The sequence below is a fragment of the Perognathus longimembris genome, chromosome 26 (assembly GCF_023159225.1).
Source record: "Perognathus longimembris pacificus isolate PPM17 chromosome 26, ASM2315922v1, whole genome shotgun sequence".
Lineage (NCBI taxonomy): Eukaryota > Metazoa > Chordata > Mammalia > Rodentia > Heteromyidae > Perognathus > Perognathus longimembris.
The window spans coordinates 5,000,973-5,069,569 of NC_063186.1; the positions used below are offsets into that span (position 1 = coordinate 5,000,973).

General features: G+C 50.8%; 1 protein-coding gene across 1 annotated transcript; it reads left to right on the forward strand.

The window, feature by feature from the left end:
• Positions 1–27,486: 27,486 nt before the first annotated feature.
• Ky (kyphoscoliosis peptidase) lies at positions 27,487–58,019 on the forward strand. The gene is made up of 11 exons (XM_048334434.1): positions 27,487–27,678; positions 30,632–30,694; positions 34,253–34,315; positions 38,956–39,030; positions 41,201–41,263; positions 43,173–43,255; positions 44,372–44,480; positions 45,107–45,224; positions 51,772–51,960; positions 52,886–53,076; positions 55,886–58,019. The coding sequence occupies exons 1-11, from the start codon at positions 27,540–27,542 to the stop codon at positions 56,779–56,781; spliced, it is 1,989 nt and encodes a 662-aa protein (XP_048190391.1). The 5' UTR covers positions 27,487–27,539; the 3' UTR covers positions 56,782–58,019.
• Positions 58,020–68,597: the final 10,578 nt, after the last annotated feature.

A 68,597-nucleotide genomic window follows, 5' to 3' on the forward strand; every position in this document is an offset into this window, starting at 1 on the left:
TGAGTTCAAGCCCCACAACTGACCAAAAGAAGATAGATAGACAGATAAGTAGACAGACAGACAGACAGACATGTATACATATGTAACTACATATACAATTTTTCTTTGTTGCTTCTTGCTATCACTGAGTATATTATTAGACTGGTAATTATAAAGCAAATAATTCTGTAATATTTCTTCAGCTATCATGGAGATGAGGTACATAAAACTGACAGTGCCAAACTAGCTGTTATAGCTAGTTTGTTATAGCTCCCAAGATAACCCACTAACCTATTACTCCACTAAACACATCGATTGGCGGATTAAAGCATTCACAAGTCAAGCCCTTGTGATCTGATCACCTACTGCAGGCTCTACCTCTTAATCCTTCAGAGCTGGGATTCAACTTCAACAGGAGTTTTGGTGAGGATAGCGCAAAGTCAGGTGCAACATGAATATTTGCGTCGAATAAGAAATTACAAGCTACGTGATAGGGGCTCACACCTATAATCCTAGCTACTCAGGTGGGTGAAACCTGGAGGATGGTGATTTGAGGCTAGCCCTGGCAGAAAAGTTCCACCTCCAATATAGCCATCAAAAATCCAGGCCAGAGGCATGGCTTAAGTGGTAGAGTACCAGCTGAACAAGCAAACTGAGCAAGCACAAATCCGAGTTCCAACTCCAATACACTGGGTTTGAGAGAGGAGGCAACAAAAAAGAATAGGCATTACAGAAAATTACAGTTTTGATGATAACCACAAATTACAAAGGTATGCACGTACCATAACCCCACACACATACACATACATATACAAACACAAAAAATAACTTAACTTGAAAAAATCATGCTGCACTGTCCAACATGCCTTGCAATATTTATTTTTTATATCATTTGACTACATGCTCTCTGATTAAGTCTCCATATGAAAATGATTTTATAATATTTTTATCCAGAGAGAATAGATGGAAATTCAATCTTTCCTGCAGATCAGCTGGTTGAAATTTGTTTTAAATTATTGATAGCTTAGAAACATTTCTTTTAGCTCCACTGCTCATTATTGTCAATGCTAGGTCTTTTTTTTTTTTTTTTTAGGATTGTTGTCAAATTTAGGAAAAGGGTTATCTCAAGTTTCTTACCTAGATGAGTGGTTAGAATGGTGCTTATGGTTTGAAATATTGCTAGGGGCCTAGGTCTATAGCATAATAATTCTAATCAGCTCTACTTTTCATGATTTCCCCCCCCCAAAAAAATGGGTGGGGAGGGTATATAATTATTCTCTATCTAAGGAATATATAGAGTACGTTCCTGTACAAAGAAGCTTCTTTGAAAACGTTTGTAAGCCCCGCCTCGCGTCCTCTCTGCTAGTGACCAATGAGCTGAGAGGGAGTAGAGGGCCCAGGTCATCAACCACACAGTCTTTTCAAACCGAGGCAGCAGAGAGAGGAGGCTGCAGGTCTGAAGAAAACACAGTGCCAGGTGAGGGTTCAAGTTAAGGAGGCAGAAGAAGCACACCAAGGCACAGATGCCCCCCCCCGCAACGGGGGTCTCTAGGAGGGGCGGCCCCTGTGTCCCCCATTCTACCCAGGCTACCGACCAGGGGACTCTGAGCCCACTTCTGCTCCTGCTCAGAGAGTGACAATCCTGTGTCCCCGTGGGACTTTTGACCTTGGGGAAAGGAGTGAAACCTAGAGGACGAAAATATCAAGAAGAGTCAGATCACAAAGCTATTGAGTTCCCTTGCTCCTTGGCGGGCAATACAAGCATCTGAGAACTAGCCAGCCCAAACCTAAAGACACTGTTTCCTTGCAAATAACAAGCAGAAGCTCTGGGGAATGTTGGAAAGGTGGGGGGGGGGGGCTGAGGAGGGGGAAGGGCACCGCTTCCAGCACTGCAAGAGAACTGGACACCGTCATCCACGGCATCTTATAAGACAAATTCAAATTGACCAGCCAGTAAGTTAGAGTATTGCCACCCTGACGGAAACCGATTTTAAAGGGACATAAATTGGGTCAGTAACAAATGTGGAAGGAGACAGGAGTTGGGGGAAAGTATAGGCTGTGGCATTACTGGAGTTTATGTTATTTATGATAAGGGATTCATAGTTGTTGTGTTGTGTGTTTTTAAAAAAAAAAAGCTCTCATGACAAAGCCTATGAAAGACTCTAGTTAGGTCTATAAGAGAGATTGGGGTTTAGGAGCTTAATTGGAAATATTAACTAGAAGACAGCAATCTAATTAAATATAAAGGAGAAGATAAATGGGCGAGTTGTGTCGACAGTGGGAAGAGAGAGAGATCTTGAAAAAGGGCTCTGTTGTCGTCAGCCAGCTCGAGTGCAGACACCTTCGTAAAGGGGAAGAATATCAATTGTGAGCTGGCTCTGGCCCTCTCTGTCTGAAACTGCTCCCCCAGGACTCCTTTAGGTGACCCAGGGCCCCTTTGAAGGAAGACCTGGCATGGCATTAGGATTCCCTGAATCTCTGGAGACTGCGTTGATGCTGCAACGTGCATTGCATCCCGAGACCCCAAGTTTGTCTGCTTCCCACCACACTGTAGAGACAGAGAGGTCCTTCCCTGGCTACACAGGGTTGGCCTGCAGCAACCCCATCCCCAGCAAGTGCAAACATGTAGTTCTTCTCCTAAATCTACTGGGCTAATAACCCAGGGTTGCGTAAATCTGTACCTAAACCAGGAGGAGGAATGCAGTCCATCCCTGGTGTCTCCCAGAAATAAGCAAGAGAATTTGGGACGGAGAGCTGTAACTTTGCTTCATGCTAGAGTGGCCCGACCTCCAACCCTTCGCCTTTCCCCAAGCAATACTACCTATGTGCATCCTTTTCTTCTTGTGCTTGTACTGGAAAGGCCTGCAGGTGGACCTGAAGGTTATGCACAGAAGGGAGATGGACTGCTCTGTTCTGACAACTAGACAAAAAGGATTACAAGAAGCAGCCACAAGCTAAGAAAAGTCAGGTGACTCTTAGAGATAGAGACAGTAGCTTTCCAGTGCTGTAATAAAAAAAATATATATATATATATATCTGGATCAATTAGCTTATGAAGAGGAAAAGGTTTGCTTCTGACTCCCAGTTTTTGAAGGGAGGGATGAGGGGAGAGAAGGAGGAGAAAGGGGGAAGGGAGAAGGGGAGATGAGGGAAGTAGAAGAGAGCACAAGATGGGCCTGGAGATTTGGGATCCACCCGGCATAACGGGAGTCTGCTGTGATCAGCTGATGACAAGAGAAAGGCACCACGGGTGACCATCAACCATCTAGGCTTGGACATGGGTTGGGTACGACGTCCTTCCCATCTGAGTTCATTTTCGCTCCTGTCCGCTGCCCTGGCTTCCCGGAGATTCTGAGTGAGAAGGGTGGTGGGCAAGAAGCAGAGGCGACGTCAAAACCATTATGGCAAGTGGGTGTGGGGCTGTCTGGGGCTGGATGGGGAGGTGAGGACCCACGGTCCCCCGCTGGGCTGGCATCTCATCCAGGCGGACATGCTGCAGCCAGTGCCAGCCCAAGGCCCAAAGCTATTGTCCTCTACCACGCTCAGGCCCAGAACAGGGGGCCTGGGACTGGTGTTTTCAGGGTCCCAGGAAGGTCAAGTTGCACCTTTGAGGCCAACAAGAAAACAGGCTGCCTGGTGGCTCCCGGAGAATTTGAAAAATTGTTAGTCATGTCGTTTGTTCTGCATCAAGTGAGAAAAGGCGGTGTGCTCTTTGCAAGGAGAACACATCCACTCCTGACCCAGATCCACAGGTTCACTGTGAGGGGTCCAGACGGAGGCAGAATCTCCTAGAACAAGGAGACATCCTTTCTGTCTTCACAAAACTAATGTAATACCATGAACATAGTTTATAGCTTAGAGCATGATCTGGCTTTGGCTTATGATTTGACTTACGGCGTCTACCTCATTTACTCCCATCCTGTGCTGCAGGCCTTAGAGAGCTCCATGGCCAGCTTCTCCTTTTACCAATTCCACGGGACTTTAATTATAAACTGGCTTTTTATTTCAACAATAAGATTGAACCCTTACACACGCACGTGCACACACACACACGCATGCATGCACACTTTCTCTCTGTTGATCTCATGAGATTTGACTAAATAAACAGTCAGTGTTTTCAACAGCATGACTGTAAATATAATGGACAACTAAACAACCTATTGTTCTACGGCTATATTTCCTTTCTTTAACAGCTCATTACCGATTGTGTTCCTGGGAGGGTTGGGAAGTGGTTACCTCCTTTTTCATTTGTTGTTTTTTTTTTTGGTCATTGTTTTAACCCTATGTCTCCATCAACCAAATTTCCAAAGTCTCCATACAGCAGGCACGTAGCGGTCTGGTATTCTTTTTTCTTTTTGGCCAGTCCTGGGCCTTGAACTCAGGGCCTGAGCACTTTTTGCTCAAGGCTAGCACTCTGCCACTTGAGCCACAGCACCACTTTTGGCCGTTTTCTATATATGTGGTGCTGGGGAATTGAACCCAGGGCCACATGTATACGAGGCAAGCACTCTTGCCACTAGGCCATATCCCCAGCCCCTGGTCTGGTATTCTTAGTGACAGCATCCTGGATTCCTCTATCCTTCCCAGCTTCTCCCCAGCCCTTCTGCATATTTGTGACTGTCATCTTATGGCTCCTCCACTCCCTTCCACCATCTCGCCAGGAAGTCCCCTGGTCTGGGTCCCGCCTCTTCCTCTTTCTTAGGTCATTTCCTTGTCTGGTGGCATGACTTCCTGGGGCTTCCTGAGAAATGGTGCCTGGTTTTTGAGAACCTGCATGTTTTCAAATTGCTTCACTGGCAGGTGATCACTAAGTTGACTGCCTGTGGAATTTCCATTAAGATTCTTTTTTTCGTTGGAGCAGTCAGCCATGGGGCTTGAACTCAGGGCCCCGTGGATGAAATCACTCAACCACTGGAACCACACTCTCGGCTCTTTTTCCTTTTATTAATCAGACAAGGTCTATCTTTTTGCCCATCTTTGGACTCAGAGTGTGTGATCCCCCTACCTCCACCTTCTACAAAACTTGGGATTGTGCACATAACCACCATAGCCAGCTTTTTTGGCTGAGATGAAGGTCTGGTTAACTTTTTGCCCAGGCTGGCCTCCAATCTCCTGGATAGCTGAGCTTACAGGAGTACGCCACTGTGCCTGGCCCAGAATATCCTACTTTTCTTAATCAAGACGTTAAGTGATTCTACCTCAACTCCATGGGTAATAACGGCGAACTCAGCTCTGTTGGCCCAGAAGTCTGGATTCCTTCCAGACTGCCTCTATAAACGTGGAGAGACATTATCTTATTCCCGGGAGGATGAAACGTTTCACTGGGAGGATATTTATGAATAAGTACTGTGCCTCACAGATGTTCATTTGTTAACTCAAGAAGTGTTTATGCAAGGTCTGTGCTAGGTACAGTCCCTGTCCTCAAAGAAGGCAAGTCCTGTTCTCTGTGAACCACCTGTACCCTCCCTCAAGTTCTTTCTGAGAGTCCACAGACATCTCTTGCCTGCTTGTACGTACACCCTATAACTGATCCCCCAGCTGGAGTTACTTGCCTCGTCCTTCATTCTTTATTTTCTAGCCCTGATCCATTTGGCTCCATGTATTTCTGTGTCCAGGTACACTCATTCTGTTTGTTAACACCTGCCAGTCCACACCAGTGCCCAGTACTCTGAAAACCCTAAAATCGCTAAAAAATAATAATAATAATAATAATTAAAAATAGGGCTACAATATTTGGAGCCCAGTCAGACTGAAACCACACTGGGCTTGGGAGGCTAAGGGAAAATTCTTCTGCACCCAGTTTTCATGATGTGGTAGAAAAGCTGGGGAGTTTCCGATGCTTGTGCTAAGATGCCTTCCTCTTGCATGCACCTGTCCTCTCCTCTCCGCCTCCGGGAGACTCCTCTGGCCCCGTGACCTTCACTTGGTGCCCTCGTGCCCTGAATCCCTGTGAATCCGCCCTCTGAGAGATCAAGGGCTAGTGTTGGTGGCCTCTGCCTTTTCCAATTAATCATCCTTGGTTTTGTACCTAATTCTTTGATTTTTTTTTTCTCACTGAAGAAGTGACTTAGGGCACTTAGTAAGTTCTATAAGGTCCTCGATCGGAAGACTTGGGCTCAATCAAAATTGTAATCAAAGAAAAGAACAAAGTCACACGTCTCCCCTGGTTGTATTCAGTCCCTGAACATTTAGAACTGAGAGTAGAAGCAAAAGGAAATAGATGTATATATATATATATATATTTTTTTTTTTTTTCTTAAAAGAGGTTGGAGGAGCCCCGGCTTCCTGCAGGTTATTTTTGTTTGATTTTGTTTGCTCTTCCAAGGCAGGAGATGTTCTTCCTGAAGCATTCTACATTATAGGACTCTAAAAGAAGGTGGACCCATGGGGACCCATGACTCTTCGAAACTGGGTGTGAGGCCTAGTCTGCTAGTGGGGAATTGGGCTGAATCCGTTCTCTCTAGGAGGTCCAGCAGACCCTGAGCTGTCTCCCTTCCAGGCCCCGCCTCTTCAGCCAGCCGTGACCCTTCCATTCTGGGATCCACGGACTATTTGCAGAGGCTTTCAGCCCACGGACAAGTCCCAGCTTGCCAAGCTAGTCCAAAAAAAGCACCTAGGGGCCATGAAGGCAGGTGGCCTCATACAAGAGGGGCACTGCCCAGTGTCTGGTAGCTGACTCCCTCTGTAAATAGCAGACATGAGCCTCCCTGGCTCCAGAGAAAAGAGACGGCTGGTAACAGTGCCTCGCTACAGATGGGGCTGGGGTTGGAATGATCTCTTCATCACAAGGGCTTCTGGATTCAGACTTCCTGGCTTTCATGTTCTACCTTTCTCAAGTAGAGATGTCTCTTGGATGCCAAATGTGGTCCTGGACTCTGAGATAAAGACACACATGAGTCCCACTATGTGGGAGGCCCAGGAAATAAAGCAAGGCCTCACTTGAAAGATATTATCAACCAAAAAGAAAAGGCTGTGGGCATGTCTCAAATGGTAGCATGCCCTGTGAAAAGCAATCCTATTTTAGGATCACTTCTTAGGGTCCTTTAGTTCCAATAACAGTACTTCTGGCTTAGCTATGAGTGGAGGAAAAGGAGAAAGAAGGTATCTTAAGATTCGTCAGATTGGCTTTTCCTTGGGTCGGGAGAGAAAGTCTCAGGCTCCAACCTAGTTTGTTAGGCATCTTGTCTCTGACTGCTCCTGAGGGTACTTACTGGTAGAAGCTCTCCGCCACCAATAATCCTTCCAGGAAACCAGGTTCCCAGGTGGTCAGAAAGCACGACGTGCAGCTAAGAAACCAGCTCCTAGCTGAAAACGAGTTCACGTTAAAGCCAAATCATGACCTGGAGGTGAAGGGGTAAGTGAAGGGGTGCGGGAGGGGCAGGGGCCTCTGTGTGATGCTTATTTGTTCACCTCTGTGCCAGGCACAGATGGGGAACAGCACAGCAAGCAAGAGAGGGGCAAGTTGATGCTCACAGAGGGGCCACACTCTAATTATCTCACTTCCCAGGTTTATATATCCATTTGAGGAAAGTGGACATTAATGCAGGATGATGTGATAGGCTGGTCAGCAGAGGGCGGGCCTTCCTTCCTTCCTTCCTTCCTTCCTTCCTTCCTTCCTTCCTTCTTTCCTTCCTTCCTTCTTTCCTTTCCTTTTGCAATACAGGAATTGAACCTGGCCTTAAGCATGCTAGAAAGCACTCTACCACTTCAACCCCACACATTAGCCCTGAGCATACACTACTGCTAATTTATGCAAAGAAAAGAAATCAATTAATAATGATCATCACCGATCGATAGGAATGATTGCTCATGTATCACATGTGACACGGGTTACGCCTGCCACCCTCCGCATCCCCCTGTCCTCTGGGAAGTTTCTTCTGTGTGGACGAGCTGCAGAAGTAGATGTCTGTCTGTGGCCATGCCCACCGTGACGCTTCTTCTCTGGAATGGCCTAGAGCCCCTTCTTTCCCTCAGGGACGCCCTGGGACCCTACTGGGTGCCCGCGCTGTGCGGTGACTCTCCCCAGATCCCTTACCAGGGCCCAAGCATGCGGCCCAGCTGTGGCCTTTCAACCTCCACCATCCAGCTGCCCGCAAAGAAGGGCCGCATGCCCTCCAGTGAGCCGAGTGTCTGGTCCAAGGAAGCAGGGAAGGTCACCGTTTGTGCATGAGCAATACCCACCCCACCCCCGCCACCCTCCACAAATTCAGCTCTCAGTAAATCATACGTGTCGCCACCTCTCACTGGAAGAACCAGAACAATGTATGCCCTGGTCTTTCCAATTAGGGCTGTTTCTATAAGCTTTAGCTTTTCTGTGGGCAACGTTTGGTTTACAAGGAAATGGTGTTTCTCCCTCAATATTCTTCTTAGATGACAGGTCTGTGATTGGACTCAGGGCATGACAAACCATGCCCCAGTGGTTATTTCCATTAGTGACTTGTGACCCTGCAGGGACACCTGGAGTACTGAGCACCTGTTCCCCTCCGCTTCTCACCCCCGCCCCCACCCCCACCCCACCGGCCGACTGCTCGGCTCAAGCAGGGCCTGGCAGGCTGATCTGGTGCCTCTTGGCATATTAGAACCTGTGCTATCTGGTCAGGAGGTTGGCTGATGCTTCTTTGCAAGAGCCTCCTGAATAGTCCCTCCTCACACCACTGTCTTGCCTTCCCTCTCCCCCCTACCCTGGTATCAGCACTTGAACTCGGAGCCTCATGCTCACTTGGCTTGCTAGGACTTTACCACTGAAGTCACGATTGCAGAGCTTCTGTTGTGGTTCATTGGAGACAGAGTTTCATGGACTTTTCTTCCTGGGCTGGCTTTGCACCACCATGCTCCAGGTACCAGCCAGGTCTCTGAGTAGTTAAGATTATAGGCACGACCTACTGGCGCTCCGTTTATGCCTTCTCTCCTGAACTCAGTTTCTCCACCTTTATCCAGCACCATGACTCTGACATCGCTTCACCCCTTCGGGGTGCTCACGTGAGACAGTGCACAGAGAATGCTTGAGCACCGTTCCTGGCACCTAAGAAGCCCTCCCTCCTTAGCATTTGCTATTTGCATAGTTGCTGCTATTTCCATATTTCTGACTCTACCCTGGGCTGGAGGCTTCCCTTCTTACTGTTAATGTGACATGCACTAACGTAAGGCTGACTTGTGTTTATGCCTAGTGTGGACAGGGGGCCAGAATAAGATAAAGGAAATTTGAAGGCCCAGGAGAGTTCCCACAACTCCTACCAGGCCTGGGCTCTGGAAACCTAGCCATCACCCCAAAGCTCTTGGACCAGTAGCAGCTCAGCCTGCCAAGGACATTGATGACCCCAGCCCAGGTCAGAAGTGTGCTTGTTTGCTTGAGTTTACCAGCTCTCCCGGTCCAGAACAACAGGTGTATGTGCTCAGTAACTCGAGCCTACCTTCTCAAGGCCTGAGAAATTGAGAGAGGATGGACAGCTCTTTCTTCAGACAAACCACAAGGCCAATAAACGCGTTTTCAGGGAGACCAGGGCCAGCTTCAGACTCTACGAGGGCTGGTTGTCCATTTGGGGACAGTCCAGGACCTGTGCTTTCTGTAGCAATGACAGCCACACCATCACCATCTGTTGAACACCCAGTGGGTGCTGCCAGGAACCAAGCTAGGTTCTTTCTATGCCCCTTGCACACTCCCCCCTCTCTATAGTTGACTTTTCTATCACTTACAACTGATGAGGTTTGGGTTGATACAATCCTCAACCCTTTAAAAGAATTGCGTTCCTTCTGACTTACTATTTAGTCTTGGTCCTATACAAAAGACCTAGATTATTCTTTTTTTTTTTTTTTTTTTTTTTGGCCAGTCCTGGGCCTTGGACTCAGGGCCTGAGCACTGTCCCTGGCTTCTTCCCGCTCAAGGCTAGCACTCTGCCACCTGAGCCACAGCGCCCCTTCTGGCCGTTTTCCGTATATGTGGTGCTGGGGAATTGAACCGAGAGCTTCATGTATAGGAGGCAAGCGCTCTTGCCACTAAGGCCATATTCCCAGCCCTAGATTATTCTTAACAAACATCAAATTCTTACTTTCTGACCTTGAAGCAGTCATGTCTACGTGTCCTCAAGAGTGAAATAAGGATGCTAGACCTGATCGCCCAGGCCCCTTCAAGTCCTGAAATCACCTGCATCTAGCAACAGTCTCTTAGCAAACTCCACATTGACCAAATTGCGTGCAGGACTACTTTCTCCAAGAGTATGGATTCAAAATATTAAAAGTTTAATCACACCAGGAGCAGCAGCTCACGCCTGTAATCCTGGCTACTCAGGAGGCTGAGATCCAAGGCTCACAATTCAAAGCTAGCCCTGGCAGGAAAGTCCGTGAAACTTTTATCTCCAATGAACCACCTAGAAGCTGGAAGTGGAGCTGTAGCTCAAGTGGTAGAGCATCAGCCTTAAGCAAAAAAACTAAGGGACAGTGCCCAGGTCCTGCCTTCAAGCCCCAGGATTGGTACAAAGAAAAAAAGAAAGAAAGAAAGAGGGGGAAAAAATGTTTGATCACATGTCAGATTACATAAACCATGCAAGACCTCTTTTCTTTAGCAAAGTACATAACCACCTTTATGATACACCTATATCATCTCTTATTTCTGATGCCTGAAGAGCTCTGCTTCCCCTACCCATTTCCAAGAAGAAATGCCCAGTTGGAGCTACTGATAGTCTATCTGCAAACTTTCAGAGGCTGGGGAGGGCTTGAGAGCTTCACGGTCTTGAGAAAAGTGTAAAAGCAGCCAGAGCTCTGCTTGTACACCATCTGAGGTCCCTAGTAGATACTTAGTAACTGTCACTGCCAATACCACTTCCTTGAGCCTCACCTGTCCATCACTCAATCTCTGGGCCTCGGATTCCTCGTCTGCAGAATGTGGATAAAAACAGTACTTTCCTCTAAGTACCATTGTGAGTACTGAGTCCAGTACTCAGAAGAGGATCTAGCCAGGAATAAGAAATATGCTAGTTCTCTTCATTTGCACTATTCTCTATATTTCCTACATGCAAGCTGAATAGTTGAACAGATGAATGAACTAATGGATTACAGCATGAAATGCCCAAAGATGTTTCATAGACGGCAGGTTACCAGTATATACATCCTAATCAGAGCGTTCCATAGACATAAACCTAACAATCCCGAAGCGACAAATGTCATGGTCCCACGCCTCTTCTTCCTGCATTTCCTCCCGCTCTTTAGACCTCAACCGATTTCTTTTTTTTTTTTTTTAAGGGTGGTTTTGTGATTGCCTTATGGGGCTAGGATGCCTAGCGAATAACTTTGCAAGTCTTCCTGTGCATTTTCTCCTGGCACAATGGCAAGATTCATTTCTCAGTGGTGTGGGTTTCAGATAAAAGGCATCCAGAGTGACCAGCGGACCCAGACTTCAATTCTCCAGGGCATTTGGAAGTTAGCAGGACTTGGGGACCAATTTTCCCAGACCTGCTCTTAATGCAACCAATTGAGGATTCAGATCATTTATCGGATGTCATGGGAGCTAGGTGGACCAGGGCCTCTCAGAACGCCCTCTGCGAGCACGCTTGGTTACAGAACTAGACAAGGGGCCAGGTGAGTCAGAGCTGCAAAGACTCCAAATATCTTTCAGAATGTGATCCTCACAGCAGACGGTCTAGCAAGGTTGGGGCTGCTACCCCAGCAAGAGCTGTGGGTTATCTGGTTGGCTCTCTCTGCGCCAGTTTCTAACTTCTCTGGGCCTCTGTTTCAAATGTAAAATGAGAGTAGGTAGCTGGGAAGGAGTGCCTGAGTTATGCATATGAAATCACTGCAGCTGCATTGTCTTGGGAGTCTTTCCTTGTCTTGTGCGGTGTTTCGCTATGCCAGGAGCTGGCTCCAGCCCTACCTCACCCACGGCGGTGGATAACATCCCAGGAGTTTCCGTGCTCCAAATCCTCTTATCCAAACTCTGCGGCCACCTGCAGTGGCCTTCCTCACAAACCCGGCCTCTGTCCCACATGTGGTCAGGCTCGAGTTTCACATTTTTACCTCCAATTAGGGCTTATTCATATTCTTGGGGAGTGGGGAGACCTATGTATTTGAGAATCAAGTGAAAGCTTTGTCCTTCAACCTTCAGAAGGTGACCACCTATTTGCGTGTGCTTTTTCAGGGGAGGGTCACGTGGCGCCTCTGTCCAGGTTTCCTGGGGACACACATCCCCCAAAGTCAAGATCCCCTGCCTGAGCTGACCTCCAGTGGCTCCTGGCCTTCCTGTTGGTGCTCGTGCCAGTGCGCCCGTGGGCCACGTGCTCATGGATCACCGCGGAAGGTGCAGGGTAACAGTCCCTCGCCTCACAGTTTAGAAAGTGCCACGGAGCAAAGGATCACGTTCCGGCTTGAACTGTCCCAGAAGCTGGTTCTATTCCTTCTCCCTCAGCTCTCATTTCATGATATCTGGCTTTAAAAAAAAAAAAAAAAAAAAAGATGCCTGCTTTCTCCAAGCTGGGAGTGCCTTATAAGAAGAGTCCACCTTCCACCCACCCCCTGGACACTCCCCAGCCCTTGAGACTTGTCCCGCTCCCAAGCCCCTCCCTGTGTGCTCCAAGGTCCTATCCTGTGAGCCACCTGTCCCGTGGCATCACTAACAAGTTCCACTGTCCTGTAAAGCTCCTCTGGGCTCAGCTGCCAGAGCAGAAGGGGAAGAATTAAGACACTGGAGTTGAAAGATAACCGGGCTTCAGAAGAGCGCTCGAAACAGACTTGAATAGCGGGAAGTTTCAAAGGCACTCGTTGAAGTCCTTGGAAAAGTCCCGCCACCTCCTCTGTTCAGCTGGCAGTTCCCATCTCTTTTAGAGCTCTTTGAGCTCTCGTCGGAGCCACTAGTTCAGGGTCTTGCAAAGGAACCAAAAGAGCCTTTGTACTTAAGCCTTTCAATGGAGAGGGGTTGGTGGGGCCTCAGGCCTTCCCAACCAGACACAATGGGTGCCTCGAAGCATCGGAGCCAGCGATTTCAGACCTCTTCCCAGCAGAAAAGGGCGGCACTTTAAGAATTATTATTACTTATTGTTATCTTTGAGCAGTTGTAGGAGGGTGAAATGTCCATTTATGTCGACAGTGTGTCTTGATCAGAATCGCCCCTACCAGTCTCCACAGGTCGTCTAGTTCCATTTCCACGTACGTACATTGAACCTTACAACTGCATTCGCCCGCCAATTCGCCCTTCCAATTGCCTCCCAAGGTCAAGGCATGTTTAAGCTCCCCAACAGTCAATTCGCTGTCAGCTAATTGTACAGTGGGATTATGCCATTTTAAGCTGGAAGAGTATGAAAACGGTGTGTCCCAACGTGCGTTACCAGAAAGGGGGGACTGAGGGTCACTAAAAGTCCACTTGTGGGCTGGGGATATAGCCTAGTGGCAAGAGTGCCTGCCTCGGATATACGAGGCCCTAGGTTCGATTCCCCAGCACCACATATACAGAAAATGGCCAGAAGCGGCGCTGTGGCTCAAGTGGCAGAGTGCTAGCCTTGAGCAGGAAGAAGCCAGGGACAGTGCTCAGGCCCTGAGTCCAAGGCCCAGGACTGGCAAAAAAAAAAAAAAAAGTCCACTTGTTTTCCCAGACACCTTCTGGGAGAGAGTGGCCAAACTGGACGGGTCACACAGTTGCCTGGAATATCCTTCCACCTCCATACGCCTCATGGCGCGCAGCCTCCTCAACGGAGGGCTTCCTGTTCTTGGTGGCACACCCCTTTCCTGACAGCCATTGCTACAGTGAACCTGGTGGTGTTGGGAAGACCATTGAAAACCTGAGCATCACTCAATAACATTCCCAGGACTAGGTAGAGCTTTGAAGTGTTCGTGAATTCGAGATTGCTCGGGCAGCCACCACAAAGTACCACACCACTGACTGGGTGGCTTCAAAGACAGGGAATTAACTGGTGTGGCTCGCCCCGTTCACTGATGAAACCCAAGGCTTAGGCTGAGGCCTGATGGAAAAACCTCAAGATTTGTGTTGTGAACCCAAGGGCAGGAAGAGGGAGAGAGACCACGCGCCCAGCGAGGCTGGCATGAGCGACGACAGTGAAGGGGAAACAGAGAGAGAAAGAACACTGCCAATCGTGAACAGGGGACCCGACAGGACTGGGTGGTGAGGTGCCTAAAAAGCAGGAGAGAGACAGGAGATGTTGTCAGCATGAGTAACTGTGAGAGAACATGGGAGAAAAGCAACATCAAATTCAAACCAAGGGTCCGGCTGTGGGGAATCCAGCTGCAAGTTCCGAATGTAGATGCAACACTCCAGGGAGTGGAAGTAAAAGAGAAGATCCAGGGCCAAGTGTGTAGTCAGTAGTCGAATGTCCAGGGTTGACCAAAGAAAAAAAGGAGGCACCAAGGAAGCCGAGGAGCAGAGTTCAAAGAGACACCCGAAGAACTCAGGACCCTGCAAGATGGAGGATTCGGATCCACACTGTCCCACGGGGCTGGGAGGACCGGGAAGATGACCACCAGCATTGCTCGCTGGATTCAGCCATGGGAAGGCAGTAGGATGCCCAGGGAGTGTGGGGTAGGACAGGTGGAAGAGGATTGGGATGTAAAGGGAGGCAGGGCACACAGAACAGCCAGCGTGGCCACTCTTTGGGAGAATGGAGTGACATGCAAAACAGAAGGGGGAAAAAAGGAGCAAAGCAGAGTCAGGAAAGAATTGTTTTCTAAATGGAAGAAGCACGGAGGAGATGCTAGTATATATACGGTGATGGAAGTACAAGCGAGAACAGTACTGTCCCCAGGCAGTCTTGGAGGACATGCATGCCAGCCAGCCTGGGCTCTTTTGGGGTTAAGTGACAGAAAACCTGATCCACTGTGACCTAAGAAGCAGAGAAAGTGGTGGCTCCTGTAACTCAAACATTCCTAGGTAGTCTGACTGCTGGCGCAACTGGGCCTAGGGGCTCAGGAGGTAGCCCAGGATCCTGCATCTCTTTCCACTCCCGGGCTCTGTTCATCACTTTTCACCCTGTTCTCAGACTCCTCTATGTTTCCTATCTTTAAAAAAAAAGAAAAAGAAAAAGTGAGGGTTGGGAAGGTGGCTTAGTGGTAGAGTGTTTGTCTAGCATGCAGGAAGCCCCGGGTTCAATGCCTCACCACCACATACACAGAAAAATCTGGAAGTGGTGCTGTGGCTCAAGTGGTAGAGTGCTAGTTTTGAGCAAAAGAAGCTCAGGGACAGTGCTTAGGCCCTGAGTTCAAGTCCCAGGACTGGCCAAAAAAAAAAGTGAAATATAATGCTATAAAACTTGGCCCCTAAAAAAAAACAAACAAAACTTGGCCCCTTATATGTGTGCGTGCATATGTGTGTGCATGTACGTGCATGCACGCATGCCAGTTCTGAGGCTTGAACTCCAGGCCTGGGCACTGTTCCTGAGCTTTTTTACTCAATACTAGCACTTTACTGCTTGAGCCACAGCTCTACTTTAGACTTTTTGGTGGTTAATTGGAGATAGAAATCTCACAGACGGGGCTGGCTTTGAACTGTGATCCTCAGATCTCAGTCTCCTGAGCAGCTAGGACAACAGGCATGAGCAAAGGGAAGCCAACCACTGGGACAGTATAAACCAGGAGGTAGCATGATTGGAGATGCATTGCTAAGCATTCCTCCCACCTGCTGGGTAGAATAAACACAGAAGACGCTACTGCATGGTGCAGGCCATGGACAGTAGAGGCTTAGACCAGGACAAGGCTAAATGTCCAGTGCAGAGTTGGAGCTGAAGCCACAAGACAGAACATGCAGGTGGATCCATGAGAGACACAGAAGAGAGGATGACTGAGAACTGGTACGGGAAGAGAAGCCACATTTATTAAGTGGCTGGGAACCTCCAAACTGACGGTGATTCAAGAAAGAAGGGTCCACTCACCTAGTCAGCTTACTTCTGCCAGATTCCTGATAATCTGCCTTCTCCCCAACTTCTGAGGGACATAATTACAAAAGCTATCACACATCTAATCAGTAAGAAAATCATCAATTTAACCACATTCTCCTTGGCCTTATATTCAAGTCCCACACATTATTGGATCTGAACAGTGAAGGTTCCTTGGCAACTGTGTTTGGGCTTCAGCCCAGAGAGAGAGAGAGAGAGAGAGAGAGAGAGAGAGAGAGTTCAGTGGTCACAATCACCCTTAGCATTTGCTGACTGTGTGCCTGGGGCCGGGATTTGTGCCAAGCGTCTCCTTTGGGAAATGTCAAGACATTCCTCAGAACCGAAGAGGGCAGATACTATTATCATTCCTGGTGGTGAGAAGCATCGAAGTGCTTGTAGCAACGGCACAGGGAATAAAATGGCAGCGAGTGGGTAATAGTGTGGATTGGACCTCACGGTAGTGGCTCAAGAATGAAATTAGTAAAGGGGTGATGGGGCCCTGGAAGAGGGAGGAGGGTCATTTGCAGAACTCATTTCAACACTCCATCCTCCGTACTTTGAATAGCATTCACTCAACAACCTGTCTATGGCTGGACGCTCCCACGTCTGGACAACCTACGTGTGTGTGTGTGTGTGTGTGTGTGTGTGTGTGTGTGTGTGTGTGTGTGTGTGTGTCCACACAGACAGAGCCTCTCTTGGCTCGCAGCAGCCCATTTCACAGATGGGAGGAGAAGATTCCCCACCCACTGGGATATCCCATCGCTGCAGGAACCAAGACAAGGGCTCACGGACTGAGACACTTCTTCTGAGTCCTAGCTTGCCCACGTCAACCCCTCACCCCTCACGCAGGAAGCATCTCTTCACTGTCCCCTGGGAGCACACTGACTGTGTAAACGGCTTCCACGGAGGCCAAGGACCCTCCGGGTTTTCCCTTCCCTTTGCACATGTACTCTTTCCGTGATGAAATATTTCAAACACACGGGAGAGTACAGTTGATGATAGAACAAATACCCACACCTGCCCACCACGGGGAGTGAACGGAGCTTAACGTTTGTTTCTCCAATGTTTGCTTTAGATCTTCTTTCAAAAAAAAAAAAAAGGAAAATGTTACAGATGTATTGATGATTCCTCCGAATCCCTCTCCCACCTCCTCCCTTCCTCCCCGCAGAGGAATCCTCAGGGAGCCGCACATCCCCCCCCCCCCTGCTTCTTCTCAGCTTTCCCAGAGAGACAAAGCCATGGGTGCTCCACTGACCCTGTTGTTTTCATATTGTCAAGTCTACATAGGACTAAATATAACTTCAACTTGGCCGTGCTGATTTATATTTTATTGCCTAATTTGCTTGATATCATCTTACCAATAAAATAAATAAATAAATGCCCTCCTGCACTGGGCCCTATTTATGAACTTCCAAAGCACTGCTGGGCTGGCTCTCTGCCCTCTGGGCCTCGGTTGCCTTCCCAGAGCACAACCCCAGCTCCTAGCCTCTCCTGCCAAACTCGCCCGCCCACCCCCCTACCCACCACCCCCCAACACCGCCAACTGTGGCTGCCTTCCCACAGGGCAGGGGCTGGCCTTGGCACCGTCTCCATCATGCCCACCAGGGTGGAAGCTACCCGGTGAATGTTTCCCTCCGCTTCCGGGAAAGGACCAGGTAACAACTTAGAAGTACAGGAATATGAGTGCCTTCTGGGTCACCTTCCCTCTTCTCTCCCCTTGTTTCCTGCACCACATCTATGTCTTTCTGTCTCTCCTCCTGTGTATGTCCTGGTCCCTGCCCCTCTCTCTCTGTGTCTTCCCCTCCCCCCTTCTCTCTTTCTTTCTCCCGGTTGCTCCTCCTGCTCTGGAGTCATCCAAGCTTATTGCTAGGAACAGATGGCTATTAGGCGTTGGCCACGGGCCCATGTCATCGCACAGGCTCCTCCCTCCAGGGCAGCCTTTTAGCGACCACCTGGGGAGTGCAAACTGTCCTGCCACAAACAGGTTACTGTCTGTCACCAGTGATTCAGGGCCTGGCCGGCCTGGGCCTGCCTCGGGTAACCCCGTGAGCAGTCAGCTCCCTGCCTTGGCTTGCGCAATGGCCACTCCCAGAGCCAAAAGCCCGGCCTCAGAGGAACTCGAGGTGGGGAAGAGCCTTGCCGAGTGCAGAGCCAGCACCAGGGGGCAGGGGTCGTCCGTGGGCCAGCTCCAGACTCTCAATGAGAGACATGGCCATGGCCATTGACAGGCCTAGAACCTATGTCCACATCCCCCCTCCCCCCCCCACAAGAATCTGGAGAGAAGTCAGGCAGGTCTCCATTCCCTTAAGCACAAGCTTGATTTCTCTGGGACCTGCAAGGTGGGACCAGAGTGGCCTTGAACAGCTCCCTTTTCCACCTCCCCTCTCTTCTTGTCTGGGCCAGACCTCCAGGCACCCTGAGATCTCTGCAGGGGTGGAGGAAGGCAATGGATGCTAAGATCCCCGTTAGTGACCATGGGCCAAGCCCTGGGCCAGGGACCTAACACACAGGAATCAATAAACCTACTTCTCCGTTAGGAAACCAAGGATCAGAGAAGAGAAAGGATTCTCCTACTAACACACACACACACACACACCATCTTAAAGCAACACTCCATCATGTGCTAAAAAGCCAGGTTTTCTAGAAAAAGAAAAAAAAAAGAACACAGATAAATGGCACATCCCTTCCCAGCCACACCCTGGGTCCCCTCGGCTGCTCGTCGGGTGCACACGGCGGGGTAACCCTGAGAATGAAGTGGGTGCGGTGGCGGTACCCCTGTGGCATGCCCAGTGTATGAAGAACCCATTCTCCACTACGCCATCTGCCCCTGTCCAGGGCGGGGACTGAGATTGCTTCTGGCTGAGGCTTGACTCCCCGATTTCTAGAAGCTCTGTGTAGGATTGCAAATGTTTAAAGTCCCTAGTAAGGGCCTCACAGAGGCCGAGCGGTAAAGGGGCAGACAGACCCCCGAGGAGGCAAGAGAATGACTAGATTGAAGCAGCTGAGCAGACATCACAGACACGGACTCCGGAGAGAGGGGTCTGTCCGTCTGTCCGTGTGTCTCACGAGGCCCGGCCCAGCCGCAGCTAGAGGCAGCAGGGCCTCGGAGCTCTTCCCCAGCCCTGCCCTTCCCCGTCCCCGCCCCAGCCTCCCTGCTCGGGGCTGGAGGGAGGACAGGATGGCAGGATGCAGTGGGAGCAGGCCCAGCTCATGTTTCCCTCCCCTCTTCCTGGCAGGGATTACATGGTGAGCAAGGAGGACAGCTGAGCTGGCAGGTGGGTGGCCAGCCATGCCTGAGGGGGAAGCTGGAGGGGGAGGACGGCTGAGGTAAGGCAGGCTCTTCCCGTTCCCCCCATCCTCCATTCTCAACAGAGACACTTCAGGAGACCCAAGGGTCTGTGGGGCGGTCGCAGGGCGCAGGTGAACCAATTCCCTGTCATTGTGGGATGTCTAGCTAGCATCACCCTCCTCTGGGATCGACCACATCTCCTATGGGACAAGCTCCACGGAGGCACCTAGGTGGTCAACTGAGGGTGAGCCCCATCCTCACCAAGCCCTTGACCCTGAGATGTCCCTACATCCCTTGGGATCCCTTGGTTGCTTGGGCCACCGACCTCGCCATTTAAGAATGCTCCAGCCTCTGGGTAGAGGTTGTCAACCCATAATCCTCAGAGGCTCATTAGAATGGTTGGTGGACAGTTTGGTGGTATCCAACAGGGAGAACTGCACGCAGATCTGCAGAGCGTGGTAGGGATGTGTCAGCAGAAAACCGCGCGTGTCTTGATTGCCAGAGGGGCCCAGGTCTGGGGCTTGCGAAGCCCTGACTGAGGATCATCAGGCGAGAGGTACAGCGGCCCCTTCCTGGGGCTCTGCCTCTTGCCTCTACCCCATCCCGGGAGGAGAGCCAAAACCAGAACTGCCACACAGAAGATTTAGAACTGGCTGCGAGAGTGCCCATAAGGTTACTTGGTGTGACGACTTGGTGATTCCAGCCAGAGAGTTTGGAATCTCAGGCTGGTGCAGTCACTAAGGAGTACCACAGCTCCACTTCCAACAGGTACGGCCTGGCATCCGAATCTAACAGCTGTGCAATGCCCCACAACTCCTCCCCTACTGGGCACCCCCTGAGCTGATAGATTTTGTGGTCTCTATCCATAGGAGTCGCTGGGCAGTGTGGTCCAGAAGTTCCTGTCCAGTAGCAGGTTCTTAAGTCCAACGCCTTAACCACTCGGCCATTCTGGTGAGCAAGTAGCAGATTCTTCAATCATCCTAGACGTGTTTATTTTGAACCCTCATTCTGATGTTCATAAGCATTTTCAACCTAGCCCTGCTCTTCCTGCTTTAGGAAAGCAGAACAGGTGCCCTCTCCGATTCCCACGCTAAAATACGGGTAGCTACACCACACATTTTTTTAGGATGACCAAGATTTAGTGAAAGTACCTCACACAGGGCCCAACACAGTATGTGTGCCCAATACGTTTCCTTCCTTCTCTTTTAGTCCATTCTAACTGCTGTAACAAAATATCACAGGCCTGCACAGAATACAGATTTCCGCCCCCCTCACAGTTCTAGAGTTGGGGAAGCTCAAGGTCAAGGAACCAGCAAATACAGTATCCAGAAGGGCTCACTTCCTGTTTCATAGAGGCCCCTTCTTCCCATGGCCTCCCATGGCAGAAGAGGCAAGGGAGGATCCAGGGGGTAAGCTGGTTTTATAAGGGTGCTAATCCCATTCATGAAAGCTCTGCCTCATGAACTAATCACCTACCAAAGGCCAATCTCCTCATACCATCGCTTATTAGATTTTTAACTTAAGATGTGAAGGCCAGGGGACATTCAAACCATAGCTAACACCTTCTTCCTTCCTTCTTTCCTTCCTTTCTCTTTCGTTTTCCTTCCTTCCTTACCTTCCTCCCTTCCTTTCTTTCCTTCCCTTCCTTTCTTCCTTCCATTCATTCCTCCCTTCCTTTCCTATTTTCTTCCTTCTTCTCTTCCTTATTTCCTTTCTGTCTTTTTTTGTTTTCTTCTTTCCTGCCTTTCTACTTTCCTTCTCCTCCATTAGCTCAGTCTTCTCAGAAACAATAGTGCCGGGCTGGGGATATGACCTAATGGCAAGAGTGCTTGACTCCTATACATGAAGCCCTGGGTTCAATTCCCCGGCACCCCATATACAGAAAACGGCCAGAAGTGGCACTGTGGCTCAAGTGGTAGAGTGCTAGCCTTGAGCAAAAAGAAGCCAGGGACAGTGCTCGAGTCCAAGGCCCAGGACTGGCAAAAAAAAAAAAAAGAAGAAGAAGAAAAGAAACAATAGCGCCAAGCATTCTAATTGGTCTTCATTCATTTCCTTCATTTCCCTTTCTTTCCCTCTACCCAGATTCTTTTGTGAGATGGAGAGGTTCCTCCACGAACCCAGTTCCACTGTCTCCTTCATGAATGAATCTCTATATTGTTCCCTACAAGAGACTCCTTCATCTCTCTATCTCCACAGCAGCAGACATAGTCCCTAGAATACAGTGCCTGGCTTAAGATGAAACAAGGATTTGTAACTGGATGAAGATGAGTGGATGGAAGGATGAATGGATGGATGGATGGATGGAGCATATTAGATAGAAGAAATAAAGGCTAGGGTTGGAAGATGCGTTGAGAAGAGATGCCCAGGTAGAGATGGATTAATGAATAAACAGCAAAGTGAGATGGATGGGTGTGAAAGTGTGGTGCTCCTATCTGTGACAGGATGATTGGTGGATGGATACACAGATGGCCCGCTGGCACACACATACCACGGTTGGCTTTGGGCCAAGGCAGGAAGGATGCAAGGAACTCCCAATCAGTGTTCCCATTCTGTCTTCGCTGTTCTCAATCCGTAAACATGGTGACAGTGCAGAGGGGAGTGATGGGTGCTATCTCCATTCCAGTTTTGCCCAAGTCCTCGATTAGTGAGTCTTACCACTCCGCCCAGCTCAAAGCTCAGAACACAAGAACAGACAAAGGGTACACTTGCCCCTCTCTGGCCCTGGGCCCAACCTCACTGTGGGAAGACGTTTCAGGGAAGGACTGACTGTACTGACAGCGCTCCGGCTGGCCTCACATTCAACACCAAAGGCTAGACACCTGTCGGTTGCTCTGGCCCCAGGCAAGCTTACATTTCATCCCCACTGGGGTTCATACGTGCATCACCCCCGTGTGGCCCTCACTACACTGAGAGCTCCTTCACTGCAGGAATGCTGTCGTCTTCACTGCCCTGTGCTAGGCACACAGCCTTTGACACCGAACTGACACACAGAGAGTGTGTCTGTGGGCTGAATTAAAAAATGGATAGTGCATCTTAGACACAACTGTCACTGGGGGTCATGGGCCGGGGGGGGGGGCGGGGAGCAGGAGGGCCCTTGGTCTAGGCATTGATCAACATCCCGTATCTCTCTGACCACCCCCCCACCCACCAACTTCCTCACCAGTCAGCTCAGGATATTAATAATCAATACCACTCAACCATCTCCTATGACTGTGAGTATCCCACGGGGAACTTATAATCTAGTCCTTTTAGGGACTCTGTCTGCATCCCAGGAGCCTTGGATGGCCAAACCCCAAAGGTGAACCTTCCTCCTGCCACACCCCCTGGGTCCCCATCCCACCGGTGCGGAGCATGGGAAGGAGCGACCAGCCACAGGGGGGTGAACATGTCCCACTTTCAGGTGTCTGCAGCCAGGGCTATGCATAATCACGATGACCTCAATCTTTCTCTGTGAATTACGGAAAGAGAGTCCTCTGCAAAAGGAGGCCTGGGGAAAAAAAAAAAAAAAAAAAAAGCCAAGTTCCACCGGGCTGCTGTCTCCCTGCCCCTGCTCGTTCTATCCTTCCCAACTTAATAAGGACCATGGCTTATTAGCTGTTCCTGTCCAGCTTGTCCTGTCCTGCGCCTGCACACGTGAAACTAAAAATACCCTCGGCTCCTCTTAGCCCCAGGGACAGGCAAAGTCGAGTCTGTACTGACATGAAGAGCTGGCTCTCTCTCTCTCTCTTGTCCCCTGGGATCCAGGCTGCTGGGCCTGGCCCTCTTGGGGCTGATGGGTAACATCATGGATCCCCTAGGGACCCTGGGGGGGGGGGTCTATAATCAGGATCACAAAGTCCATTGCTTCGTGTGTGGCTTTGTTCGGGCTCTCTACGTAAAGCCACTCCCGTGCCCCTGCTCTATCACTGCCTTAGACAACTCGCTCTTCCTTGCCAGAAGAGGGTTCTCGCTCAGAGGACTCAAAGCACTCCCTTGAATCCTGCAAGAGTCCAGCCCGAACATCAACCTGGCCCTGTAATGGCAAATCCATTGGGGTTGGGGGGAATTAGCTAGCCCTGTCCGGAGACCACTGGGACAACTGTGTGGCTAAATCTCTTGATCCTTTCTCAGTCAGTAGAATGGGACCCAAATCCAGCCAGCCAGCCCCAAGCTATGGGTGAGTTCATGGAAACAAGAAATGCAGAATTCTGCACAGAAGCCAGGTTCTGGCCCAGAGGGGACTCTAAAGCAGACACCACATGGAGAGGCAGATACATCGAGGAACGTGCAAGGGACATGTCGAGAGATCAGTGATGCACTCTTGGCAAGGCCCAAGAGGTAATCTCTCCATGGGCTTTCATGCGCCACTGGATAGCTCCCTTGGCATTGCTTGAGATATTTTGGAAATGGTGGTGAGAGACAAATTGATTCTCATCATCTCCATCCCTCAAGAAAAAGCCAAGATGCGTCAGAGTATAAATTGCAAGTACTTAAGAGTTTGGAATGAAGTGTGTATGGGATTATATGAAAGAAGGTGGGATTTTAATGAGCTATGGACAGAAAAATATGGAAAGTCAATTAAGGTGCATGAACAGAAATAGTGAGACAAGGAATGGCTAATGGCAGATCGGGGAGAGATGTCAGCCAGAAAGGTTGTGAGTGGAAATTTGTTTTTTAACACAAATCACGACTCTGGCTCCTGACTGGGGTGAGACTAGGGGGTAGAGGCTACTTGGGACCTAGGTATCCCCATCTCAATACCAAGCTCTTCCCCCAAATTCATGCTCTAGAAGGTTTGAGAAGGTACCACTAGAGGCATTTGTCCCCATTTAACCTCCCTCTCCTGAAGGTCTGTGAGAAACACATAGAAGAGAAATGCTACAAAACTCTGGGAGGCTCTACTTTCCCTCCAGGCTAAAGGGAGAAGTCTCCGCTTGCTGGGAGCACTCATTCTTTCCAATTTGACTCAAACATGTATTGAGTACTTCCTGTATGCAGCTCAGTGGTTGAGTGTGTGGAGAGGACTGAGGAATGAATCAGACAGTAACCTGGTCCTCAAAGAGCTTAAAATGGGCAGAGGGATGGCAAAGACTTCCCCCAGAGAGTTTGCTATAAAACAGGAAGGATCTGCAGTAGATTGGAAGAGTCTTCCTTCTCCCAATAAACATTGTGTCATGGTCCAAACAGTAGGATAAAGGATCTAGGGCACAGTCTCAAAAAAGTCTCACACACATGAACACATAGAAGCACAAGTAAATTTATGTTTAAAAAAAAAAGTTCGGGCTGGGGATGTGGCCTAGTGGCAAGAGCGCTTGCCTCGTATACATGAGGCCCTGGGTTCAATTCCCCAGCACCACATATACAGAAAACGGCCAGAAGTGGCGCTGTGGCTCAAGTGGCAGAGTGCTAGCCTTGAGCAAAAAGAAGCCAGGGACAGTGCTCAGGCCCATCCAAGCCCCAGGACTGGCAAAAAAAAAAAAGTTCATCCTCAAAGGTAATACAAGATAAAACTGAGAAAGCTATGCCATGTATCAATAATCCTAATGTCGAGGGTTTATCTAATATTTGATGTTTGGGGTGGTGAATGAAAGGCAGACATTAGGTACAATTTTTCTGGAAAGTAATCTGACATTGTATATATCTCAGGCCTTAAAATAGTCATAACCTTTGACTCAGTAATTCCACTTCCAAGAATCTATTCTAAGGAAATAACCAGATATGTGGTAGTCAAAGGTCTAAGCAGACAGATATTTATCAACCCATTATTTACAAAAGTGGACAATGTAAGACGAACTAAAACTTCAACAGTAAGAAAAAGTAAAAAGAGGATTATGGCACATCGATGTAATTGGTGACTAGGCAGCTTTTTAGCTTGGCTTTGAAGAAGTTTTAGTAAACTCTTTATTACATGTGTTGAGAGGGGAGAAAATTCATGCTACAAAACCTTGAATAGCGTAATCCCAATTTATTTTTTTTTTGAGAAAGAGAGAGACTTAAAGGTTAAGAATATTCCAAGTGACAGAATATACCAGTGGTTCATGCCTGTAATCCTAGCTTCCCAGGAGGCTGAGATATGAGGATCACAGTTTAAAGCTAGCCAGGGTAGGAAAGTCTTGAGACACTGATCTCTAATTAACTACCAAAAAATCTGGAGGTACTGCTGTGGCTTGAGTGGTAGAACACTAGCCCTGAGCAAAAGAGCTCAAGGACACTACCCAAGGACTGACATCAAAAGCCTAGACACATTCTCTCTCTCTCTCTCTCTCACACACACACACACTCACTCACACAGACTCTCTCTCTCTCTCTCTCTCTCTCTCTCTCTCTCTCTCTCAAACAGTACCACAGACTTGGCGTTCTTGGGAGACATCAAGGCATCAGGGTGGAGGAGATGGACGGTGTGAGACCTCAAAGGATGACTAGAACGTCCTTGCCAAGGAGATGCAAAGAGATTTTCCAGGAAGAAGAGCAGAAAACAAAGGCACAGGAATAGAAGCAACTAATCCAGGCTGGCCATGAAACCATGAGAAGCCAGAGTAAGCTGTGGAGACCGTTTCTAGAAAAGGGGCTCCCCATGTAAGAAACCACTCATCCCCAAAGGAGCTGAAGGGACCAGGAAATGAGGACTCGATATGTTGCTCCTCATCAAATTATCCCCCTCTGATGAATGCCTATAGCCACCAACTTGTGACACCACTGCTATTTATCCCCACTGATACCACTGCACCCACGGAAAAAAAGCATGGCTTCTCTGCACATTCCCTGGAAATCCTACCTGCACTGGCCTGCCCATCACATCTTCATGGAAAAGAGAAAGAAACGGGCCTCTGGGGATCCCAAGAGAGGTAAGACCATTGTGACTGGCAGTTCTCAGCTGCTGCTTCTGAAGAAAAGGTAACTCCCTTGAAGGAGTTAGGCCATGCTGTACGCGTGCGTGTTTACACACATGTTAAGCCAGAAACAAGTCTCATGTTAGCACGAGGAAACCTGCTTTGAAAGTCACCCCTTGCGATTTCTATCCATGCACACAAGGCTTAGCTATCGAGGTATTCCATCTCAACACTATTGGAAGCCAATGAAAGATGCTGGGGAGTGATACAACAGCCGCCTTTACACAGACCAAACTGTGAGCCTACGGCGGAAATGGCTGGTCCCTGGTCACGTGGCCGGCTGGCCCTGCGATGCAGGCTGTTGTGAGGCGGGCTCTCCCAAGGAAAAGATGGTCATTCTGCAGGGCCATGCATGAGGTGCTGAGGACAGTCCACTGTGACGAGCCATCTCAAAGCCAAGGCCTCCACGCGGGTGGGATGGATCAATAATGAAAGTTCCACACAGAACTATGCCTCACAGGGTGGGCCTCGTGGTGCCCAAAGCTACCAGGCAGATGCTCATGATAGGCAAACCTACAGCCAAATGTCCTGCTGTTGTGGGCTGGGCGGGCCAGGCCTGGCTAAAAATAGAAGGGGGTTCTCAGGTCCAGCTCCCTGACAGCAAGAGACAGCTCCCAGTGCGCCAGCCTCCTCCTCCTCCTCCTCTTCTTCCTCCCTCCCTCCTCCTCCTCCCTTCCCCTCCAGGGGCAAGAGCCAAAGGAATGGTGATTTTAATTCTTGCATGTCAGGCCAAAGAGGATTGTTAGTTTGACACCCACTGGGCAGGACCCAGGGGCGGAGGAGCCATGGGGAGGGGGGGAGGGGAGGGATCCTGTCCCCAATCCCCAGCTCACCTCCCTCCTGGAGGAAACAAACAAACAAAAAAAATGCTATCAACCTCCAAAGTCCACATGTCAGAATGAAGCCAAGGTGGAAATCTGGTTGATTTCTGCACACCCTGTGATTCCACCTAGAGCCCCTCTGTTCCATGTCCAGGGCAAGTTAGCTAGTGGCTTCTCTCGGTGGAAAGGGTCTGCTCAGAGCTTCCTTTGGGGAACACCCCCTGCCCCCCTGGAAATAGTGAGGATGGAGCCAGCACCCACCCAGGATGGAGGCCCGGATCAGTAGGGCTTTTGTGCAAAAGAGGGTGGGGGGGGGGTGGAGAGAAGGGGGAAATGCAAACCAAGTCAGTCGGTCTCCGCAGACAGACCGCGGCCTGGGTGCAGGTCGAGGCCCCGGCCCGCCCGCCCGCCCGCCCGGGGATTTCCTTTCAAAGGTGACTTAGAGCCGCTGCCGGCCGCGGGGTAGCGCCCTCCCGGGCGGGTCCTAATGGCATGTTTGGCAGAGTCAGCAGAACGCTGCGCCCAGCGGGATGGGCTCGGGCCGGCCTGGCGGGGGAGCGCCCTCTCCCGCGCCCTCGCCCGCGCCCTCGCCCTGGCCCGCGCCCGCCCGGGGACGGCGCTGCTGCCGCCGCCGCCGCGCACAGGGGCCATTTGCAGCGCAGGCAGCCTGGCGAGCAGCCGCAGCGCCGCGGGCCCCGGGGGACAGGCGGCTTCAACCATGGAGCTCAACAAGGACAGCCCCGCCGTGTCCATCGACATGCTGCTGATCGTGCACTCGGAGAAGCGCCGCGCCGCCGCGCAGGGCGTGCCCCGGGACCCGCGGGCCGACGCGGGCGCGCTCCTGCAGCGCCCAGGAGGTAACCGCGCGCGCCCCCCGGCTGCCTCTGCGGGGCCCGGGGCACCTCCGCTTCCTCCTTGCCCCCCGAGGGTCCGCCACGCCCCGGGTTGGGGGGGGGGACCGCTCCATGCGCCCCTGAATGAGCCCAGCCCGTGTCCCGGTGGTGCCATGGTACCCGTGTCCCGGGGCAACGCAGGCACGCGCAGCCCAGCCCGGCGATTGTCCCAGGTTGACTCCCTTTGCGGGCCTAGTGGGGTGCTGGTCACCAGGGAAACCTGGTCACCTCGCTGTAGGGAGTGCCACAGGGCCCGGGCGATGCCCTGCAGTAAGGGGGCCAGAGCCTCAGGCTGACTGGGTGCATCCCAAGCCCGCTCCCCCACCTCAATAGCAAGCCAAGCTCCGGGGGGAGCCATGGACCCAGTCACCTTTTAAGATAAGGGGCTCCTGGAGTGGGCCTCGTGACTTACTGCCTCCGTTTCCTCTTTCTTGAGCAACTAGAAGGTATGAAAGAGATCAAGGGGCGCAGGTGTATGTAGGATGGGGGTGTGGAACACACTGTCCCCGCGTGAACTCTTTACCAGTCCTACGGCCTGCATCTGGAAGAGCAAACCTGCAAAGCGGCTGGTTACTGAGTGACTGCGGAAGGCAGGCCTCTGTGTTCCCCAGGCACGCGCACGGTTTAAAAACAAACAAAAAAAGATGGGTGTTAACTAAGACGTGGGGAGTCCTCAGGGTCCTGGGTCCCCCAGGAAGCCTGTCCCAACACCAGCCTTGGGGTGCACTGGTCTGCACACCTTCTTTAGGAATGATGCCCGACACTGTGCAGAAAATGACTTTGGCTTCCACCCCACCCCAACTCTAGATAGAGTTCCTCGGCAGTCCCGCCTCGGCCCGCACGTCCCACGAGTCTCTGCATACATACTGTCCAACTGTCCTGCAAAAGTGGTGGCCCTGTGGGCCCCCTTTCCCTCCCAGCAGCTCAGGGGGTGTTCTTAGTTAGGGAGGCAATCAAGGAAAATAAATAGGCTAGAGGGCTGAGCTTGTGGACAGTCTTGAGAGGGACTGAGTGCCTGGGACTGTTTACTTGAGTTGTTTATTTCTCATCCCTGCTGAGGGCAAAAGAAAATAGCCCACCCAAGGTCTTTGGAGGTAGGAAGTAGCAGAGTCATCAGCTTCGGAATCAACATGAGATCACCCCTACTGTGTGCACTATAAACCAGAAGACTTCCCCTCGCGTGACTTCCCCTAGTGTGACTTCCCCTAGTGTGAGAAGCTCAGAGTAAGAACGCCAGGTATGGGAACAGCCATGAGGGGTCAAAGCTCTATGACACCAGACCAGCGTGCCTCATTGGAGCCATGACCGTGATTCAAGGCTGAAGACGCCTCTACTTGGTAAACACTGGAATTTTATTTTTTAGATACTGGCACCTCCTTGGCGATGCCGTGGCAGTGGAGAGAACTGTATCACCAGTTCACAAACAGCCTGCACCAGAGTGGGAGGTCCAGGGAGTACATGGCCTCCAAGGTCTGCTGCGCAGTCTAGATGAAGTCTAGGAAGACCCAGGTTAAGCTTGCAGGCCCCCTCCTCAGAAGACAGCGTAAGGGAAAAAAATACTGAGCCCAACTACTCGTTCCCAGGCTTCCCGTGGGTGTGCATGACCCCAACCAACCTCAGGTCCTACCTCCTCTGCAGAGCCATAATCGGCTCCAGGATGGCTCTTCCTGCCTCTGAAAAGGAAAGCCTGAGCCCAATGTCAGAAGCATGAAGTTCAGTTGGTTTCACAATGCAGACACTGTGGCCTATGTCAGAAAAGGCATCGAGGGACAGGAAAGAGAGTGCAGGAAAGCTGGTCACCAGGGATTTGGACTGTAAAGCCAGCAGATGCCCTCTCTCCTTTCCTCTGTGTGCTTTAGTGTTTTCACAGCAACTTCCTTATAACTACACTGGCTCAGAAAACACGCGCAGGGAGGAGTTCTCGTGCTCCTCACAGCCAAAGAGGAGAGACCCCCAAAGCTGCCTACACTAAGTCTAGAAGAGCCTCAAGTCTAGCAAAAGTCTGTGTGACTTGTGCACTCTGCTTCATGAGCATGCCATGAACCAGTCCAAGCGGTAATCCCCACACTGTAATCGTGTGGGGGTGCAGGGAGACTCTGCAGAACAGAGGGAGGGGCTTAAGAGGAACCGGGGCCTTCAAAGCTTAGAGAACCAGACTCCAGGCTGAGCTTCCAGGAACAGTGCCCGAAAGAACTGCTCTGATCTGTGCCACAAGAGCTGCTCTGATGAGGAAATCAAGGCGCACTAGACACTCTTTCTGCACAAGTGACTCACTTTGACTACTGTGACTCGCATGGCCAGGATGTATGTCAGTCCCATGCCAGGAATTTGACGTTGCAGCTACCACTTCGAGTTGCCCCAGTGAGACAGCTTCCCTTCCTCTCTCTCCCCTTCCCTTTCACATTGCATCATCGCCAGCACAGGATATAGGTGCACCCCGTGGGCCAGGCCTAGGGCTCACCTGCCCATGCTGTAGCTGCAAGGGAAGCTGGGAGGGCAGGCAACGGTTACTTCCCGTTCCCATAGCAGTAGGCAGGCTTTGCCTACCTACCTCCCTCATCAGACATCACCATAGTCTCCAAGCAACACATGCAGAGAAGCAAGTAGGCAAAACGAATGCCCATTGTCTTCCAGAACAGGGCTTTCATATTTATGTGTTGGAGATGCACAAGTAGGAAATGGACATCATTGCAAAACTTCCGCCTAACTAATCCTTCCAACCAGGCTCACCGCCATTGAAAACTACTGTGTTAGCATTTTTATTCCGTGTTTTTTTGATACTAAGGGTGGCATTCCTTTCCTCAAATGCAGCCTCCCTTGGAAGGTTCTAATAGCCCCACTTTAACGCAGAGAAGTGGCCCCTGCCCTGATCTCCCTCCCAGTAGAGGCCCTCATGCCGGCCCTTGTTATTTCACAGAATTCCAAGGTGTCGGAAACGGGATCCGGAAGTGGCAGAACTTAGAAGGAAATGACTTCCACGGTAAATCTCTTTTTCTTTCTATTTTTCTTGTGATCTCTGGAACTTGATGCAAAGGTTGCGTTTCATTTATCCAAAGACTGGCCTTAAGACACTGAGTCAAAAAGTGGCTACTTGTGAACTCAAGCCAGGCCTCTGGGGCCATTGTGAACTTGGGAAGTTTTCTCCGGCACCCAGACCCCTGCTCTGCTAGGGGCTGTGGCTGAGGAGCAGTGCTATGAGCATGAGCTCCTGCTTGTTTGCTGGCCGGGTTACAGGTAAAGACCGGCAAGGGAGGCCTTAGCCTTCCCTTGGGGTGGTAAGGTTCCAATATGTTCCTGCAGGAAGGAGGGGTGTTTGATCATCAAGGATATCCATCTCTTGAAATATTTTCCAAACAGAGAGGACAGTTATTACTCTGCGTCTTGTCTAGAGACCCTTGATAAGGGTTCTGTAGAACCTTGCCAGCCTAAGACCCAGAATACATTAAGAAACCAAATTCCAAACTCTCTGGTGCAAGGCATCTGTTTTCCCTACAGCCTCGGAATCTCTCAGAAATCCATGGATGAGCTAACTCTAGGGGGATTTTTTTTCTGTATCCCTTGTAGACTCCTTAGTCCAGCCTTTAGGAACAATACTGATGACAATGCACATAATAGGCACTTGAAAATTCTACTAGGAATCAACCTCCACCCAGAACGCTACTGGGGAGCTCCATCCGATGCATCATGTGAGCCCTGGAATCAGATGACCGGCTCTTTGAACCCCAGTCATGCAGCCTTCTACAAATGAGCAAACAGGACTAGAATTGAGCAAGATCAAATAACTATGTTCTTCCATCCTTTTGACAGTGACAAAATTTCTAAAAGTAAATTCATTCCCTCAACAAATATCTGTAGTGTTTGCCATCTGCCAGGCACAGTTTTGACATATTGGGGATGAAACAGTGAAGAAGAGTCAAGAAGCCCTGTCTTCGTGGGCATGTATTACAATGACAACAATCACAATACCATTCCCAACCATAGAGTCTCCAAATCCTGGCTAGCTTTCCTGTGGCCCCTGCCCCTGCTCATGGGTAGGAGTCATCCTCAAGATTCTCCTCCTGCCCTGCAAGGGTGCATTCCGGCTAGGAAACATGCATCAGTGCAATGGGCTCCTCCCTGCTGGAGTCATCAGATGACAACCAGCTTTAGTCCTAATGAAGCAGATTTCATAGCCAGAAGAATCATGCTGTAGGCTAGTGAGGAGTGTAATAAGAATCAGACCTCCAAAAGCCTGTCAGCCACAGAAATAACCATGAAGGTATACATGCTAAGTCTATGTGTGAGTAGAGGGATGGAGGGAGCCAGTTATGGCTGGACACACACACACACACACACACACACACACACACACACACACACACACACACACACACACCCCACTGTATTCTTGTTTACTGTAGCTCTCTTTTACCTTGCCTGAGTTGTCTGACAGTCATCTGAAGTCTTCTTAGACTGAGTTCATCCTATTTTGATCATCTTCTAGGTTCCTGATTTCAAGTGGGGAGAGAGTGTGGGGAGTTAGTAGAAAGAAGTAACAAAACACAAATGATCACAAGACAATCATAAGACTCCTGTGAACTATGTGAAGTGGGCATTTGGGGCAATGCGTCTGTCCGTGACAACGATGATAGTAGTCCCTTGAAGGGGTGGGAGGGGAGACCACCCTGAGAACTAAGAGTTTAGGGTAAATGCCGGGCTGAAGAGAGGCTCTCGAGACCATTCTACCACTCTATCCATATGTACAGTTAAGAAAACATTTCATTTTTTAATAGTATGGTTCCATGCAAGCGTAAATTAAAATTATAGCTTCTTCTTGTGTTTTCAGAGACCAAGATTCAGAGCACTGGGTTGAGGTTGACTTTATCCCATACCCGCCTTGTTGGTGCCCCAAGTCCTAATAACCAGCAGAGAAGGCCGCTGATGGCTCGTGCTGGTAGAAGGTGCACAAATGTGGTCAGACACAGGCCACGTTTCTCTCCTGTTGCTGTTCTGTATGCTCCTTGGGCTTGGGTGCTGGCAAGGGCGGGCCGGGAGGAATCCTGAAACAGTCCAAACTTTTGGAAACAGCAGGTGCCTGGGCAGAGCCACCCAGCCCCCCTCCCTCCCCTATAGCTTGCCCGGCAACGGGCTTCCCTTGCTGTGATTGGCTGCTTTCCTGGGTCCTGGCCCAAGTCTGCCTAGCAGCACAGACTGGTGCCCTACAGCTAGAGGGAAACCAATTGTGCAGCCCTGACTATAAATACCCCACGGCAGCTATGCCAGCCAATCACCCTCCTTGAGGATTCCCTTCCCGGATCCTATTTCCTCCCAGAGATGCGGCCAGCTGTGCCCACAGAAAGAAATCTCACTCTCCTCTCCTGAGGCTGGCTGCCGCTCCAGCCTCGCATGCCACATCACCCTGACCTGGCACGCAGCGGGCCTGGCCTCCGATAGCCAGCCATGTCCCGGAGGTCCCAGGGGGCCTTGGGACTCCATCATGCCACATCACCCCGAGCTGGAGGCCTCAGGGGCCTTGCTGAGCCTGTTTATAGAAGGAGAAGGCTGAAACCGATGGGCTTCTCCAGCGCATGGTCTCGTCAGGTGACTTGCAAGTTTATCCCACCCGCCCACTGGACCGGCTTCTGCTTGGTTGGGTCTGATCCTGGGAATACAAGGTGGCCGATCTGATTAGCTGCACAGGCCAGCATCCCAAAGGCAGAGGCCCCGCGGTCCTGGTGGTCACTTCCATAGTGGGCCCAATGTAGGCCAATAAGAAGAGGAGGGAGGCGATGGCAGGCCAGAGTGGCAATAGGAGAAGAACCTCCTTCTGCCATCATTTTGGCCCTCCTCCTAGTCACCAATCCCCCCACCTCCACCCCTCTGAGCAAGGGCAGCCCCCGGTAAGACCAGGCCACAGCCACAACAGCAGCTATAAGAGAAGGATAAAGGTAACGTCATCCTTCCCGGAGGATGTCCAAAGAAGCCCATAGGCTCCCCCCTTGATAACCTATGTCAAGAACAAGGCATCTCTCTGACTCGGCCAGGCTGCAGGGACAACTCCGTGTGCCCGGACAGAAACATTCCTAGACGGTGGAGAGAAATGGCATATAATGGATGCCCTACGATGTTGGAAAAACTAACCAAGCTGTCTTCCACCTCAACTCCAAGGACAGAGTAGGGGGCAGGCTGCTGGGCTGCTCTTCTCAGAGGGAGCCGGGAGCCTGAGCTAGGAAGCCAGGGAACTTGGGAGTTAGAACGGCTCCGCCCACCTCCCGGGCTGGGGCTGGGAAGTCGGGAGTGATGGCTTCAGAGACCATTCCAGGTATCACCAGCCCATGTTGGCTCATGCGGAGAAGCAGAGGGTGTGTGTGTACACAGGTCCCCAGGCCTGTATACCTATGTGCAGGTGTACAACTACAAGGAATGGCTCACAGGTGGGGATAAGCGCAGTCCCCACCAAGCCCTTCTTGTCAATATGCACCGCTCCCTGCTCTGCCAGGGGGAAACTGCACCATGGCCCCCAGTGGTCACCGCGGTCCTCTCTGTCTTCCTTAAATAGAAAGCTCGGCGGAGAAGCAGCACCCTCAGCAGCCGCAGGTCATCACTTCCTATGACAACCAAGGTAAGTGAATCGCTGCTCCCTGTCAGTTTCTTTCTAGCTCTGCTCCTGGATCTGTTGCCCCAGCCAGAGACAGTCCAGGATACAGAGCCTGCACTGTGGGGACCAGATCTTCTCTGCCCCACGGAGGCTGGAGATCTGTGTCCTCCCCCATGAATCCTGGAGGAAACGCTGAGAGACTGTTTGGTTCAAGTCTTGCCCTTCACCTGGGGTCAAGATAGGAAATCCTTAAGCCACAGAACCCCATCATCACCCTCTTATCACGAGTTAGCCTTTATGGAGAGTGCTGGCCCCGTGTCAGACACCAACTCAACAAAACCCTTCATTCCCGTGTTCCTTCGGCTTCACAGTAGCCCTATTTGATAGGTACTCCCGTTGCCTTCCTTTTATCAAAGGAAAAAACTGAGGCTGGAAAAGACTACCAAGTATCCAAAAATCACATGATCAGCAAGAGTTAGAGCCTCAAGCCTTTGCCTTTTTCTCCCCCAGCAAGCTCTCGGCTGTTAACCTTCAAGTGGTTCCTGGGTCAACGTCTGTAGCTCCCCTAGAATCTGGCCTCCCCCCTGCTGGCTCATGTTTCCAAGCCCTCTCTCTCCCTCCCTCCTGAGTCTCAGCATTTCCTTGGCCTATCCTGAGACTGAGCCTGCTGGGGGACAATCCATGTAGTGCTGAGTTTGTTGCCTTACAAACCTTCACTTTTTCCAGAAAGGCTCTGGGGGTTTAGGAATGGCAGGCAAGAGCATCCCCGAGAGGATTCTGCAGTTGACTGGATCTGAGAACATGACAGGGTAGACCAGAGGGCAAGGCCTGGTGAGAGACTGCAATGCCTGCTGTGGTTGATAATCACTTATTGGAAGACTTGGGGCCTGACATCTAAGGCCTTTTATAGGCTCAGCCCTAAGATTCTGGCACGACTATCACCTTTGCTTTTGAGACTGATGTCTTACCCTGCACCCAGGGACAGGGGCAGCTCGCTCCCCCTGAAGCCTCTCAGGGAATTGCTCTGGAGAGGGTGGGCCGACCCAACCCACTGTCGAAAGGCACTGTCAGGTAGTAAGACAGGGAAAGCTTTGTTCAGGCTGTCTTTGTTTGGCTGGAAACTCTAGGACAAGCCCCTTCAAGCCCGTTTGGTGGGTCCACCAAGATCCGCCAGGGCAGATCTGAACACCGGTACGAGCCAAGGCCCTACTGCTACTCTAAAATTGACTTATCTCACATCACCTACCACAAAGCAAAACTCAGAGATGCCCTGTTAGAAAGAGAGCGGTGAACAATGCTTACCTCACTTGTGGAACAAGACAGAGGCTTCAAGGCCTGTGGGGAGCACATCCTGGTGATTCAGTCATTCGGGTAAGCCTAAAGGAGAAAAGAAGGGGTTCAAGAATGGTGGGGGAAGCAAGGGTGTATATGTTTCCCGGAGATGCAATCGCCAGTTCCCACAAACTGGGTAGCTTGAGATAACATAAAAACGGTTCTCTTGCATTTCTGGTGGCGAGTCCTCTGAAGTCAGCTTCAAGTAAGCTCAAGTCAAGCTGTCAGCGGGGCACTTTTGGAAGGTCTAGGGGAGCATCCATTCCTTGCCTCTACATTCTGCTTCTAGAGGCTGCCAGCATTCCTTGGCTTGTGGCTGTGTCATTCCAGTTTCTGAGTCCATTATCACATTGCCTTCTCTCCTTATAAATAACCAAATCTCTCCCTGTCTCCCTCTTATAAGGTTGTACGTGGTGGCATTTAGGGGCCAACCAGATAATACGGGATAATCTCTCTATCCTAAGCGACTTAGTTTAATCACATCTACAAAATCACCCTGGTCAGAGAAGGTAATGCTCTCAGGTTCCAGGACTTCTGGCATGGATATCTTTAGAGGCTGGTGCTCAATGTCTATTACAAGGACCAATTTAAAATAGAGCAGGTGGAGTTTGGGGTGGAGCTCAGGCGTAGAACACTCAGCTGGCATATATGGAACCCTGTGTTTGATCCCAGTACCAAGAGAGAGAGTGGGGGAGGGAGTTTTCTGTTGAGGATGTCTGCTTCCGGGTCATCAGTCCTTACCCCCCTACAGTCTGTTCATGAGCAGAGTGGCTTTCTTTGAGCACACCTATACGAGGGTCGAACCGCCATGATTCCAGACCTGGGACTTCTGAGAGAGCTCCATCCTACCCACGGGATCCTGAATGGGGCTGTGTTTTCAAGAGCTCTCTGGAAGCTGGGGGCAGCCAGGGCTACAGAGGATACCTTCATTACACATACCAGTGGGCACCCAGGGAAGACCTAAGTTATTAGGGTAGTAGATGGCTATCTCATAACCAGAGATGATGAGCAGGGCTTTTGTGTTGCATCTGTAGCACCCAGTGAGAGTAGTGCCCCCAAAATGTTCTAGAGAACTAGACAGTCCCGTTACCTGCTAGCTTGCTTGCCCTTGGATTGTCCTAGCTCACCACTTGCCAACTACAGCCTCCTGGGTTGGGGGCTGAATCCCCAACCAAGGCCTTGTCAATGTTACAAGCACTTTCAACTGACACCTCCTGACTCTGAGTTGCTGCAGAAAAACATTTCCAGTTCTTCTTTTAATTAATTAATTAATAATAAAGAAATAATCGAATGTGGTACCCTGTGAACAGAGAGTTAATGGACACCTTAGGTCAATGTTGGCAAGTATCTAGCACAAATCCCAGGGCTCCTACACACACACACACACACACACACACACACACACACACACACACACACACTCATGTACACATATATGCCTGATGGTATTTGTTAATTGACCGATGCTCTGGGCAACCACTCTCAATCAGTCAGATTTAATGAACAACACAAAGCCTGATTGCCCTCCCTGCATTAGGTATTCTGAGAAAAATTAAGCCTTTAGACAAATCCTGATTGAAGCCTGAAGCAATTTAGAGAAGGTATCAGGTGGGAGAAAGCTCCGCAATGGGTGAAAGGCAGCGCAACGGTAAAAGGCAAGGTGATTGGCCCATGCACATTTCCATTCTGAAAGGGCAGGAGACAGGCAGGTGAGCCTGTAGAATTTAGGAAAGGGGTCTGGGAGCTCCTTCACAGGGTTAGAGACAAATAACCTCTAAAATACGTTTACTACGCTAGCCAAAGCTGTAGTTTCTGAAGTGTTATTGGGGTGAGGGTGGATGAGCTGAGAAGGCAGGTCACCAGAGGCCCACCAGGAACCCCAAGTCTCAGGAAGGGGCTCCTTTACATTTGGCCATGATGGCCCATGGTCAATGTCAGTGTAATGGTATCTGTTTTCACTTCAAGTTTAGACCCAACTGTGACTCTTGCTCTAAATGATGACTATGATTAGAGATCGGTCATATTAGCATTTTTCTTCTTACCTTTGGAGTCTTGATACAAGAGTATTAAGAGTCAGCCTTCTCACTCCATTTCACACCTTTGGGATACATGAAAACTATCTCGTGAATGCTGTTCACCTTGAGACAGGGTAACTAGGCCAAGGGCATGCTAGAAATGGGAGAAGCCTCTGGAAGCTTCCACACATCTATGAAAAAAGAGCAGGCAGGCCTCCACTGAGAACCCTCCAGTGTCCTTGAGGCGGACCTAGGCAGCAGCACAACTTGCTGGGGAGCCAGGAGTATGTTAGGCACCAGCCCTGTCTCAAAAGGACAAGGAGTTGCAGGCAGGAGAGAAAGGGTTGGAAATTGCAGATGGGAAGAGCTTGTGGGTGGGGCCGACGTTCTGGATGAGTTGCTCTCATGTCCGCCCTGTTGTGAGGTGTAGAAAGGCTCCCCTGCCTTCATACATTGGGAGCCATTGGCAGAAATACTTTTATTTTTAAGAGACTACTGGCCCTCACATTCTTGAGACCATGCTTCTCTGGCAGAAGGGGGCATTAGGTGCTCCCATTGCTGGGGCCCAAGATGGGAAGCAACAGGAAAAAGGAATGCCTCCCAGCCCACGCTCTCTGACTTGTAGCATCCCCCTTTCTCACTCAGCAGGAAGATGGGGCTTCTCCTGAGTGGGTTTTTTTTCTGAGGATGGGATGCCTTTGATTCCAGTCTGAGGGGGAAGAAGAAGGATGGAAAACTCCCTGCCCATTCTGGTGATGCCTTTTCTACCCTGGTCTTCCTCCACGCTGCCTTTGGTTGCTCGCCTCCTAGAGTCCGCCCATGGTTTTCACAGGCCTTCTGTCTAGGATGGATATTTACATTAGTTGGCAGAGAGAGAGTGGAAAGTGCTTTTGCCATCTCACCCAGATACAGAAACTGCTTGGCTTGTTGTCTGGGGTTCTGAAAAACACAACCCAAGAAACAAAAATTATTTGTATATTTAAAGGAAAGCTCTAGCCAGGCAGAGTGGCTCAGCCCTGTGATCCCCGGCTTTATGGGGAAATGTAGATGTGAAAACTGCCACCCCAAGTCAACCCAGGAAAACAAAAACAAACACAGGAGACCCTATCTGAATAAAGAAATAAATAAATAGGGCTACAAGTGTGATCTGAGTGGTAGAATGCTTGCCTAACAAGCGCAAAGCGCTGAGTGAGTTCTAACCTCTGTACCACCAGAGAAGAAAAAGGAAAGCACTGCAGTGAATTGCGTTTTGTTATTTGAAATACCTGTGTGTCCTGACTACAACTGACTGAGAATGTCACCTCCCTTTCTCTCCAGGGACACAGCTCACGGTGGAAGTCCACCCGTGTGACACCATGCCCCAGCTGCTCAAAAAGTTCTCCTTGGCCAAACGTACGTACGTACAGGGCTGCTGGTCACATGGGACTTCAGCAGGGAGGTCCGAGGGCAGCAGGATGGGTCAGACCCTAGCCTAGGCACCTTCTGAACAATGGGGTGGAGTGGTGGGGGTGGGGGTGGTGGTTCCCTACAGACTGAGACAAGACAGAAATATGACTCCTTCATCCACACCCTGTTCTTGCATCTCTGGGGTTGGGCCAGGGTGACACAGGGCATGTGGCTGAAAGTGCATTTAATTGTGGCTGGTGTCATGTTGTTAAACAGCCAAGATCCTAACGCTTAACATTCATTAACCTTGTAACGTTTCTAACATATACAACATTATCCCCATGTTTTTCAGAGCAGCAACGCAAGGCTCGGAAAGGTGATATAACTGCCTAAGTTTACCCAGACAGGAGATGGGTCAGAACCTAGGTGCAACTCAGAAGCCTGTATTTAGCTACTCTCAGTGCATGCGTACAGAAAAGGAAGGCAAAGCCCCTTCCACACTCCCCTCGGCATTTTCTGGTATTCGCTCATCTCTTAGCCCAGTGGGCCTCAGGAGGAAGACAGGCCAAGGAAGAGAAGTTGCAGAAGGGCTGGGGATATAGCCTAGTGGCAAGAGTGCCTGCCTCGGATACACGAGGCCCTAGGTTCGATTCCCCAGCACCACATATACAGAAAATGGCCAGAAGCGGCGCTGTGGCTCAAGTGGCAGAGTGCTAGCCTTGAGCGGGAAGAAGCCAGGGACAGTGCTCAGGCCCTGAGTCCAAGGGAGGACTGGCCAAAAAAAAAAAAAAGAGAGAGAGAGAGAAGTTGCAGAGAGGCAAAGCTCAAGTCTTTCCCACATCCGCTCACTGCACTAAAGTCCTCTGAAATTGGCCCTGAAGTCCTGTTAGGATCTCAGGCAGGCAGACTAGCATGGCTCTGGGGTCCAGCAGCTGGGGCTCATTTCTCAGCAGTGTATGACTTGGGCAAGTAAGTGACTTAACCTAGCTTTGGGGTGCAATTTCCTCATCTATAAAAGGAGATGAGATTGAAGCTGTAAACATAGCTACAAGTGTGGCTCAGCGGTAGAGCACCTGCCTAGCAAGTGTGAGACCCTGAGTTCAAACCCCAGTACCAAAAAAGAAGAAAGAAAACAGTAGACATGAGATCCAAGCCAGAAATAGTAAGTTCACAAACACTAGCTCAAGTATTTATCAAGGAAGCCCCATTATTCCAAAGCAAACATACATATGAGAAACAATGGAACCGCTGCTTCTCAGAATGGCTCAGCCTTCCATTGTTTTATTGAACAGCTTAAAGTGGCTTTTAGGGGCATAAGCTTCTTGTCTTGGCATTCCCACCCATTCCATTAGAGACCCACCTGACCTGCTTCCAGATCAGCAAGAAGAGTTTCTTTCTTTGCTTTTTGCACATGGAATCTATTAACTATTGACCACTCCGCCTTAACCATCCTGAATTCACAGCACTTACCTGCCCTTTGATCAATTCTCAAGCCTTCTGAGTTTCCAAGGACCAAACAAACGGCTCTCTCCTCCTCTTGTTTTCCTTTTACCCATGGTTGGTCTAGTCCTGGGGTTATCTGGAGGGAAGTGATTCACGCTCTCCGCTTCCCCGGCTGCATTCCAAGATGGCACATGGTTGCAGTCGAGAGTTGAGTCGAGGGGCTGGGGATATGGCCTAGTGGCAAGAGAGCTTGCCTCGTATACATGAGGCCCTGGGTTCAATTCCCCAGCACCACATATACAGAAAACGGCCAGAAGTGGCGCTGTGGCTCAAGTGGCAGAGTGCTAGCCTTGAGCAAAAGGAAGCCAGGGACAGTGCTCAGGCCCTGAGTCCAAGGCCCAGGACTAGCCAAAAAAACAAAAAAAAAAAAAAAGAGTTGAGTCGAGGGTCCCTGCATAATTCCACGTATTGAGCTCAGAGACTATTCTGACTCTACTCTGAGGCCACAACTCCCTTTTCCATCATCCATCCGCTCCTGGTTTCCAGTCTCTTCTCTGCCCTCACCAGGAAGTTCACAGCAAATTCTAGCAAGCACTTCTACGGTAGGAGAGGCTGGGAGTAGGAAGCGATGGAAAGGATTGAAGAGGAGAGGGCAGCAGAAGCCAGCACTGCCCTAGAGCGGATCATCTGTGTTTGTATTTCTGCTTCTTCTGAATCATTGGAATTGCTATAGGTTTGCAAGGTGACAAAAATGGAAACACGAGACCCCGGCAGCCTGGAGGAAAAGATGCCCATGGTAAGTTCCAGGCCTCCTTCTCTAGGGCCATTTCCCAAAAACGTGCTGAGTTGGCTTCATGAGCCCATTTCCAGACTATGAGCGGTGGCTTCCTGGGACACTCAGAGTCTGGGGCCACATCTGGGTTGGGAGGGGAAGAGCCTCGTGATTGATTGTTAATCAATGTTTGCATGGACATGTGTGGAGATGGAGAAGGCTCGCATGTCAGAAGTCATTCCAGGGCTAAAGATTAAGTCCCTTCGATGACAAAGCAGCCAGTTACAGGAAACATCAAAATTCAGACATCAAAAATCAATTCAGGGGGCTGGGAATATGGCCTGGTGGCAAGAGCGTTTGCCTCCTACACATGAAGCTCTCGGTTCGATTCCCCAGCACCACATATATGGAAAACGGCCAGAAGTGGCGCTGTGGCTCAAGTGGTAGAGTGCTAGCCTTGAGCGGGAAGAAGCCAGGGAAGATGCTCAGGCCCTGAGTCCAAGACCCAGGACTGCCCCCCCCCCCCCCAAAAAAAAAAACATGGAGTGCCAAATGTCTGCAAAAGGAAGGAACATGGAATGGAATGGTAGACAATCCAGGCTTTTTTTTTGGGGGGGTGGGAAATGCCCTCACTTGCTTTGCCTTAGTTCTCCCCTATCCTTGATACACCAGATAGAATCTAGGGCTCAGGGCAGCTCAGTACTTCCTCCTATTGTTGTGCTTGAAAATTAGAATAATGTAGTTAATGCCACTGGGTGTTTTAAATGTATTTATGCAAAAAAATCATATTTGTACCTTAAAGGACCTGCTTGGGAAGTAGATTTAATGAAGCATAAACCATTGTGGGTATTTTGGTATTAAAAATGTTAACCATTGTAAAATGGAACCAAGAAAGGGAAAAAGTAGTAAAATAGGGTTTACAGCCCATTTTAGGTATGCCATCCTTCTTCTAAATTGGAGCCTGGGGAGAGGAACGCCAAGAGGAAACCCGCTCTGTATAAATCCACATCAGATCAAATCTACTTCGATTGCCTGTTGACTCCTATTAGGCAGTGGGAGGACCTAGAATCTCTGGAGGCAAGGGCATGCAGAAATATCCGGGTAGGAGTCTCCCAGGGTATCCCCCATTCTGAGGATGGCTGCCACTGGACACGAAACCAGGGGGTGGGTGGTGACGATTCGGAGTCATGGTACCCAGAAAGAAATCTAGGCTGCAGATCCAGAGGGGTGAGGGACTCTCCTGTACCCCGGGCAGCTGCTGGCCCCCTGTCAACTTCAGTGTTTGAGTTTTTCTTTCTTCCTGTAGCTCTGTCCCCACAACCAGACTGTGGTCAGGAGGCTTCCTAGGAGAAAGGCTGGGTGAGATGAGTCATTTTTAAGGCTCAGTCTCCTTCCCAGCACCTCAAGCACCTGTGACGCCCCCACGGTTGGCTCTCTTGGGGTGTCTCCAGGTGGCCATGGACAAGAAAATTAAGACAAGGGATGCCAAATACATCTCACTCTATAAGATCCAGGTGGCTAACCCTGCCATGCCCTGTAACACTTCACCCCCACCATCGCCACGGCCTTGAGTCTGTCAAGGGTACATATAATCCAAGTGCTTCCCATAGGAAGCTATGGAAAACTAAACTGTGAGTAGAAAGGACTGGGTTTGACTGAGGTTAAGACAGTTTCTGTAATGCTAGCATCCCTGAGTCTACACAAAGGCTTGCGTTCCCTGTGGTTCTCCAAGAGGACTATGGGAATCTCAGAGTTCCCAAACGAATTTGATCAGGGAACCCTACAAGGAGATACAGTTCCTGGGGCTACAGTTTCCTTCCAGCTTGGGGAATTGTGTTAAAGGTCAGGCTGTCACAAAGAAAGAATGGAACCTGGGCAGAGTAACCCTCCACGGAGGGTCTCAGCTGCTGACTGAACTTTCCTGTGTTTCTAGCCTATCCTTGGGACAAGTCCAGTCTCAAATCCATGCCTCTGGACCTCAGGCAGTTTGAAAAACTGGACACCTATGCCTCACAGGTAGGAGAGCTCGCCCTCTAGCCAAGAGCCCATGAGGTGACCCAGGAAGGCCTGGATGGTGGACAGGCAGCAGACCCCTGCCCAAAACCAATGGCCATTCCATCAGTTGGCCATTTGTGTATCTCCTTTGGATAAGTGACCATCATATGTATATATATATACATATATGTGTAAATAAAGCTTGGCTCTGGTGGCTCACGCCTGTCATGATAACTATTCAGGAGGCTGAGATCTGAGGACCATGGTTCAAAGCCAGCCTAGGTAGGAAAGTCTTTAAGACTTTTCTCCAACTAACTGCCAGAAAACTGGAAGTGGAGTTGTGGCTCGAAAGCTCAGGGATAGCACCCAGGTCCTGAGTTCATTCCCCACAACCAACGATAAACAAACCAAGAAATACAAGTGTAAATATATTCTTTACATATTCTGATTATTAAGCCCATTATCAGGTATGTAATTTGTAATGTTCTTTCCCACTCTGTAAGCTGTCCAAATAATAGCTCTTAATGTTCAGAATCTGGTGGTTTTCATGTCATATCTAGGGACCCATGATCAAATCCAGGGTCACAATGATTGACTCCAGTTCTCCTAAGAACTGCATAGCTTAATCTCTTATATTTGAGTCATTGAGTCATTTTTCCTTATTTTGGTATACTATGCAATGCAGATATAGCCAATGTCATTCTTTTGCATGTAGAAGTACAATTCTTCCAGGGCAATTTGTGATTTTGTTTGCTTTTAAGCCACATTATTTCCCCTACTCAATAGATGTGGCACTCTTATCAAAATTCAAATGGCCATGGAAGTATGCGGGCTTACTTTGAGATTCTCAATTCTGTTTTGTGGGTCTGTAGGAGTCTATGCTAATACGAAGCATTAACCCTGCAGTGAGTTTTGACATCGGGAAGTCTTGTTGGCAGAACCTCATTTGTCTCTATTTTTTTTTTTTTTAAATTGCTCGTGATCCATGTTGAGGGCCTCTGTCCCTCTGGGTCTCTCTCCCAGCTTCCTCACCTAGAGGAAGAGCAGCACTGGCTCTAAGTGGCAGGAGCTAGCCCCGCCCCGCCCCGCCCCACCCTCCCCCAGGCCCTGAAGCAGCACACCCTTCCTGCTCCCCAGGTGACCGTCAAGAGTGGCCTGGATGAGCTGGTGAGTGACCTGCTCCAGGAGGCCCACAGCGATCTGGAACGGGTCCGGGCCATCTGGATATGGATCTGCCACCACATAGGTATGCTCATGCGTGCGCACACAGGCGTGCGCGTGTGTGTGTGTGTGTGTGTGTGTGTGTGTGTATGTATGTGTCATTACCAGACCTTAAACTCGGGGTGGGGGGTCTCATAACTGCTCCATTTACTTGTTCATGCTGGAGTCCTACCACTTGACCATGCCTCCAGTGCAGCGTTTTGCTGATGAATTGGAGGTAGCCTCTCAAAGACTCTTCTGTCAAGGCTGGATGCGAACTATGATTCTCTAAGTCTCAGCCTCCTCAGTAGCTAGGATTACAAGGGTGAGCTACCAGTGCCCACCCATACACACACACACACACACACACACACACACACACACACACACAGAGGCGTGAGAGCCAGGTGCCTTCTCCTGTCTTGTCCTTGCTCCTCTTCCTCTTGTCTGCACAAAAGCTGTCATTTCCTAGACCTGGCTCAATCCAGGTCTAGTTCTAATCTTCCCACTCTAGTTTCCCCCCGGCCCCGCAGACACCCAGAGCGTGGCTAGGTTTGAGGACTGTGATGTCTCTGGCTGGGGCCTCTTCTCCCCTCTTAACCAGCCCTGACCACCGGAGGGCCCTGATTCCTGATGGCCCCGCCCCTCTACCCTCCCCCCCCCACTCCACAGAGTATGACATCGAGGCTGCTCAGGAGAAGGATCGCCAAGCCTTCAAACCTACCAACATCCTGCGGACCAAGAAGACCAACTGTGATGGCTACGCTGGTCTCTTCGAAAGAATGTGCAGGTATGACAAGCCAGGGGCTGATAACCCGACCTCATCCCTCTCTGTTCTTCCAGTGAACTGGATAGCTTCCTCCCAGGCCTGGCCTGAAACCTGAGTTTGCAAACTCTGCTCGGTAATCCAAGCGAGCCCTGAAAAGGTCAATTTCTCCCTTTTCAGCACCAGCCTAATTGACCTTGTACCATCTGCTGGGCTTTGCGATGCATTAACATAATGGCAGATGAACGCACAGCAATAATTTGGTTATAAAACCCCCTTTTTCCACCTTCTCCCATCTCCATGCGGCTGAAGGTTAAAAGAATGGCAGGTCTGGGAATGACAGGACAGGACAGTAGCTGCTCACACCAAGAGGGCTGTTAAAAATCCTTTGGAAAGGTGCAAAGTATCTACTGGAAAAGAGCTGTCAGTCAGAGCACCGGGTAGCCAGAGAGAAGTGTCTGTCTTCGGGGCATGTGGCCAGGCTGCTGGCTTGACGGAAGAATGAATCAGTACTGCTTCCTGGTGATCCCAGGACAAGTTCAAGGCTGAGGGGAGCCCTGCCCACCCCTCCAGTTTCCGACACCTCATTTGAGAGGTCTGTTGGATCACCTGGGACATCATCAAGGCAGCTCTAGAGGCTGCAGTGAGCAACCAAAGAGCTCTCTTTCCAGGAAGAGCATGTATGGCTTCCTGGAGGTCTGTAAGGCCTCTACACCCAACAGCAGCCCACCACGGCTGCATCCAGCAAACCAAGGGCAGCGATAAACAAGCCACGGAAGCCGTGATCGCTTGGTGTTGTACTCTTGGGGAACATGGAACCTATTCCTGACCTAAACTCCCAGCTGTAATATCTGACAAACCTCCGTCACCACTACCAGGCACCTGGTCCGTGGATTGTTCCCACCTTCTTGCTCTGCCCAGCTTCCTGTTTTGCCCTTCCCTACCCTCTGAGGTCCACCTTCCAAAGTCCCCAGCCTCAGATGTATCCAGAACAAGTTACAGTACACGGGATGCCACCCTGACCCACCCACCTCTGCCTTTGGGCCCAGGATCCCTTAGCCCTGGATTCCTAGATGTGAATGACAGCTCAAAGTTGTCCTCCCAAATCTAACCTCAGTACCTTCCCAGGTCTGCTGCTTCCCTCTCCTCAGACACAGGCCTGTTCCCCTGCCCTAACACTCTTCCAGGCTCCTCCCCCAAGCTACCTTCCCTTCCTTTGAAATCCTCCATACTCCTCCCTTCCCTCAGACTCCGGCTCATGTGTTGCCTTATGCATCATTTAACAACTGCAATTAATTTAAAACACAGTCCGTCCTATCTGATGTAGAAAGTGTACAAAACGAAAAAAAGATGAAGTAGCTCTTAAAATGGAGATAGCGATGGTAACACTGCTATATTCCCTCCCTGACTTCACTCTGTATGTGTAGCCATGATCCAGGCTCAGCTCTACGTCCTCTGAGTCTTGCCGGTGTTTTTCCCCTTCTCTGAGGTCCCATCCAATCCACCTGGCCATATCTCCCGCCTTTCCCTAGATAATCTGGCTCAACACGAATCTCTGCTCTCTTCTCTTTCCTTTCCTCTCTCTCACTCTTGCTCTTTTCTCTCTTTCTCCCTTCTTCCTTCCCCTCTGTCTCCCTATTCCTCCATCTTGTGTGGGCTGGCAGTTTGCTTTCCCCCCAGTAAACTCCTTTCTGCCTGAACCACGTGGCGGGTTTGCTTTCTGGCGAGCCTTCCAGGGAGTATTTTTGCTCTATGGAAATTTCCTACAGGTTGGGCTGGCCCACATAGACTCCGAAAATTGACACTTGTCTTGAGTGAAACTGTCATCTTTTGTAGCCTGGTCCAGATTCGTAACAATGGCCAGATTCTGGCCTGCAGCTGATCATTAAAATACGGCTCAACACACTCTGCACCACTCAAAGTTGGTTCCAACCTGCCGGTTACCAGGAACAGAATTCCTCACCCGGCCTTTAAGGATCAGCAACCTATGCATGCATCACTAACCTAATCTTCTTCACCTCTAACACAACTGCCAGAGGTCTGGTGGATTCATTAGCTCATCCCTTCATCACTGAAAACAATGCAATCCACACTGGCTGATTTACCCCTGTGCAGTTGTCAGGGAAGAGTTGTTCCCCTGTAGCCATCTTTGCTCCCTGCCAGTGCATTTCATCTCCCTGCAATGGCCTCATTAAAGACTGATTGAATCACGTAATTTGGTAGGGAATACAGTTTTTGGGGGTTTTTTTTGGAGCATCATTCATCTTCTCGTGGTCTTTCCCAAGTTACCGACGTGGCATCTTTTGTGAGTGCTCTTGCTTATAATTGCTGGTCTGGTTTCTTTCTGCCTTGCTGTCATCCAACATGAATGTCCTCTCCTTTTGCCCTGATCATCCACAGCCTTCATTGATTCGGTCTAATCTCCTGGCAGGGGGTCAGAGTTAATGCTCTTGCCACTGATTCAGCCCCCAGTAAATTCTCCTCTCTTGTTTACCATGGCTTAGGTACCACCCGGTAGCAGATTTCCCAGAGATTTGGGGGTAACTAGAAGGTTACTGTGACTCTGAGGCTTTGATGCTGAGTGAGCTGATTGTCACCAGTCAGGTGACAGTTTCCATCCATCTTCAGGCCGTGTCACAGGGAGCAAGGGCTGAGACATTCACATCCAGATGGCTACTCTACAACATCACTTGGTCCCAAATGCTCTAAAAGACAGGGAGGGGCCCTCTAAACCTTCTGTGAGATGCCAGTTCCCCAGGAGATAAGGTAACTTTAAATTACTGCTGAGCATGACTTCTTCAAAAAAGGCCTCTGAGACACCTAAATTTCCCCTCCCCCTCACAGATGAAATAAAAGAAGATACATAGACAAATTATTAAGCCAGATGCCCGCAGTTCTTGCCTGTAATCCTGGCTACTCAGGAGGCTCAGATTTAGAGTACCTCAGTTCAAGGCCAGCCTGGCCAGAATAGCCTATGAGACTCCATCTCCAAAATAACCAGCAAAAAGCCAAGCTGAAGGCATGGCTCAAGGATAGAGTGCCCACTGAACATGCAAGTAAAGCAAGTGCAAGGTCTTGAATTTAAACCTTGGTAACACACACACACACACACAAATAAAAATTATATTACTTTAGCAAACTATCTTAATTTCACTCTATGTGCCAAATATTAAAACAAAATCTTGCTTTACTAAATGCCTGGCCCAGTATAGCTATGTCTTATCTGTGCCTCCGGACAGCTGTATCCCAATATTGCATGAGTCCCTAGCTAGTAGTGTATCCCCAGGCAAAGTGACTCCCCTCTGCGAGCCAGCCCTCACTTACACACCTCATGACACTCCATGCAGGACTTGGGAGTGAGAATTACTATTGTGATTACAAGTTACTGACCAAGCCATGAGGAATAATGGAAGAAAAGGGGGAATGGTAACACTTTAGCAGGAATGTAGGCCTGCTGTCAACTGTGTAAGAGAACAAGTACATAAACTGTGAAAGCTAAGCCATGGTTTACTGTCCCGCTGCAGCACAGAAAGTACGCTATGTCAACAAGGTACCAAAAGGAAAGCAAGTCTCATTGCCTCTCCTTACAGCTGTGCTCCCCCCATCCCTCTCCCTTCCTTCCTCCCTCCCTTTTTTTCCCCCACTTGGCTCAGACATCCTGGGAGAGATGAGTAGAGTTGGGAGAGTCCGTTTAGACTTCAGAGCCCCATATGTGCAGGGCACCCCTTCCTTGACCAGCTGCTCAGCCACACTGATGCCGGGGCTGGGCATATGGTCATCTCACTCAGTTCCTATAGCAGGGCCTTGACCCTCTCGATACAGAATGACAATCATAGCCTTGACCTACCGGAGGACACAGCACACTGAGCTGGCACACCCAGATCTTCTTTAAGTAAGAAGGATAATGTATTCATGGAAGCCACAATCCCTTCAGCCATCACCTCGGGTGGAAGCAGGTCGTGCTATTGCCTTCTGCTTGCCCGGACCTCTGTGCAGTCCATCTCCACCAAACCACCATAGATGGTCATGGGGTCGTGCGCAGCCCTCACGTTTGCTGTGGTTGGGTCCCTGAGCCTGGAGGTGGGCCGGGGTGGGGTGGGGAGGCTGCAGCTTTCTCCAGATCCTCTGGGTGCCCTAGGGAAAGTTTACTTCAGGCATCCTGCGTGCACATTTGCTTTGTGGATTGAAACCTGCATCAGCCCCTGCTGAGGAGCTGATACTGGGGTTGTCAAAACTGTCAGGTGTAAAAGCGAGATTCTCCAGCATGAGGTTGTTAAATAGATGTCCTTGGGTGATATTTTAGGTTCTCAGCTGGCTAGTTGAGCTCTTCAGCAGGTAGAGATGCTTTTCATCCTTAGTCATCTCTCCTTCTTCTCTTTTTCTTCTTTCTTCTTCATCTTCCTCTCCCTCCCCCTCTCTTCCTTTCCAGTGCAAACCCAGGGTTTGCACTTCCAAGGCACACATCCAGCCTCTTTTTGCATTCGTTGTTTTTCCAGGGCATCATGCCCCTGTTGGCCCAGGCTGTGATCCAACTGGATGTGCTTCCCTGTGTCACTGGAGAGGACAGACGTATGCCACTTCTCCCATAGCAGAGAGCGCAGGCTTGTACCACTGCATCCAGATATTGCTTGAGGAGGAATCGCACCAACATGGATGCCTGAGCTGGCCTCAGTCTGTGTTCCCCTGATTTCTCCTTCCTAAGTAGCTAGGGTTACAAGCGTGAGCCACCACACCCAGCCCTCTGACCCCCCTTTTTTCACTGTTCTCCCAGCTCCAGCTTACAAAGGGAATCTCCCTCTGTGGGGCTCCCAGGGTTTTGTTTTATGTACTGGCATTGTAGTGACATCCGCAGATAGGATCTCCTTCCAACCATGAACACAGGTAGGGCAGCCACTCACCTTATTTTTGGAACGATATGTTTTATTATGTTGTATGCCGTGGCCATGTCTTGTCACTCCTTGATAAACCATGGCTGGTGCCCGCTCTGGGGTTTGGTATACTTGAATACAGCAAGTGGTCTTTTTTTGCCTTTTTTTTTTTTTGCCAGTCCTGGGGCTTGAACTCAGGACCTGGGCACTGTCCCTGGCTTCCTTTTGCTCAAAGCTAACACTGTCAAAGCCACAGCGCCACTTCTGCCTTTCTCTGTGTATGTGGTGCTGAGGAATGGAACCCGGGGCTTCATGCATACGAGGCGAGCACTCTACCACTTGGCCACCTTCCCAGCCCTCGAGAAGTCTTTTGCTGACATGAGGGGGTCCTGGGTCATCCTGACTGGCAGCCAGAGACTGGATACAAAACCCTGCTAGTTCTACAATCACTGTTTTAGACACGCAGGTTACTTCATTTTGCATGAAAACGAGGTTATTAGCAATAATGCTTCACACCCTGACTTCCTCTGTCCAATTCATCTTGCACATGGCTGCCAGGTAATAACATTTCCTCATGTCAACGTCAAGCAATGCATAAGCAAGCTTACAGCAGAGGCTGGTTTTCATCTTTTTGCTGCTGGAGGCATTCCCTACGGCCCTTCTCCGCCTGTCAGAGTAGACTCGCTCCCTGGAGATCGTTTAACGCCCACCCTCCTTGCTGCCCGTGATGAGCTGGACAAGGCCACACCGCAGGTGACCGCCAGAGCTGGAACCAGAGCCCTGGTTTCCTGGCTAGGCCAAGTGGCCACCCGCTTCAGCAATATAGGTGGATGCCCCTGTCACTTCTTCCTCCTCCCCCCAGCCCTTTCCCGGGTTGGTGAGGTTGTCACAGCTGCTCCCCACTTGCTTCTTCAGATAAACCTCCTACTTCATCCCCTTGCTGTGAGGATATTTCCCCAAGCAGACTGCTCAAGGCAGGCTATCCCCTCCCCCCACCCCCTACCCCCTCGAGGATTTCCAAACTACCAACCTCAGCTCCTGCCCTCACTCACCCCAACACCTGAAGTCTCTGGATGCTCAACGTGTCCCCACTTGGCTCAGAGTATCTCCTTCCTTGCTCCAAGCAGAGGACAAGCTCCAGGGAGTGGTACGTCCAGAGACCCATCAGCTCACCTGAATGCAGAAACAAGCCGTTTATTCAACACTCAGACCTCAAGGTCTGACTAGCTGTCGACCATTCCTATCTAAGACAGCACTAGACACACTAGTTTGCCTGCCCCTGCAGCCCCCGTGTAGACGCACCTGGGAAGGTGTATCTGGGGACCAGCGCTGAGCTATCATCTGTCCTCATTGCCCCGTGCCTCTTTTGAGATGTCTTGGCTCTCATCGCCTCTGTGCATATTCCTTATGTGTACGTTTTGTTCTAAAAACATCATTTTTCCTGCCTGGCATTTGTGAGGCCATGCTTCCTCTTGCCCTCAGTTTTCTCCTCCTGACGAGCTGCTCGTGGCTCATGTAAAGTAGGCTCTGGGGAGACATTTCCGAAGTGATTTGAACAGTCTCAGGGGAAGGGCAGGCGGCAGGGACCACAGCCAGCCTGCCCTGGCGGAAGCAACCCACACCATGTTCCTCTGTGAGTGGGAGAGACAGGAAGGACCAGTCGCCAACAGGAGTCCCCTCAGACCTTGCTTCTACTCCCCCAGGATTGCTGGCGTGCAGTGCATGACGGTGGCCGGCTACTCCAAGGGCTTCGGCTACCAGACAGGTCAGAGCTTCTCCGGGGAGTTCGACCATGCCTGGAACGCCGTGTTCCTGGAGGGGAGATGGCACCTGCTGGACAGCACCTGGGGCAGTGGCCTGGTGAACACCGCCACCTCCAAATTCACCTTCCTGTAAGTACGAGGCTTGGCTCGTGGGCAAGGCGGAGAAGATGGTTGGGCTGTGAACTTGATTCCACTGCTGCCCTGCTGATCTCTAGCCAACCTTGTCTTTCACTTACGGCCATACACAGAATTGTCCACCCAGCAGCTCGGACTCCTCTTATTCCAGAAAATGTGAGCTCACTCTGATTGGTGCAGCTGAAATCTTGATACTCCCGTGCTAAGAACAAATACAAGCTGTGTGCACACATAGCCTACACACCACGCTCTAATGCTCTTACATATTATTTACCTCTGTTACTCCAAACACTACTGAACACCACTCCCCTCAGGCAGAGTGAAGGCTCCCTATCTCAAGCTGAGCCTTCACATTCTTCTTTCAGTCCCCATCATTCCAGAACATTCCTCTGATAGGCCTCCCGGGAGCCAGCCACAAGGGCCATGGCCATACAGCTAACATAACCACGGTGGTAAAAGGGGACAGATAGAAATCGTGCATGCAGCACTTTGACTTCTGTCCCCAGACACCTCCACTGCCCACATCTGGCCCACTGGCTAAGCCTTTGCTCTCTTCAAATTTCTTTTTTATGTGGAGCCATTCCGCCCCCCCCCCCCCAACTCTACCCCTGGACATCCTCAATTCTGAGCCATGGCTTCCTCTTTTGGAGAGGCCTTAGACCTTGCTTGACTCCAAAGTCTAAATAAGCAACCACTGAAGAGTCTTCAGTGTCCACATTTCGGCCCAGAAGGAACCCCTTTTCTCATGTGGGTTATCAGCAGACACCCCCTCCATGGGTGTGTCAGTCAAGAGAGGCCTCGCAGAATTCCTCTAGGGGCGCCTTGTGTCCACAGGGCTGAGGAGTGGTTGGGCCTGCACCCCCCCTTCTCCCCACCCCACCCCCAATGTGGCTTCTGACCGGTTCTTTCTCTACCCCAGCTATAATGAATTCTACTTCCTTACTCATCCGGCACTGTTCATTGAGGACCATTTCCCAGACAACAAGAACTGGCAACTCCTAAAACCTCCCCAGTCTCTGAGGCAGTTTGAGAACAACATGTATCACAAGAGTGAATTCTACAACAAGGGGATGCTCGGTGCTCGCCCAGACAGCGCCATGATCAGAACAGGTAACCTGGGGCCGGCCCTCCCCGGTCCACGCTCATGTATGGCTGGGAGGGGTTGGTGGATGGCAGAGGTTGTCAGTCACTGGGGCAAGTCAGAGCCTTGGGCCACCTTGGAGAAAGCCAGAAAGGGGGTGCACTAGAGAGCGGTGGGTTTCCTAGCACACAGCCTGGCCTGTGGCGTGAGCCAGGGTTCGAGGGTCCTGACCTCTCTGAGCTAGCCTACATACGACCTCCCAGGTCAGGCTTCCAACGGAAGCCGACTGGCCTTCTGTGCCCGCCTCCCAGAGTTGGCATGGATGTGTCCAAGGTCACTCCAAGGAGGTCCGAGGAGCTACAGGCCTCTTCTAGGAGAGGTGGGGGCAGTTCCCAGCAGGACACAGGGGAGGTGGCCAGTGAACTGGGTCCTGGGAGATGGAGGAGAAGCCGGATGGACATGATTATAGGCAGTGGGAACAGACAAGGGGGCCCAGTGAGTTCCTCAACCTCCATACACGAGCACATGTGGATGAGGGCTCAGCCTGGCCTGCTCAGACCCCCCGTCCCTCTGTAAGCGGGATGCCGTCTTTATTCAGATTAATCTTGGAACGGAGAACAAATAAGTGCAGCGCTGTCTCCCATGGCTGGCCTGGCCTGGCGTTTGCTCCCAATCTCCCAGGGAAGCCATTGCAGTTGGCACGGCCTGGGGAGGTACCAGGCCCTATCCCACACTGCATGGGGGGGGCGGGGGGCCATCAGAGAGCACAAGCTAGGCCCAGCTGACTTGCCTGACTTGCCCCTTCTCCCTCTCACTGGATGCCTTAACCAGGATGCCGAGCTCCCACACACTCTGAAAAAGCTACACACACCTGGCAGCTCCTGCAGCTAAAATAACAGTGTAGGGCTGCTCATTTTGCGAATCTGTTTCCTGAGCTGACATTCGATGGAGGCCTGTACCGGCTGTTGGGGAACCATGGAACCACAGGAAAGAATCCACCAGGACATGATAACATTACACTCCTGTGACTGAGTTAAGTTTGCCTTTTCAAGAGGCACACAAATGTAAACAGCACATTGCTTAGTTTCATAGTCATCTAAAGCTTGATTTCATATTCATAATACATATGGAATATTTCTTGGGGGTTGCAATTTGTCTTCAAGAGTAAAGATGAAAAAGGAGCAATGGGCTGGGAATATGGCCTAGTGGCAAGAGCGCTTACCTCGTATACATGAAGCTCAGGGTTCGGTTCCCCAGCAACACATATGTAGGAAATGGCCAGACGTGGTGCTGTGGCTCAAGTGGGCAGAGTGCTAGCCTTGAGCACAAAGAAGCCAGGGACAGTGCTCAGGCCCTGAGTTCAAACCCCAGGACTGGCAAAAAAAAAAAAAAAAGATAGGAAAGAAAAAGGAGCAAGAGAAGGAATCTGAGGAGGGAAGGAAGAAGATCCAAGATATGAGAGGTGGAAAGTACTGAGTGTCAGGAGGAAGACCTTGGGAGTGGGAACAGAAGGAAGGGACAAGAGGGTGGGAGACATCCTGGCTCCTTCAAGGTCTCCCATCTAGCCTTCTCAGAAATTCAGCACACCTCTGCTAAGAACTGGCACCATAATCAAGCTCTAGAACACAGTGGGAGGGGCTGGGAACATGGCCTAGTGGCAAGAGTGCTTGCCTCATATACATGAAGCCCTGGGTTCAATTCCCCAGCACCATATATATAGAAAACGGCCAGAAGTGGCGCTGTGGCTCAAGTGGCAGAGTGCTAGCCTTGAGCAAAAAGAAGCCAGGGACAGTGCTCAGGCCCTGAGTCCAAGCCCCACGACTGGCAAAAAAAAACACAAAAAAACACCACAGTAGGAAATGTGACCAACTCTTACCAAGGTGCCCACGGTGAGGCCAAAGGACAGACACATTACTAAAACATGCTCGTGTCATTCATTCCAACAGTAACAGGTTCTCTGAGAGGACGCAGGGCCGGGAGGAAGGCTTAGAGGAATTATACTTCATCTGACAGATCAGGACAGGCTTCTCTGCAGTCAGGCCTTCAGACTGTGAGGCCTTAACCACCAGCTTTGGAGGGAAGAGTTAACAACCAGTGAGCCTGAACCAGAGGGAATTTCTCTACCCACCCAGCGAGGCTGGGAAAGTTGCTGGAGCCTGTGGTGGGTGACCAGCTTGTGACAAAATGCCAAGTGAGGCTCTCAGAGAGGCTACTGCCTCTCCCTGTGGTCCTGGGGGACTTAGGAACTGTTCCCCATCCCTGAAAGACAGCTAAGGCACAGCTAAGATGCAGCTAAGGCACACTGAGAAGCAGGAGTTGGGGAGGTGGGGAGCAGGGACACCACCCCCACCACCACCCACACTCCCAGTGTGAAGCCCTTGCAAACTGGTTTTTTAGGACATCACACAAAGATGCTGGAGGGAATCGTGTGAAAGCCAAGAGCCGAGCCTTAGAGGAGGCGATGGCCCTTCCTACTCCTTGACCCTCTGCCCAACTCTGGAGTTAGGCCAAGCCTCTGGCAGCCTCCATCAAACGGAGGCGAGGGGCACATATGGCTGAGAGATGATTTTTCTTAAGACCTCTGCCCCGCAGCTAAACAACTCTGTTTCAGAGACCCACTTACAGGAGACAGAACTCTCCCAGTGGTGGTGCTCTCGTTGGCTAATACCACGTTCAGTAACATCTTGTCAGTAAAAGCCAATCTTGGACATGTTGACACCAGAGACACAGCAAACACTATGAGTGAAGAGTTTGGCACGTAGAAAACACGCACTTACGTACACAAGAGTCAGACCAACACGGGCCCCGTCTCACCTGAGCTTAACTTTGTGTCCACAGTGAATGGGAAGGCCACCATCACCATTGAGAGCTGCGCCCCTACGCTGTTCATGTTCATGCTCAATGGCAAACAGGAGCACGGGCTGCTGAGCCTCAAGAAGAATGGGATGAAGCTAGATGTGTACCCTCCAACCATGGGCACCCACAAGCTACAAATCTTCGCCAAAGGCAACTCTGACATCTACAGCTCCGTGCTTGAGTACACACTCAAGTGCAACTACGTGGACCTGGGGGTCCAGCTGCCGTCCGAGCTTCACCAGCCGGTGGGCCCCAGTTGGTTCTCAGAGCAGATGGGCATTAGGAAGCCCTCCCACTCTGAGCCCATCATCCACACCAGTGACGGGCGCTGCTCCATCAGCTTCAGCGTGGAGGAAGGGATCAGCATCCTGGCCTCCCTACACGCGGACGAGAGTCCCATCACTGAGGAGACGCAGAGGCGCTACATCTTTCAGGTGCAAAGAGAGAAGCGGACAGAGTTCAAAGTCCAGCTGCCCCATGCCGGCAAGTTTGCTTTCAAGATCTTTGTCAAGAAGAGGCAGGAGCAGGGCAATTATATCTTCGTCTTCAATTACCTCCTGTGCTGTGCCAATACCAAGGTGAACTGGCCCATGTTCCCCGAGATCTTCGGCAACTGGGGACAGGACAATGAGCTGCTGGAGCCTCTGTCGGGGGTGCTTCCTGCCAATCGGAACATCCCATTCAAACTGAAGCTGCCCGGTATCGCCAAAGCCCTGGTGAAGGGGCAGGACACATGGCCCTTGACCCTCAACCATGAGGGCTACTGGGAGGGAAGCTGCAGCACAGCTGGCTGTCAGGAAGTGTACGTCATGGTGCTGGAGAATGCCAACCACAACTTCTACTCCTACATCCTGAAATACCAAGTGAACGCCCAATGAGGGACTGCAGCCTACCTTCCTTGAGGCCAGGGCCAATCTTCTGCCAAGGAGGGTTCCAGAGAAATACAGAGAGCCGCCCCAGACACCTCTGATCTGCATGAACCACTTCTAGGCCTCTGCTTCAGTTTCCCTGCTGCCGCATGCAGGCTCCGAGATGACTGTGTTCTCTGTTGTTTGACTCCGTGTGGCCCTGGCTGAGGGGACAGAGACAAACAAAGACCCTTGGGATGAAAACGGTGCTATGTAAAGCCAAGGTATTGTGAACTGTGCATCCCGTGCCCAGATGCCCCCTTTCTTGTATTAGTGCTGTTGTTGTCGAAGGGTTGATGTGGGAAAGGAGGGAAGTTGTCCAGGCTGCAAGCTTGGATGTGATTCCTAAGAGAACTCTTCCGGCCCTAGAGGAGGGTCATTGCAAGTCCAAGTCACCAGGGAATCAGAGAACCCCCTTCCAAAGAGCATGCTTGTGTTTTTCTCTTCCAAGGAGTGGGTCTGTTGTGTCGCCCCACAACTCCTGGGAATGTTGGATCTGACCATCTTCCACATTCCACTGCCTCTTCATTAGCCATGGTCTGCTCTTCACAAGTTCTGCACTAAAAAAAGAAGAAGAAGAAGGTGTGAAGAGGAAGCTAGGTGCCCCAGAGCTAGTAGACTTACAATTCCCATGGACCGATGGAAAGTAGCAAGAGCAGAAAGCCAGTGTGCACCCATGGTGTCCTGGAGGGGGGAGGGGGCGGGAGGCAGGGGGCAGGGGGCAGGGCATTGGGAAGGAGTGGCACCAATCCCAGTGCTGCAACCCAAGCCCAAGGTAGAAAGGCCTCAGACTCAGTGCTCCGTCCTAAGTCTGGCCCAGGACCTGGGGATGCCCTCCTGACCCTATTAAGAGCCTGAGCCCCAGGCCTGGCCTCACCTTGCTGGGCCTCCAGAGACCTGGTCTCTAGGTAAGGAGGTGAGACAAGTGAGCTGGTGGTCAGCAGCAATCCTGGAGACACTCACACAATAATAGGGCTGTGCCTATACACATGCGCATGCCCCAATCCCCTCGGAGTGCCTTATCAGCACAGCCAGGCGGGGGGGGGGGGGGGGGACTGCCATCTGCCCTGGGAACCGTTTTGTGTTTGTCCCTGAGAGAAAGCCCTCTCCCATCTCTCCCCTTGTTTTGAGAGGAGCCCCTCAGTCCTGACTGCCACCGAGGGGTATTGTTATATTCTGAGAGCGAGAATAATCCATGGAGGAACCACTGAAGGTGGGAAGGGGTTTTTATTTACAAAGGGACTTTATTTACAACCTAAAACCCAAATGCTGGCCTGCGGCTACCTTGTCCTGGGCTAGCTACCCAGAACCCAGACCTGAGACCTGTCCTGACCTGAACTCCGAACCTCCACACCTGAGACCTGTCCTGACCTGAACTCCGAACCTCCACACCTGAGACCTGTCCTGACCTGAACTCCGAACCTCCACACCTGAGACCTGTCCTGACCTGAACTCTGAACCTCCACACTGTAATCTCAACCACCTCAGCCTCCCAACCTCCAAGAGGAGCAAGCTTCCTTCTTGCAGGACCGCCTCTCCTCAGGCTTTAATCCTCAAACCTCCCCACAGGCCTTAGGCGCCTCTGCTGGCCTCGGGCTCGGACTCCTCCTCAGGCCTCGGGCTCCAGACTCCTCCTCAGGCCTCGGCCCGGGACTCCTCCTCAGGCCTCGGGCTCGGGCCCGGGACTCCTCCTCAGGCCTCGGACTCCTCCTCAGGCCTCGGGCTCCGGACTCCACCTCAGGCCTCGGGCCCGGGACTCCTCCTCAGGCCTCGGACTCCTCCTCAGGCCTCGGGCTCCGGACTCCTCCTCAGGCCTCGGGCCCGGGACTCCTCCTCAGGCCTCGGATTCCTCCTCAGGCCTCGGGCTCTGGACTCCTCCTCAGTCCTCGGGCCCAGGACTCCTCCTTAGGCCTCGGGCTCCGGACTCCTCCTCAGGCCTCTGGCCCCCGGACTCCTCCTCAGGCCTCGGGCCCGGGACTCCTCCTCAGGCCTCGGGCCCGGGACTCCTCCTCAGGCCTCTGGCCCCGGACTCCTCCTCAGGCCTCGGGCCCGGGACTCCTCCTCAGGCCTCTGGCCCCGGACTCCTCCTCAGGCCTCGGGCCCGGGACTCCTCCTCAAGCCTCTGGCCCCGGACTCCTCCTCAGGCCTCTGGCCCCGGACTCCTCCTCAGGCCTCGGGCCCGGGACTCCTCCTCAGGCCTCGGGCCCGGGACTCCTCCTCAGGCCTCGGGCCCGGGACTCCTCCTCAGGCCTCTGGCCCCGGACTCCTCCTCAGGCCTCGGGCCCGGGACTCCTCCTCAGGCCTCGGGCTCCGGACTCCTCCTCAGGCCTCCGGCTCCGGACTCCTCCTCAGGCCTCGGGCCCGGGACTCCTCCTCAGGCCTTGGGGTTCCAGACTCTCCCTCAGGCCTCAGGCCCCGGACTCTCCCTCAGGCCTCAGGCCCCGGACTCTCCCTCAGGCCTTGGGGTTCCGGGTTCCTCAGGCCTCGGGCTCCACACACTTTCGCACCTCCCGCCAGGCTCAGCTCCGCTCCTCTACTCTTCTCTCCTCATCTCTGCTCCCTTCCTCCAGCCCCGCATTCTGGGAGGGGGGAGGGAGGACTCTGAAGCCCGGTTTCCACCACCACACCCACACACCCACACCCCCACACACACACTCTCGCCCGACCAATTCGGAGTGCCACCGTGAACTGTCCGGACCAATTAAAAGTGCCACCATGGCTGTCCGGACCAATTGAAAATGCCACAGTGGCGGTGACGCCCGACGTGGGGCGGGACTTCCTAGGCCGCTCCTCCCTTACTGCAGCCTGATGCCACGCCCCCCTTCCATCCTGGCTGGGCTGGGGCGGGATTTCCGGGGGTTCTCCTCGCCCCCCCCCCCCGCCCCCGCGGGTTCCTGCAGATATGATTGGGGCCCCTAGGCTCTCCCAGGCCTGTCCTGAGAAGCAACCCCACCCTCTCACCCTGGGCCGTGCGCATGCGCGGGAGGCTGGCGTTTCCATGGCAACGGCGGGGGGGGGGGGGGAAGGCCCAGGGCTGTGGACACCGGTCCAGGAGGCCCTGGGCCTGCCCCCCCCCCCTCTCTCTCTCTCTCTTGCACAGGGAGGGCGTCAAGCCCTGCGGGCTCTGAGCAGCCTAGGCCTGTGCCCAGCACCTTCTGAGGAGGCTTTGGCCACCGGGTACCCAGGCATTTATATCTAAAGAGCAAGAATGACAGGAATACTCTGAAGGCATAAGACTGGTACTGCTGCACGTTTACCTCCCGCCTTTCCTCGCTTCTTCGATCTGCCTCCTACCATTGAGGGGGGGGGGGGGGGGTACCAGGCTAGCTTTGCAAAAGACAACTTACTTGCATCTTAAAGTGGGGGTGGGGGGGTGGGGGGTGGAGGGGGAGGGGGAGAGAGGTGGGAGGAAGCATCGTTAATCACAGCAGGGAGTGCCACCCAGCAGAACAGGAGCTGCCCCTGACTCTGGGAGAGCCTGAGAGCCGGGCCCCTCCTCCTCCCCCTCCTCCTCCTCCTCCTCCTCCTCCTCCTCCTCCTCCTCCTCCTCCTCCTCCTCCACGGAACCAGGCAACTCCTTTTGTTCAGTCAGAAAATCACCTGCATTTCTTTTCTTTCCACCCAAGTTTTAAAAAAAAAAAAAATGCACGACATGAAATCCAATCTTCATGAATTTTTACACGCATGCCGCTCGGGCTAGGGAAAAACCTGGAGTTGCATTTTGAAGGCTCTTCTATTCCAGATCCCTCCCCATCTTTGTCTCCTGATCTGACACAGTGCTCCAGTGGCCGCGGGGGAATGGCGCAGGTGCCCCCTGGTGGCTCAAGTGCAGAACTACCGGTGCTGCCTGCCACTCCCCCCTTCCTACCAGGGCTGGATCCATTCATTCCCCTTGGGCTTTTTTTAGATGTCAAGTTTGGTGGGGTGGGGGAGGAAAGAGAAAAAAAATAGAAATGAAAAGCGCTGTTAGGATGTTTTATGTTAAGACCACGGATGTTTTCTCGCGGTTTCTCAGTGCTTCCACGTGTCAAGCAGCTATAGCACCTAGCTGATAGAGAGGGGAAAAGTTGGAAATGGAGCAAGATTGGGTTTTCCTGCCTGGAAATCTCTTCCTGGGACTGGAAACCCTGGACACAGGCCTGGGAGTGGGGGGGGCAGCTTTGATCACACGCTCTGCTGTGCCAATAACGGACAGGAAACTGATCAAACCCAGAGAGCATTTGCTGGCAAGCCCCAAGACTGGGGATCCCAGGGTACAGGAGTGTGGGGGCCTAGTGGTGCAATTAACTCCTTTTCAGCTTGCTTTAGAAGTGCCACCAAGCCCAGTGGGACTCTGTTTTCAGTGTGATGATGAAGCTTTGTGAGTTCCCCCTAGGTTACATCAGGTCCCACCAGGACAAACTCCTCCTGGGCCTGCTGGGATGAAAGAGAAGTAAATAGGTTCACTGAAGCATGAAAGATTTAGGCTAGACATAAAGAAGTATTTCCTGTGGTTAAGCAAGGGGGGGGGACATGTTGCCAAGAAAGTTTTGTGACATTCTCTTCCTCAAAAGGGCTTGAAAAGGAGCAAAGTTTTCCCAGTGGTTCTGGAGTTTTCCGAGCCATGCTCACTGGAAGGATTAAGTTCTCTCTGAAACCAATTAAGTTCTGAAATATACCGATTCGCCCACAGCAAACACAGGGTTAACACTAGGACCACATCCTATCATTGGCTACTGGCAAAGATTTCAAAGGTCGTATACACCTCGGGTGGGCAGATGTCAGTTTATCAGAGGTCTGTTTAATTTCTTTTCATTTGTAATAAGTAATTGGGCACCTTAAGAGGCGATTACTTCCCACGATGCGTGCACTGAGTTGTGTGGGCCGATGACCGTTGAACATGCTTTTTTTCCACACTGTTGCTGGTGTTGTTTTTCAATAAAATTTGTATTCATTTTTATCCAACCATGTAATGATCGATCTATGCTTATCCCTGTTCTCACAATGTGAGGAGGGGAAAAAAATATTAGAAAGAAAAAAAAAACAAAAAACACTTTCATGTTCAAAGAGTGCCTTAGGGGGGGAAAAAAATCAATGTCCCAACCATCTGAACGTGATACTAGATGCAAATGAAATGTCAGACAAATAGCTATTCCACATTAAAGAAAACATAATTAGGTTAGCTCCAGCCCCTTCTCTGGCTCACATGCCTTTGAAGAACATAAAGGCCATATCTCTTTCATTGAATCTTGTTTAACTTGAAAATTTTAAAGTCAATCCAAATTTCTTTTTATAGTGGGAGAAGAAAGAGTGTGCCAAAAATCCCTGTCAACCCACTGTGGGGGGAGGGGGGGTTCTGAATATATAATATCTATGTCTCGATACGTGAATGCCTACAGAAACTTCCCAGTACGTTCCCTAAACCGATTATTCACCAATTAGACATTTAGGGGAAAGATGAGGGAGGGGAAAAAAAAAATCCAGACACCTCTGAGAAGCTGCTGTAACCATGGAGATCATTCTCATAGCTGTAGTGTGAAGAACAAAAGGAACCTGTGTCCCAAAATCTGTGCCTTGCTGCTAGATCCACGAATATGAGATACAGTACATTTCCCCTCGGGAAAGAAGACAGCAGGTAGACCCTGTTTTTTGGGGGGCTACGTCTTAAAGGGGAAAAGTCTGAAGAAATGGTGTTTCACTGAAGAGAAAGGAAAAAAAAAAAAAACTCTCAAATGACCAGAAATGGTCTGGAAAATGCCAGCCCAGAGGCTAGACAATACGACCTCCAATGTCCCTTCCAGCCCAGAGAGTTTGTGAAGCTGTGTCTCTCTGAACAGATGCTGGCAGGCACGACCTGGGGATGTCAGTTACTGAACATCTGAAAGGTCCTGCTGTGTTAAGAGCCTACTCCTCCAGAATGCTCCGATGGCCTCTCTCTTGCCGGAGGGCAAAAGGCTGGAGACAACCCAGCAGAGGGTCCAAGGGAAGCTGGAGCCCCTGACAGGAGGTTGGTTCTCTCTAATTCTGCAAGCGGAACTCAAGAAAACTAAAAGCCCCCTGGGATATCCTTTTTTTTTTTTTTTTGCATGTCCCAGAGGCATCTGAGCGTGCAAAGATGCTGAACAGAAACCTCTTTCTTCCCCCATCTCCAGCTCCTCCTGTGTGCCCAGCTCAGTAAACGACCCTTATCCCCCACCCCCCACCCCCACTCCCTGCTCCTCCCTGGGATGGGATGCCATCCGTGTGTCATTACTGTTCACACAGGGCTCCCCTTTGAACACCAGGAGTGCTAGGCTGTGCTAAGACAAGACTTCCAGAAAGCCCTCCAGATTTTTCTGCTCACTGTCTCTGAGAAGACCCATAACTAGGGTCGGGAACTGGTAATAGAAAGCTGATCCACATGGAGGAATGGTGACAGGGCCCCCCCCCCGCCCCCGTGAGCAGATTAGGGCCTGCGGGTGAATAAACTCCACCCAGCAAGTCAACCATTGCACACAGATCACATCCTTGTTGCTCTCCAGACCAACATTGGTACTGGTGACGTCCCGGGGCATGAATCCAATACCCCTGGAAGCCAGGGCTAAGATCCAGTTAGGATGCCATGTAATGGGGGGTGGGGGGGTAAAACCCACCAAAGATAAAAGGCTGAAGTCAGGACCTGGCAGAGAGCAAGAACCCCAGGCAGGAACAAGAGGACGATGACCGCGTCCCAGCCAACACAGTATGAAGCTCGAGTCAAGATCTTCTTCAGCCCCACCATGCTCAGCCCGGCCTGCCTGTGTAAAGCTTAGCCTTTATTCCGAAGCCAAGCCTCCTGGTTCTGAAAGAGCTGACAGATCAGCGATCAATCTCTTTACAGTGAATCTGAAGGTTCTTTCCAAAGGGGAGGTCTGAACAGTGTCTCCCGGGCTCTTTGCTGTAGAGAATCTAGGAAAGGCTAGTGAAAAAGGGGGTCTACCCCCCCCAAAGCCTTCCAGGGGCTGGGGAACCACAGATAGGACTGTGGGTCCGACTACTTCTGCATAGGATGAATGAATGTATCCTCTCCACAACTGTAATCCCAACCACACAGGATAATCAGCTAAGGTGATCGCAGTCCAGCTAGCAAGGCAAAAACAAGACCTTACCTTAAATTTAAAAAAGCTCAAACAGGGGGCTGGGAATATGGCCTAGTGGCAAGAGTGCTTGCCTCCTACACATGAAGCTCTCGGTTCGATTCCCCAGCATGGAAAACTGCCAGAAGGGGCGCTGTGGCTCAAGTGGCAGAGTGCTAGCCTTGAGCGGGAAGAAGCCAGGGACGGTGCTCAGGCCCTGAGTCCAAGCCCCACGACTGGCCAAAAAAAAAAAAAAAAAAAAAAGCTCAAACAGGGCTGGGGTAGAGCAGCTGTCTGGCAAGTATGGGCCCTGAATTCAAACCTCAGTGCCACCAAGAAGAAGGAAGAGGAGGCAAGTGGAGGTTCAAGTGGTAGAGCCCCAGCCTTGAGCAGAAAAGCCAAGTGAGACAAAGACACCCCAAGTTCAAGCCTAGTGTCAGCACAAAATAAGAGAATAAGAAGAGGAAGAAGAGGAGGTGGAGGAATAAAATGAACCACCTGTGGACTAACTGAACAGAAGTCAGGTTCTTCTTCACTGCCCCTCCTTGGCCTCTTGCCCCCGACTTCCGGGTCAGCTCCACACTACAGCCAAAAGTACGCTGCCCTTGACGGGGACATCCTGCCCGTGGTGTCCCCTGAGGAAGTCCTGCTGGCACTTAGGGATCGCCCCGCCACGCTTCCGCCAGACCCTCCCCCAGCTCTCCACCTGCATCGTGCGGAATGACTCCCGGCAAAGCTGCGGTGCGGCATCATGATCTTCAGGGGAGTTGACATTTATAGTCCAGGGAACAGACACTCAAAGCCCACAGTTTCTGTGGGCAGCACGCCTCCCCAGCCCCCAAAGCTGATCCCAAAAGAGAAAACCCTCAGGCTGGAGAGAGAGAGAGAGAGAGAGAGAGAGAGAGAGAAAGAGAGAGCTTCAAAGTGCTTGATGTCACGCAGGTCTGAAAAAGAAAAGGACACCCAGACAGAGTCCAGGAAGATGTCACCTCAACATCTATCCTGACGTTTGCTCATTGCCGCTTGGAGAAGGGGGTTCAGAAGGTCTCTGGGGTCCCACCCGAGTTCAGTTAAGACTCGTGATGGTGGGCACCGGCTGGAAGGGCAGTGTGTGCCACGTAAGTGCCAACTGGAACTTGACAGACAACCCAAAATGGCAAAGATTATTCAGAGCCATGGGGTGCACAGGCTTCCGGCCAGCTAACCTGTGGCCTGACAACCAGCAAGCTGCCAAACCACACCCCCCTCCCCCAACCCAGGGCGCCCTGGGAGGGTCTTCTGACCATATCTGGGCTCCAAGGGGAGTCTTCCCAACATCCCCAACTTGGAATGAACAAGTGCTCTCAGGCCTGTCACCCATGGGAAGAGTCAAGAGGCGCGCCTGCCGGCCACTCCGCCTCTACCATCAGACACCACCTCGCTTTTCGAATGAGTGGTCAGTAACTCCAAGCAAGTAAGATTTGTTATTTCAAAAACAACAAAAAAATGAAGTAATCACTGTGTTATTTACACAGCTGTTGACCAAAAGGCTGTTGAGTTTCCACATCCTAAGGAGTCATTTCCTTCTTGTTCCCAACTCATTCAAGAAGCAGACGCACAGCAGTGACCCTCCGTGGTCTCCGTCGGAATGTAGATTTACAGAAAGCGACTAAGTGCCACCTGGCACACGGTGCTCCTGGTGGCTCCCTCCAGGAAAACCACCAGGGCTTGGGCAGCCGATCGATGGATCCAGGGGAGCCCCTCCCTCTCAGGAGAATCTGCCGGCCCTGAGAGTCAGCTGAGGTGGATTTGTTTCCATCACCGGCGGACGGCTGAGTGCATCCATGACACAAGGAATCATGTCACTTTGGCTGCGGGAAGACCAAGGTGGTGCTCCCCCCGCAAGGCAGCAGGGAGGACCACGGGGAGGATGCGGAAAGAGCCACAGCTCCCAAAGGCCAAGAACAATTGGGCCACGTGACCATGTACTAGGCACATGGAGGTACTAGGAGTAGAGTCCCTCTGCAGTGCCCCATAGCAGAAAAAGATGGTGGAGAGAGAAAACAAGGAAGCATTTATTTGTTGGAATGAACGTGAGTTGGGTGGAGTGGTCTCCAACTCCTTTTAGGTTCTTTGGATCTATGGTATAGTTTAACTCTGAGGTTGTATTGCTGATTTTGGGGGGGGGCGGGGTCTATGGGTGAATGTGGAAAATTAAAGTCATCCACTGTCACTGTATTGGGTCCACCAGTCTCTTTATGTCCAGTAGCATTGGCTTTATGAAATTGGGTGCACCAACACTAGCTGCATATATATTTGAAATCGTGGTGACCTCCTTTGGGTCTTCTAATTTTGTCTTGAAGTCTGCTTTGCTGAATATCAGTATAGCTAATCCTTTCATACTTCATTTTTTCTTGGCATAGAATTTTTCCATTCTTCTACTTCCGTTTGTGTACATATTGGTAGGTGAAGTGAATTTCTTACAGAGAGCAAACCAGTTGGATCCTGTTTGTTTTTTTTTAATCCAATCGGCCAATTTGTCTTTTTACTGGAGGATTAAAATAACATACTCAAGAGTTATAATGGGAACCTAAAATTTCATTTTGTTTTTCTTCTAGTTGTTTAAAATATGATTTTCTTTCTCTCTTACTCATCTTAAAGGTTTGATAGTCTAATGAACAGATAACGTTTGCTTCTTTCTTAATTCTCACTTGCTTCTCTATTCTTCTTTTTTAAACTCTCATGATACTGATTCTCTTCCTCTTCTGCATATAAGATTAAATACCTTCTGCAATTCTAGAACAGTTACGTCATACATTCCTATCCTGGAAGGTCTTTATTTTCTCTATCAATTTGGAAGGGTAACTTTCCTTTGTTATAGTAATCCAGGTTGGCAGTTATTTTCTCTCAGGACTGGAAATACTCAACTACCAAACCCTCCTGGCCTTCAGAATTTCTGCTGAGAAGTCTTGTTATGCTGAAGGGTTGGCTTTATATATGGCTTCATACTTCCAGTATTCTTTCTTTGTTCTCTTCTCTTGACAAGTTAATATGATGGGGGAAGTTCTTTTCTGGCTGTGTCTATTCAGGGTTCTAATTGCCTCTTATCCCTGGATATCCATCCATCTTTCCCAGGTCACTCCCCACACCTGTTTCTCTGATCGTCTCTCAGACACAGCAGTCAAGATCAACAGCCTCAGTAGACGATTTTGACACCTGCCCTTACATGAATGATGCTACTACCTGCACGGGCCCCATCCAAGGCAATCCTGTTCTCTTCCCTGTTGAGCGTCTCACCTGGCCATGGTGATGGCCTTGATGAGTCAGGATCACAGTGCACATTCTGCATAGGAAGGCACTGCCCAGGGGCGCACAGCTGCTGAGTGGCCAGGTGGCCTTGAGGCCTTCCCTCTCTGCTTTCATTTCACTGGTCACGTGGAACCCCAGGCCCTGGGGCTGTCTTCAGACAGCATCAGATAGGAACTGCTAAGGGCGCACACAGGTGTGTTGTCCATCCCGGCATGCGTGCCTGTCAGAGGTGCGAGGAGCCGGAGAGGAGCCGGCGTCTCTGTCACCTGTGCTGGCACCTTCTGGGAATAGCAGACGCTCAGTCTTCTAAAATGAGGGGTTTGCTTAATTAATGTTTGAAGGACCAATGAATAAATGGATGAGCTGTCATTTGCACGGCTCTCCTATGGTTAGCTATTAACTAAAATAGATTTAAACTGCACAATATATTTAAATTAGAGCAATATTTTAGTGGAGGCATAAGGCTTGGGCTGACCTAAAATACCAGCATCCTTGCCAGGCCCTGACCACCATGCTGCTTTTATCTGATCACTAAGCACTGAAGGGAAAATTTTCTGTTACAAACCATAAATTATTATATTTGCATAACCCCCTGGGGGGTAAATCTTCTGAAGAGAATTGAAGGATGTCTATATATGCTATAGACTAAATATGGTTGTCCACCCCGAAACGCATGTTGAAAATTGCCATTGGTACAGAGGTGGTGGTGGGTCGGGGGAAGTGGGCCTTTAAGAAGCGATTAGGTCATCAAAAGCTAAGCAAGATTAATGTGACTCCCGTAGGATTGGGTTAAATTTCCAAGACAGTCAATTTAGCTCTCACAGAAGTAGGTTACTTACCTTGACAGTGGTTGTTATAAAGCAAGGCTGCCCCTCAGAGCTTTTGTGTGGTTTTCTTTGGCAGTCATGGAGCTTGAACTTCAAGCCTGGGTGCTGCACCTGCGAGATCTTTTTGCTCAAGGCTAGCGCTCTACCACTTTGAGACACAGCGCCACTTCCAGTTTTCTGGTGGTTCATTGGAGTTTGGAGGCTCACGGACTTTCCTTCCCACACTGGCTTCAAACCACAATCCTCAGATCTCAGTGTCCTGAGTAGGATTATAAGTGTGAACTACCAGCGCCCAGCCTGCCCCCTAGGTTTTGTCTCCTTCACCCCCCGCCACCCTTTCTGCTTTCCACCATGTAATGACAGTAGCAGGGACCCCTACCCGATGCAGCTGCCTGACCTTGAATTTCTAGCCCTAGAATGGGGAGCTAAATAAACCTCATTCTTGTATAAATTACCTTGTCTCTAGTATTCTGTTCTATCATCAGAAAATAGACTAAGACAATACGAGACAAATTTCATTACTTTTTTCTGTAATATGTAATTATGATGAACAATAAAATGAAAGTATTAGGGAAGACATTAAGCATCTGAAACTCCC

Bases quoted from the DNA above. Each gene is read 5' to 3' on its own strand.
- Ky (XM_048334434.1), top strand. From the start codon at position 27,540: ATGGAGCTCAACAAGGACAGCCCCGCCGTGTCCATCGACATGCTGCTG. The intron at 39,031-41,200 runs GTACGTACGTAC...GAATTGCTATAG, and splicing joins AAAGTTCTCCTTGGCCAAAC to GTTTGCAAGGTGACAAAAAT. The intron at 44,481-45,106 runs GTATGCTCATGC...CCCACTCCACAG, and splicing joins ATGGATCTGCCACCACATAG to AGTATGACATCGAGGCTGCT.